Source organism: Choloepus didactylus, chromosome 15 (genome assembly GCF_015220235.1).
Source record: "Choloepus didactylus isolate mChoDid1 chromosome 15, mChoDid1.pri, whole genome shotgun sequence".
Lineage (NCBI taxonomy): Eukaryota > Metazoa > Chordata > Mammalia > Pilosa > Megalonychidae > Choloepus > Choloepus didactylus.
In genome coordinates, this window is record NC_051321.1 from 56,597,613 (window position 1) to 56,650,307 (window position 52,695).

Here is a 52,695-nt window from a genome sequence, read left to right on the forward strand (position 1 = left end):
TGCTGCTGCTCGTGGTCCTTGGATCACCCCTCTCCACTCATACCCTTCATATCACCCTGCGCATGCCCTTCCTAATACACCCCCCAGTTGTAATGCATCATGTGGGTATTCACAGGTTTTCCCCACCAGACTATGAACTCCACAAGAGCAGGAAATGTCCTTTGTTCATCACTTTGACCTGGCTGCCCAGTACCATGCTGGCAAAAAGGAACTGAATGAAAAAAAAAGGAACTGAGTGGAAATTTTTGATGAATGAAAATGACATATTTATCATTACAAAGCCACAGCACCTGCATATTAAGACTGATTATTTATTGAAAAAGTGTCTGTTTTTGTCATTATCTTTTGCTGTCTCCAGTTACATTATGATACCTAGCTGGAATTGCCAGTTCCCAAAATAGCATAGCCAAAAGGAACCCTATAGGGTCAATCCATTCAGACCTCTACTTCCAGCAGAACTATGCCTGGGTTCCAATGGGATACAATCACCCCCTTGAAGCAAAGGGATGGGTTAATGTGAGATGGTTCTAAGTATGAGGTGGATGGGGAGGGAGAGTGTAGTACAGGCAGGGGGACTGAGGCTTGCTAACCCTCAGCTTAGAGGGAGCCATGTTGTATCTGTTTCCACCTGAGAATGACGATAACAGCAATCCAGCAATGCACCATGGGTTGAAGGTTTTCCATATGTCAGACACTGTGTTAAGGACCAGTTGCTTCATTTCATCCTTTCTACAATCCTATGATATAGGCAGTCACCTTTATAGATGAGGAAGCTGAGGCATAGGGCTATCTAATTATAAGAGGTGAAGCCAAGACCTGGACCCAGGCAGTATGGCTTTAGAGTCCACGCTTCTAACCATGTTACCTACAGTCTAGAAGCTCCCAGGAAAAGAAAAAATTGCCTGAAGATGGGAGCGATTTAACTCATCTTTCAGTAACCTGACAATAGACAGATAAATCCCAGAGACAGGGGCTAAGGGAGAAACATGCCACACTGATAGAAAATGAGCCTTAAACCCAAAAGGAAGAGTTTGACAATATATTGCAGAAAAAGAATAAGATTTTCAGTGATAGTACATGCTGAGTTTGACTCTATTTGGTTTATGGTTAAATATACAATGTTACTAAAAGGTTAAGTACCAGTCAGTTCAGTCATGTCTCAAAGGTCCCAGATTCCCTTCACACTTCATTAGCTGTCTTATGAAATCTTGCATTAACGACTGGGCCAAATCCGAGGAGATGGTCATCACATGGAAGAAATCAGAATCTTGTTTGTCATGTGTGTCCAATGTAAAAACACAGTCTAAAGGACAGAGACCTTTGTTTTTCAACAGCCTAGAAGCAGAAGTTCACCAGTTATATTTTAACATGCACTGACAGAAAATGAAGGGATTAAGAAAACAGAAGAGAATGCCTTGGCAAATAGGACATAAGAAAAAGGCAAACTGAGTCTTTCTTCCTGATGAAAGGTTTTAAAATGTGGAAAAAGAAAATAAATGAATAGGAGCAGTACTAAAATATAGCTCTAGGGTCTTGAATGAAGTGCAATTTAAGCATTATTGTGAAAAAAAGTTGAGCTCCGTGGATAGGTTTTAACCTCATTTGTCATATTCAGGTATAATTACTTACTTTTGGAAACAACATGACATTATGAGATGTGAAGGCCCAAGACCTGGTTCTGCCACCTTCCAGCTATGACCTCACGCTAGTATAATTCCTCCAAGCTTCAGTTTCTTCATCTGTGAAATGGGAACAACAAACACCTGCTTCCTAGGATTATTGTGAGCCTTACATTACATAGCAGACTTAGGACACTTGGTCAGAAATAGAAAATCAATATAGATCACATCCAATTTTCTCCATTCTTCCTTGTCAATTCTGTTTTCTTGAAATAATCTCTTTTAAGTATTCCTGTTCTGAACTCAGTCTTTGTTGGTAGAAATATTTCTCACTTATTTAATAGCCCAGGGTTAAGAAAAACAATCCATCTACAAACAGATGAAATATGTATACAAGAGAATAGGTATAAACTATTGGAATTTTATATATAAAGATTATGCTCTTGGTATGTTAAACTTGGTATGCTAAACATAGACTCATAACATTTCTCACTGAAATGAACTTCACTCATTGTTTTATCTATGAATTTTAGTTAATCTACCAAATAACAACCATGTTAAAAATGGCTCAGTAGTATATATTTTTTGCAAAAAAAAAAAATTTGTACTTCAATTTATGTGAATGTTTTATGAGCTATAAAGTACTAAACAATATACTATGTTGTTTTTTATTGTAATGTCCTGTTGGCTTTAGGAATAAATAGAAGGTTCATCAAATTAAAATCACTCAACATATTCAAATACAACTTTTTATTCACTGGTATGCAATATGAAATTTACACGTAAAGTAAGGGAAGTTGGCTTTTTAAGAAGTTATAACAACATACATAATAGACATTAAGTCAACAAAGATAACAAACAAAATTTTTAGAAGTCTTCCCACAATTTCATCTTCCAGACTTCTGGGAGTAGTGGTAGAAATTAATATCCAGTTTTTGCTTGCCATATCCAGAATGCTTCTGCTCCCTAGGAAAAAAGAGAAAGGTATCCTCAAATAAGTACATTTGTAATCCTGATTATTTCAACTTAATCTAATATCGGCACTGAAAAGAAATAGTGGCAAACAAAAGTCTTCCATGGAGGATTCTGTATCTATTTGTAATCAGCCGATGAACTGAAATATTTTTCTCCCACTCATTTTGATCACTTTACATTATAATTTTAAACTTTTTTAATATGCTGAACTTCCTTTTAGTTCTCAAAGAAACAGCTCAAGGAACTTTCATGATCTTTTCATGTTATCAGTAATTAATTTATCTATGAAGTTTTATTTGCAAAGCCATTTACAATAATTTTTATTGGTATCAAAGAAATGGGTAATGATAAAATTTTTAAAAATAAACAACAAAAGGTCATTTGTCAATTCCTTGCTTTTTCCTCAAGGTCCTCTCGCTCATGTTTTGATCACTTAAAAAGACATCAAAGTTTAATTTCTTCCACTTTTCTGTATTAATGAAACAGTTTTTAAAAAAAAAAGCTAGAATTTAAAAAGGTATTATTTTGTGGTCTGTTTTCCTCACTGGAAACATTTTACCAAATACCTCTCAGGAAAGGAGTTTAAAACCATTCTTAACCCCTTTTACAGGAAAAAAGAGAAAAAAAGGCAAGAAATTTTCAAAGCGTTACACCAAATTCCTTTTAAACACTCAATTTAAAATGAGGATCGATACCTTAAAAAAGTGGGAATATTTCAGTAGGAAAATATTTCATCTCTGATTTTCACTCAATAACTAAAAAGGCAAGTTGAGTTTTAAGAAGGAGAGAGAAGAAAAGAGAGAGGGAGATAGATGAGAATTATTCCAGTGACTTCTCCTCCGTTTAGCAATCTTAATTTCTGTAATAAGTTGCCACATTCCTAGAGAACAAAATGATCTGTCCTGATTTACACAGCAATCATTGGCAAAGTCAACACCTAGAATTTTCCCTAGATTCAACAATTCTTTTGCCTGTGCTTCAGAAACATGGGCCAAGAATAATACATGAGTTTGCAAAGTGACTTCCCTTTCCTCTCAAGTTCCAAATATTGGCCCAAAGCATTTCTGATAAAGAGGAAGCCCCCTGTAGCCTCCCTCAGCCTCCAGCTTGTGTGTCTTCAGGCTGTCTCTCAGTGACACCTTCAACTCTCTCCAGAAACAGTAGGAGAGAAACTGAGAAGTGAGGGGATATCAGACTATGGTGGGGTGAGGAGGGTGGGGGGCAGGGGAGAATGAAGAGTGGGTAGAGATCCATTTCTCACCTGACTTAATCCCAGGTGGCGGTAGCAGCACTGCTCCCTGGTTTTCTCTCTGTCTGCCGTTGCTAGAACAAAGTGCGTTCAGCACAGGTGGTCTCTTAGCAACCTTGGTTTCTGTGTCAAAGCACATTGAAAGGCTTTATTGGATGGTAAGGTAGTATTGGAAGTAGAGGGGGCAGAAAGCCCCAGTGGTGAAACTCTAAAACTATTCTTAAAGGAATCAGGATGGAGGTGTCAAAGAGTAGAACTTGGAAAATATGGCACTTTAATATCAGTACAGAATTTCATAGCTAAAAACTGAACCTAAAGCAAGGTTAAGCTGAATTCTAGGATTTTCCTGGTAGGGCAAACATTCACCGTGCTTTTAAAAACAACCCCCTAAATATCCTTTAATATAAATTTGTTTCAATATCATCTATGATTAAAAAAAAATTAGTCTCTATGTAAGAGACCATAACTCATAAGATTGTATGTCTGTTTTTAAAAAACTATATACTTTAGGGTTTTGTATATCTTTATGAACAAATTTGAAAACAAAGGGGTACAAAAGACCAGACTATAAAAAATGACTGCCATACCCTTTAACCATGTAATTTTCCTTCTAGTAATCTATGCTAATGACATTACTTTAAATATAAAGAAACCATGCTCAAAGGTGTTCATTGCAGTGTCTACCCCTCCTTCTCCATCACCACATCATTTTTCTCTGGAAAACTTTATTTTTATTGAAATACATAATACATACAGAAAAGTAGAGAAATCCATAAATGAATAAGTGAATAATAAATCATAGGTGAATAAGTCATAATGAATTTTCTATAAAGTAAGCACATGCATGTAACCACCAATCAGATCCACAATGTGTTTTTTTAATTACTGAAGAAAAAAATAGAAGCAATAATGATAGGAAGACTGGTTAAATACAAGAATGGTCCAGTCACAAACAGAATATTATCTATCCATTAAAAGTTATGGTTATTCATGTCAAGGTTAATTTCATTTGTTCTTTGTGTAATAAATGTAAAACAGTATTCCAACTATTGTGCAATATGTAAATACTGTAAATAAACACAGTAAATAAACGCAATAAAAAAAGTTAAGGTTATTACAACTGTGAATTATGGTAATACACTTATGTGGTGGTTTGAAGCTCTTATGTACCCCAGAAAAGGCCATATTCTTTTAATTCCATCCCTGTGGGTGCAGACCTACCGTGGACGGGACATTTTGATTAGGTTGTTTCAATTGAGATGTGACCCACCCAGTACAAGGTGGGTCTTAATCTTTATTGGAGTCCTGTTTGAGAGGATAAAGGATAGAGGAAAGCCAGAGAGCTTGGAGAGGATAGCCCCAGAGACACTAAGAGAGGACACACAGAAGCTCAGAGAGGAGACCACGGGAACCAGTTGCTGAAAGCAACGAGACCCAGAGTGAAGGACCAGCAGACACTGGCCATGTGCCTTCCCATGTGACAGAGAGGTCCTGGATGCCAGCAGACTCTCTTCAGAGTCCAGGTATCACCCTGTTGATGCCTTAATTGGAACATTGTCATGGCCTTCAAACTGTAAATCTCTAAGCTAATAAATCCCCATTGTAAAAGCCAACCCATTTCTGGTATATTGCATTCTGGCAGCTTTAGCAAACTGAAACCTTTTTAAACCAAAAAGCATTTTTAAAATCTTTAAATATGATTACAGCCTATATCTCATGACCACTTATCCCCCTACAGAAATGTGTGATTATCTTCACTGTAACTAACATGCAATCAACACTATTTGAAATATTCTCAGCTGGAAACAACTGAAATGTCCACCACTAGGTACATACATAAATTGTGGCATATTCATTTAGTGGACTATTACACCACAAAGAAAATTAAACTTCAGCTGTGTACAATAGGCGTGAATTTTACTGCATAACATTGAATTTATAAAAAGCATGGCTCAAAAGAAGACATACAAGATCAGAGTTACAAGATGAGAGTTAAAGCACACAGTTTTAGGGGTGCATCCATGGATGGTTCTGGTGTAGGTGGGGAACGTACCAAGAAAGCAAGGGCATTTGACTCTGTGACCCTTTTAGGTTCCAGAAATGTGATCCCAAGTGGCTTATTCCCAATTGCCAATAACTGGAGAGATATTAAGAATTTAAACCCCATTACTGCCCCTCACAATGACTGCCTCTTCTGAAGCAGTGCTCAGAGATTTGGAGTGGAACTGGACAGCATTGCTCCTGGAACTGGGGAAGAAATTAGCAGTTACAGAAGGGAGAGGGCAACAGTCATATCTAGGAGAAAGGAGAAAGTTTGACCATTTTAAAGGGGTAACATCATTAACATGGTGATGTAAGACATTTCCTGAAAATAAAACAAAGATTCAGTGAATAAAAGGACAAATACCACTTGCTTAGAACTCTGGAGGACGGTAGAGACTGGAGAAGGACTCCACAAATGCCGAATCAAAGAAAGAGAAAAATATCAGGTGAAACTTCTGTCCTTGACAGGCCAGTCCTCTTCCCTTACCAATTCTCAGCAGCTTGTGTTCAGCCCTGGGTCTCTGTAGACTTGGGTCCCTGTGCTTGGATATGCGTGGAGTTCTTACCCACTGCTGAGAGTTCCTGTATAGTCTGTTTCACTGCTGGAATGGACTTGGGCTGCTGCCTCTGGGCAACTCCCAAGCTTCATGGGACCAAGTAAGAGGTAGGGAAAGGACACTAATATTAATAAAAGGAGAAATGGACCAAGAAGAAACAACAATCATAAATATTTATGTACCTAACCATGATGCCCCAAAATACATGAGGCAAACACTGGCAAAACTGAAGGGAAAAATAGATTTCTCCACAATAATAGTTGGAGACTTCAATGTACTACTTTCGTCAATAGATGGAACAATAAAGAAAGAGAGAACTTTAATAATATAAGTACTAATATGATAGACCTAACAGATACATACAGAACACTGCACCCCCAAACAGCAGGATATACGTTCTTCTCAAGTGTGCATAGATTGTCCTCCAGGATACACCACGTGTTAGAGCACAAAACAAGTCTCAATAAATTTGAAATGGCTGAAATTACACAAAGCATCTTCTCAGACCATAATGGAGCAAAGCCAGAAATCAATAACAGGAAGGGAACTGGAAAACCTCTCAAATACATGTATGTTAAATAAAACACTCTTAAACAATCAGTGGGTCAAAGAAGAAATTTCAAGGGAAATCACAAAATATCTTGAGTGAGACAAATGAAAACAAGAACACAATATATCAAGAATTATATGGGATGCAAGAAAGGCAGTGCTGAGAGGGAAATTTATAGCCCTAAATGCTTACATTAAAAAAGACGGAAGTGGTAAAATCAAAGACCTAACTGCACATCTGGCGGAACTAGAAAAAGAACAGTAAACTTAGCATAATCAAACAGAAGGAAAGAAATAACAAAAATTAGACGAAAATAAATGAAATTAAGAATAAAATATCAATAGAGAGACTCAACAAAACCAAAAGTTGGTTCTTTGAGAATATCAATAAAATTGACAAACCCTTAGATAGACTGACAAAGAAAAACAAAGAGAAGATGTAAATAAATAAAATCAGAAAGGAAAGGGGGGGACATTACTTCTGAACCACAGAAATGAAAAAGATCATAAGAAGATACCATGACCAACTGTATGCCAACAAATTAGACAACCCAGATGAAACGGATAAATTACTAGAAACAAACAAACTGCACTGACTCTGGAAGAAACAGAAGACCTCAAGAGACCAATTACAAGTAAAGAGATCGAATCAGTCATCAAAAACCTCCCAACAATGTCAATTTACCATTCCATAGGGTGGGTGATGGCAGTTTTAATACCCTATAATACAACACATACTAAATGATGATTTGGAGTCATGGCCATGCATTTAATACATGTTGAACATTTTAAATTACTTCTATTCCCATGTTTTTTAGTAGAATTATTTCTTAAAAGTACTCCCTGATCTTGGCTCTCCCTGTCAGAACTGTGTGCAGTGTTCTGTATATTTATCCTTGGTCATGGCCATCCTTATATCATAATAGCTGTGAAAGATTGGAAATAAGAGTATGTAGTGTATATGATACTAAATTGTGAATTAGTGGGGAAAACAAAACTTCCCAACAAAGAAAAGCCCAGGACCAGATGGCTTCACAAGTGAATTATACCAATCATTCCAAGACTTAATTCAAATCCTGCTCAAATTTTTCCAAAAAAAACTCAATCTATGAGGCCAATATCACCCTAATACCAAGGCCAGATAAAAATATTCCAAGAAAAGAAATTTTCAGACCAATTTCTCTTAGGAATATAGATGCAAAAATCCTCAACAAAATACCTGCAAATTGAAACCAACAGCACATCAAAAGAACTATAAACCATGGTCAAGTAGTTTTATCCCAGGTATGCAAGGGTGGTTCAACATAAGAATATAAATTAATGTAATATACCACCTCAACAAAATGAAGGGGAAAAGCCACATGATCATCTTGATTGACTCAGAAAAGGCATTTGACAAAATCCAGCATCATTTCCCAATAAAACCCTTTAAAAATAGGAATAGAAGGAAACTTCCTCAACATGATAAAGGGCATGTATGAAAAACTCACAGCAAACATCATACTCAATGGTGAAAAACTGAAAGTTTTCCCCCTAAGATCTGGAAGAAGACAAGGATGCCCACTGTCACCACTATATTCAACACTGTACTGGAAGTTCTAGCTAAAGAAGTTAGGCAAGAAAAAGAATTAAAAGGCATTCAAATTGGAATAGAAAATGTAAAAATTTCCCTATTTGCAGATAACATGATCCTATACATAGAGAGTCTCAAAAAATCTACAAGTTCCTAGAGCAGATAAATGAATTCAGCAAAGTGGCAAGATACCACATCAATATACAAAAAAGTATTACTAGTATACACTTGTAACAAGCAATCTGAGGACAAAATCAAGAAAAAATTCCACTTACAAAGCAGCTAAAAGAATCCAAATATCTAGGAATAAATTCAACCAAGGATGTAAAGGACTTGTATACAGAGAACTATAAAACATTGCTAAAAGAAATCAAAGAAGACTTAAATAAATGGAAGGACATTCCATGTTCATGAATTGGAAGACGAAATGTCTTTAAGGTATCAATTCTACCCAAAATGATTTACAGAATTAATGTAATCCCAATCAACATTTCAACAGCCTATTCTGCAGGGATGGAAAAGCCAATTATCAAATTTATTTTGAAGGGACCCTGAATAGCCAAAAATATCATGAAAAAGAACAAAGTTGGAGGACTCACATTTTCTGATTTAAAACATATTACAAAGCTGCTACAGTCCAAATAGCATGGTACTGGCTATATTGACCAATGGAATTGTATTGAGAGCTCAGAAATAGACTCACATCTATGGCCAACTGATCTTTTGACAAGATTGCCAAGTCTACTCAACTGGGACAGAATAGTCTCTTCAAAAAATGGTGCTGAGAGAACTGGATATCCATATGCAAAAGAAATGAAAGAGGACCCCTATCTCATACCTTATACAAAAATTAACTCAAAATGGATCAAAGACTATGTGATCCATTTTGAGTTGAGACTGGACCATAAAATTCCTAGAAGAAAATGTAGGGAACTATCTTCAGGATCTTGTATCAGGCAATGGTTTCTTGGATTTTACCCCCAAAGCACAAGTGATGAAAGAAAAATAGATAAATGAACCTCATCAAAATTTAAAACTTTTAGGCATTAAAAGACTTTGTCACGAAAGTGAAAAGACAATCTACATAATGGAAGAAAATATTTGGAAACCATATATCTGATAAGGGTTTATTAGCCAGAATATATATAAAGAAATCCTACAACTCAACAATAAAAAGACAAACAACCCAATTAAAAATGGGCAAAAGACTTGAATACACATTTCTCCAAATGGATAACAAATGGCTGAAAGGCACATGAATTGATGCTCAACATCACTATTAGGGTAATGCAAATCAAACAATGAGATATCATCTCACACCAATAAGAATGGCTGCCATTAAACAAACAGGAAACTACAAATGCTGGAGAGGATGTAGAGAAATCGGAATTCTTATCCGCTGCTTGTGGGAATGTATAATGGTACAGCCTTTGTGTAAGAAGTTTAGCAGTTTCTAGAAAACTAAATATCAAGTTCCCTACAACCTGACAATTCCACTACTCAGTATATACTGAGAAGAATTGAAAGCAGGGACTCAAACAGATATTTGCACATCAAAGTTCATAGCTCATTATTCACAATTGCCAAAAGATGGAAGCAACCCAAGTGTCCATCAACTGATGAATGAATAAGCAAAATGTGGTATATACATAGAATGAAATATTCAGCCATATAAGGAAAGAAGTCCTGATGCATGCTACCAGTTGGATGAACCTTGAGGACATTATGTTGAGAGAAATAAGGCAAACACACAAGTTCAAATATTGTATGATCTCATTGATATGAACTAATTACAATAAGCAAATGCATAGTGTCAAAATCTAGAATACAGGTTACCAGGGGATAGTTTGGGATTAGAGAATGGGGAGTTGATGCTTAATTTGTACAGAGTTTTTATTTAGGTTGATTGTAAAAGTTTAGAAGTATATGGTAGTTATGATAGCACAATATTGTGAGTATAATTAACAGCCTTGAATTGGTGAATGTAGTTAAAAGGGGAAACTTTAGGTCTTATATGTTACTAGAATAAAACTTAAAAGATAAAACAAAGGGCTGTCTGTGCAATACAGTGAACCCTATTACACACAAAGACTGTAGTTAATAGTACAATTAAAAGGATGTCCGTTCATGAATTGTAACAAATGTGACACTAATACAATTTGTTAAAAACAGGGGTATAGATGATTGTTAATAGTAATATTTTAATAGTCTTTCATCGATTGTAACAAAGGTCAAAAGAATAGTCAATTATAAAAGAGTGCTATAATCGATTGTAGCAAATTGTAAGTGTTGGTAATAGTACGGCGTGTGGGAATCCTGTATTTTAAGCATGATTATTCTGTATCCCGCAACTTCTCTAATAGAAATTTTTAAGAAAACCAAAATTTAATCAATATGCTCAAGGAAATACTGAATTCTTTCTATTCTCACTATGGAAATTGATACTGTAAAATCTTTGTCATATCAAAGAGTTTTCAGGCGAATATAAGGGGAAGAAAAGTAGTATAGAGGTACGTCAAACAGTTAATTAGTAAAAATGTTAGCTTATTTTTTCTTGATACAGTAATATTTTTGGTATTTGCTTTTCAAAATCTGTATTTGTTGTGATTTCTTTCTAAATACTCACTTTTGTAAAAAAGAATGAATTTGCTTGACAACCTGTAGACAAAGCTTTAAGAAAACAATAGCAAAATTTAAAAACAGAAAAGAAAGTGATTGGCCACCCAAAAAGTCATACTATAAAAGTGGTTACTTTATAGAGGAGGATAGAGCAAGGACGGCAGCAGCTTCTAGCAGTGTATAATTTCTTTGTCCTAGGTGATGGATACACTGACAATTACTTTTTAATTCTTTGTTAAACTGCCTATAGAAGTTTTATGTACTTTTCTGTATGTGTTAGCCTTCACAATTGAAACATTAAAAGAATAAAACATATGGAGTAAAAGACCAGAGAGCAGCAAATATTAGTAGTAATCATAGTGGTGGAGTTTGGGTAGAAGAAGTATGGGTAATTTTTTTTTTCTTTGCTTTTTCCATTACATTTCCAATTAAAAGCACGTTTATAAAAAACTGTAGAAAGCTAAAGAAAGTGGTCCCACTACTGCTAGTCCCCTCCCCTCTCTATATATATATTTAAAAGTAATTTATACTGATTTTATTTTTGTAAAGTCAAGTGTTCTAATAAATATGAACTCAAGGAAAATTAACTTCATTGGGGAAACATTTTAATGAAAGTATGTTACTTATATGATAAACAAGACTTAAGTCTCATTGGCTAGAGAACATGTTCTTGTTTGTTTTAAAATGCTCATGAGAAACAGGAACCTGAGTGGTTCCTGTTTTCGTTCTTCCCCTTGATAGTAGATCTGTTTCTGATCTAAAGCATTGGAAGGACACAAATTTGTATCCTCACAAATTTACTAACACTTCCGGATTTTTCTGTGGATTATTTTTAAAATATAAACTACTTTGATTTATATTTTGATAATTAATTCTTACTCAGCTAGAATCTAGGTAATAAAAGTGTTCTTTCTTTGAGATTTAAGGAACACCCTTGGGGGTAAAAGCTATTTAACAGCAGCAATTTTCAGGAAAAATAAAGTTCCCTAGTGTTTCTTTACCTGACAAAAACATGCATCAAGAATTAAAATAAATTTCAAACCAGTTAGGACACTGTTCCAAAAGTATGTTAGAAGATACTGAGTGTGACTATCTCCAGACCTTGGTCTTATCTTGAATGTGTCATTTTTAAATCATAGCTAAAATGACATGACCTCCAATCTCCGATATAAGGCATCCTAGGTTATTTTGGGCCAAATATATTTTACGTTGAGTCTTCAGATAATTGTAAATAATTTTCCCTTCCACCTGAATGCATCCACATTTTTCACCCCTTACCATCAATAGGCACTGAAGTCAACTTATTATTTTATAGAATGCAGTGCTAAAAATAAAAAGGATGCTCTCATCTAATTTTTAAAACTTGTCTTTGTTTTTTCCTTTGACCCCATCAAGATTTCAAACAAAATAATGTAATTAAAATTGAACTGTCAGCTACTTATTGGATGGTTGAACAGCACTATCCCAGAAAGTAAGTTAGACCAATGGAGAGTAGCACTAACCCAGGTCTCTGGAACCTAGGCCTCATTATGTTCTCTGTTCTTGCAGCCATCAGATTCTAGGACTTTGCCTTTACAACCCTTACAATCTTGTTTTTATATAAAACAGGGTTTCTCAAACCAACTCTGACTCTTGGAACCATACAAAGTGTGGATTTGCTAAATAGGTTGTACCCCTGGCAAAAACAAAACCCACCAACCAAACAAAACTTCTCTATTATGTAAAGGGATTACAACCACTAAGACTTCTCCTTTTTTTTTCAATTTCTCTCATCCCCTACCATTTCCCCTTATTAGGTGTGGATTCTTGGTCAAGACAAAGAATAGAACATACTTTGCAAAGTCTCTTTTTCAATCAAAAGAAAAACACTTTTCATTGGATTCAAGTTTATAGTCTTAAACACGAGTCACATTTCAAAAATATTTCCTTTTCTGACAAAAATTTGCTTATCTACTCCTTGTTTCCGTGAGGATCTAGAAGTCAAGATAATATTGGCAAAACTTCCCTTCAGACACATGTTGGAAAATGAGACCTAACTGTAATCTGTCCAATATGTCTATTTTGCTGAATAGGTGCTTTAAGTGAATTATGATGACTACTGCTATTGAGTAAGGGTCTGCAGTACGCTGATTGCATACACTGGGAGATGGAGCAACCGCACAAGGTAACTTCACATCCTGCGGTAAAGCCTAGAGATTAACCAGAACTCCATCCCCAGATTCCAAACTCTTTCAAATATACTGATTTGCTAAAATTTTCAAAGGAAAAGTTACTTTAAAAAAGATCTGTATTATGACAGAAATTGACTATTCTGAAATGAAAATATTCACCTATAATAATTAATGGCCACTCTCCTTCTCCGGTGATGGCTGCTTTCTGTATCTGTGAATTGCTTTTTTGAACAACGGGATGGATGATTTCATGTTACCCCTCTGGGCCTGTTAATCCTTAATTTGTTGGAAAAATCTTTACAACAGTGACCAATTTATTTATATCAAAACAACCTGCCCTTTGTAAATGGGTTATTCCTAAACCACACTATGAGCCCAGTCTCTAGTAACCAGGTTAGCTGAAAGCAGATTTTATTATCTATTTTTATTTATTTTATTTTATTTTATTTTATTTTATTTATTACTATCTATGATTATTTTGTTATCTAAACACTGATCAACTCTTGGCTAACAAGTTCCTCCCCTTAGCATTAGCTAAACAGAGAAATAATGAGAATGCTTCCAGGGTGTGGTGGTTGAGAGATGGGCTCTGGAACAGGTTAATAGGCTTGAATTGCAGTTCTGTCACTTAACATGAGGCCTTGGACAGTTTAGGTTAACAGTCTGTGCCTCAACTAGCACTTCTATAAAATGCAGATGATGAAAGTAACTATTCCTTAGGGTGGTGTGAGAATTAAACAAAGTAATATTTTGCCTGGCAAGTAATCATTTAATAAGTGGTGGTGACTATTACTAATTGCAGTCTAGAATGCTGTCTGCTAGTCTGTACCCATTGAATGAATCATTCTACTCAAAGGTCTCTTTAAGTACCTAAACATGCAAAACTGTCAAACCCGTATTCATCCTTCAAGACCCAAATGTTACCACCTGTGTGATCCATTCTGACTTCCTCAGACAGAATTTAATGTCCATTTGCCTGTAGCATATTGCCACTCATCAGGCAGTGTTTTGGCTATTTGTTTACATGTACCACCCCATAAGCACTTGCTGCCTTCCTAGAGGTCAGAGGTAGCCTTATCCATTCTGCATCCCAGCATCTCACCCGTCTGTCAATAATTAATTCTCAGCAAATGTGAACTTAATAACTACTTAAAGCAGAAACTTTCCCAGAAGACTGAAAGTTCATTTTGTTCAAATGACAAAACGAGAAAAGCATACAAATTAAGTATTCTTTCCCCAGTAAATGTTTTTTAAATAGAAACCCGAATTCAGGTGTTTTCAGTTTGTCTTCGTATGGAAAATGTCACACTTTCCCACAAAGTTTATGTTCAATAAAATTATCATCTAGAAACTTGAGAAGGGAATTATGTGTTGGTTTTGTTGTTGTTTTTGTTTTTGCTTTTGTTTTTTGCTTGTAATTAGGGAACCAAGTCAAGTTGTTGGAAGGCAACCAAAAAATGGCACAGCTCCCACAGGGTTCTAGAATAGGAGTGTCGTGTTGGGACAGCTCTAGCTTCCATGGCATAGTGGAGATTTGCTCTCTCAAGACTCCAGAAATGGATGCCGGTGTGGAGGGTAGGAGACTTACATTTCTCAAGTTTGAGTCATTGGGAAGTTAATCTGGAAACTCAGGCATATTCAATGGTAAATGGATGTTGTGTATTCTACTAGCTTCTAAGATTTGAGTTTAAGTTGCATTCACAGAACTAATTAAAGTCTCAACTGAATTCTGATCAAAGTTGAATTATGTAAGAAAGGAAATTTGACTAATTCACAAGTGAGGAATTAATTCAATAACAAAAACATGAGCCTTGTACTAGAGAAAGCTTGTTCTCCTGTGTGAGAATACTAATAAATAGCCTATGGCTTTATGTTTAAATGATTGAGGGCTTGATTATTGCACCTTGTTCCCTGATTAGGACATGACTTCAAGGAGATTTTCTCTTTGAAACTAAGGAAAACCAAAGCAGTGAAAGGTCTGAAATAGTGAATAAATAGAGACACTATAAAAGATATTTAGCTTTTGTAAAACTCTCATTTGATAAATACCACCCAGATAGATACAGTAACTTGGTTAAGGTCACACAGTTACTTTTTTCCCAGAGCCAGTACCTCAGTAATTTCTTGACATTAATGAGAAATTGTACTCTGTATTTCACCAGATATGGCTGTTTGAATAGAGTCTACCATTGTGCTGGTTTGAGTGTATTGTGTCCCCCAAATGCCATTATCTTTGTAGTCTTGTGTGGGGCAGAAGTTTTGGTGCTGGTTAGATTTGCTTGGAGTGTGCCCCACCCAGCTGTGGGAGATAATTTTGATGAGATGTTCCCATGGAGGTGTGGCCCCACCCATTCGGGGTGGGCCTTGATCGGTGGAGCTATATAAATGAGCTGACTCAAAGAGGAAAGAGAGTGTAGCTGGGAGTGATGTTTTGAAGAGAAGCAAGCTTGCTAGAAAGGAACGTCCTGGGAGAAAGCCGTTTTGAGGCCGGAGCTTTTGGAGCAGACGCCAGCTGCCTTCCTAGCTGACAGAGGTTTTCCGGAGGCCATTGGCCATCCTCCGGTGAAGGTGCCCGGTTGCTGATGTGTTGCCTTGGACGCTTTGTGGCCTTAAGACTGTAACTGTGTAGCGAAATAAACCCCCGTTTTATAAAAGCCTATCCATCTCTGGTGTTTTGCATTCTGCAGCATTAGCAAACTAGAACAACCATCATCATTCAATATCTCTGATTCGGGCCAATGTAAGTCCTAAGAGTCCGGAATAAAGTACATCACAAGTGCAGACTCGGATATTTGGCAAGTCAGACCCACGAGGCACAGGACTTAATAAAAATGAACTTTGACTAAAAACGAAAACATGTGCTTCGTCACAGATGGCCAGTCAGCAAGGTGGAGTGAGGACAGGGTGTCAGGTTTGGAGGCGATGGAAATGGGGTTTAGATCCTGACTCTGGCTGGTTTACTCCCATGGCATGTAACTGTAGATGCTACCTAATTTGTAGAACAGAGATAATAACACTTGTCTTACAGGGGTTTGGAAGGATTTTATTTGTAACCAAAGTTAAGAAGCATCTGCTACACACACTTTGATTTTAATCTCATAAACCTTTATGAGGTGGGTCATTAATATCCCTATTTCCTTAGTTGCAGAGACTGAAGCCTAGGGAGTCTGAGTAAGCTGTCCAAGGCCACACAATTAGTAAGAGGTGACCAGGGATTTGAATGGAGGTCTGTTTGGCTCCAGAGTCTTAACCTTAGCCACTGTAATACCACAGGAATTGGTGAAAATGAAAGCCGAGAGCCCACTGTGCTGCCTGATACTCCATAAATAGTGGTTAGTACGATGAAGCAGCAGAATAAAAAAGAAAGCCACTTCCCTGCAGCCCAAGAGGGATGGACTGGCTCAGATGGATGGGAGGAAGCAAATGGTCCTTAAGAGATGTAATGCCCTAGCAAGTTGAGGCTGACACAGAGACATGTGGGTGGCAGAGCATTGCTTGCCCGCCAATCCACAAGCTCCAAGGAGGCCCAGACCTGTCAGGAAGTTATTCTGTGTCTCTTCTGCTCTTTGACTGCACCTCTCATACTTTCTTTCTATGTCAACACCTATCCAGTTTGGGTCTTCCCAAGCCACCTATGGCTATGCCGCAAATATTTTAAGTAAATGTTCTGGCCCTAAAATGAACTATTTTTCTACACATAGACAAACATATCCTCTTAATCACTCAATATCAGGACTCCTGAAGGCTGAGATTTCACACTGCTACATTTCTTCCCCAAATAGGACACTGTGCATTGTCAAAAGAGGACATACATTTCTCAGTTATGACCACTTATTAAGAAATTTTCTGGAAGCAAAATAATCAAAATACTATCAACCTACTCCCTGCCAAGTTCCCCAGCCCTTTCCATGGATCACGGCTATTTTCTTACAAGGCCGGATGAACTGGCTAGAGCTCTGCCTGGGGTTGGCTCTGTGAGGCTTTCACAAGGAGCCCAAAAACAGTGGTGACATCCAGTGCTTCAAGCCGGATGAGGAAGAAGGAATTGGCCTGAAGATATTTGCTTGCATGTTAGGTTTTTATTTTTTATCTGCAGGACTCTTATCCAAATCAGTATAATCCCTAGTTGGGGGATGGGAAGTGCCAGGGAGTGTAGAATGTCTGGATGTGTTTGAGTTCTATAAACATTTGACAAAATTTTTTAAGCTGCCTTCTTGGCCTGAAACACAAGCTTCTCAGCATAAACTCACTGTGTGGCAAGTTTTTATTCTCCTTTAAGATGCAGCTTTGATTTCTGGAACCAGCTAAGGGTTGTTTGGAATCATGTTTAGTTGAGAAGTTAGATGGGTAAGCTGGAGAATAGAATTTCAAGATAAATGAAAGACTGTGACCTCCTTTGGGGCAGGAACTAATATCCCCAGAATCTAGCACAGGACTTGAAACAAAGTAGGTCCTCAGTAAACACTGGGGTGGAGGTGGAGAGAAGAATGCCGTGTGTCTTCAAGGTGCTGTTTTCCAGGACTCACAGGCACACTACTTAGGTATTACCCAAGGAGGGGGTCTGAAAAACACTGAATAAGGTAAACATTTTCCAAGAACATACAGCCTTCCAAGAGGAAGTCTGATGGATAATACCTGTTTGGGGCAAACAAATTTTGGGCATGATGGCCCCACAGAACACCTACAGTATTCTGTCTATAACTCTCATGTATCATGGAGCAAACCCATTCTGCATTTTATCAGAGTTCTCATGAAATGACTTCTTTCTCCTACTATACAGAGAGCTTAATGGCCCCTTGCTAACCTAGCACTGTGTCTGGCACACAGTAAGGATTAAATAAAAGTGATGTCATCAACATGGTGACATAAAACATCCCCTGGAAAAGTCCCTATGAGAATCAACAAATAAAAGGACAAATCTCACTTCATTAGAACCCTGGAGGATGGTGGAGACTGGAGAAGGACTCCACAATCACTGAATCAAAGAAAAAGAAAAAATAATCTCCAAGATCAGGTAAGAAATTTCTGTCCCAGATCTGTCAGCTGTAACCCCTCCCCCTCACTCAGCATTATGCATCTTGGAGTTGCAAAGGGGCAGCACAACCTGGGTCACTCCTGCCTCAAATGCAGACTATAGAGCCACTCACAGAAGCAAGTTAGAACCCCATGCGTATTCAGGCACAGGAACCCACATCTGCAGAGACCCAGGACAGAACACAAGCTGCTGAGGCATGTTGCATACAAAAGGACCCCCAGGGTTAAAAGAGAGAGAGAGAGATACTATGACAGAACTGTCAACAAGACCTGCACACAGTCAATCCAGTTTCTATTGGCTTTATCACCTAAACATAAAGTGGACTTTTCCAGAGTGACTCACCTTTGTGTATTTATCCTATCTTGCTTCCCAGGGTGGAATATCTTAACATAGAAGAAATCAGAGGCAAAAAAGCCTCTGGGAGAAGAACTGCTGGAAGGCAGGAGCTTCCCAGCACTGAAAAGTGCAAGGAAACAGGGCACTGAATGAGGGAGAGAATTTAAACAAGTAATAGGAGCTGGGGAGAAAATTCTGCACAAAACAAAATAGAACAGATCAAGATTCCCAGAGAAGGAACAGAGGAAAGAAAGCTTTATCCTGGAAATGAAACAATTACACAAAAAGTGCAATCTCAAAAATTGTACCACATATCCAGGGAAAGACTTAGATGAAGAAGATCTGAAAAAATCTGATCAGTTAAACATGGTTATTCTAAACGTCTAGAATAAGGCAGACTAAGCATCAGAGAAGATACTTAACACGAAGTCAATCAACAATAAAACCCTAGGAAAGAGAGAGAAGCTGACCTTTAGTGTAAACTCATCAAGTTAATCAGAAGCCTAGACATCAGCAAAAAATTACAAGCCATACTAAGAAACAGGAATATATGGCCCAGTCAAGGGAACAAATTAAAACTTCAGAGGAGATGCAGAATTTGGAACAACCTATCAAAGAAGTTCAAACAAATCTCCTAAATCAATTCAAGGAGATGAAGGGAAATATGGATAGAGATAAAGGACATTAGGAAGATATTATGTGAACATAAAGAAGAATTTGTAAGTATACATAGAGAAATAACAGAAATTATGGAGATGAAAGGCACAATAGAAAAGATTAAAATACATTAGAGTCATACAACAGCAGATTTGAGTAGGAAGAGAAAGAATCAGTGAGCTAGAAGACAGGACAATTGAAATCTTACAGACAGAGGACCAGATAAAGAAAAGAACAGAAAAAGTTGAGTAGTGTTTCAGGGATTAGAGTGGCAGCATGAAGCATACAAACATATGTGTCAGTGTCATGGGTGTCCCAGAAGGACAACAGAAGGGAAAGGGGGCAGAAAGGATATTTGAGGAAATAATGGCCCCAAATTTCCCAACTCTTCTAAAAGACATAAATACATTTGTCTAAGAAGTATAATGTACTCCAAACAGAGTAAATCCTAATATACTTACTGTAAGACATGTACTAATCATCAGAATGACAGAAGCCAAAGATAAAGAGAGAATTCTGAAAGCAGCAAGAGAAAATCAATTTGTCACATAGAAGGGCACGACAATAAGACGAAGTCTCCATTTCTCATCAGAAACCAGGGAGACAAGAAGACAGTGGTGTGATATATTTAAGGAACTGAAAGAGAAAAACTATCAGGCAAAAATTCATTGTCCAGCAAAACTGTCCTTCAATAATGAGTGAGAGTTTAAACTATTCACATATAAACACAAATGGAGAAAATTCATCAAAAAGAGACCTGCCAACAAGAAATACTAAAGGGAGTTCTACAGGTTGAAAAGAAAAGACAGGAGAGAATGTCTTGGAGTAGTGTGAAGAAATGAAGAGTATCAGTAAGGATAACTAAAAGGGTAAAAAAAAAAAAAAAAAAAAAAAAAGGCAACATATAAAATCCAAAGATAAAATAGTAGAAATAAGTACTGCCTTCCCAATAATAACACAATGTTAATGGATTAAAGTCCCCACAAAAGACACAGATTGGCAGAATGGATAAAAAGCATGCTCGAACTATATGTTGTTTACAAGAGACTCAACTTGTACCCAAGAAAAATATGGTTGAAAGTGAAAGGCTGGAAAAAGATATTAACCAAAAATAGCTGGGGTAACTATATTATTATCAGAATGAGGAAAACACCAGCAAAACTGAAGGGAGAAATATATTTCTCTACAATTATAGTTGGAGACTTCAATATACCACTCTCATCAATAGATGGAACGTACAGACAGAAGATGACTAAGGAAAGAGAGAACTTGAATATTATGATAAATAAAATAGACCTAACAGACATCTACAGAACTTTGCACCTCCAAACAGCAGGATGTACATTCTTTTCAAGTGCCCATGGCTTGTTCTCCAGGATAGACCATGTGTTGGATCACAAAACAAGTCTCAGTAAATTTTAAAATGTTGATATTATATACAAAGTGTCTTCTCTGACCATAATGAAGCAAAGCTGGAAATCAATAACAGGCAAAGAACTGGAAAATCCCCAAATATATGGCAGTTAAATAAAACACTCTTGAACAATCAGTAGGTCAAAGAAGAAATTGCAAGGGAAATCACAAAACATCTTGAGTCAAATGAAAACGAGAACACAACATATCAAAACTAATGGGATGCACTGAAGATAGTGCTGGGAAGGAAATTTACAGCCCTAAATGCTTACATTAAAAAAGACAGAAGTGGTAAAATCAAAGACCTAACTGCATACCTAGTGGAACTAGTAAGAACAGTAAACTAATCATAATCAAACAGAGAGAAAGAAATAACAAATATTAGACCAAAATAAATGGAATTGAGAATAAACAATACAGAGAATCACCAAAACCAAAAGTTGATTCTTTGAGACTATTAATAAAATTGACAAACCCTTAGCTAGACTGACAAAAAGGAGGGAAGACGTAAATAAATAAAATTAGAAATGAGAGGAAGATAGTACCACTGACCCCACAGAAATAAAAAAAGTACCTAAGAGGGTACTATGACCACCTGTATGCCAACAAATTAGACAACCTGGAAGAAATGGACAGATTCCTAGGAACACACAAACAACCTGCACTGACTCTAGAAGACATAGAAGATCTCAACAGACCATCTGAACAAGTAAGGAGATTGAATAGGTCATCAAAAACCTCCCAACAAAGAAAAGCCCAGGACCAGAGGCTTCACAGGTGAATTCTACCATGCATTCCAAGAAGAATTAATAACAATCCTACACAAATGCTTCCAAAAACTTAAAGAGGAGAGAATACTACCTAACTCATTCTATGAGGCCATCATACTAATACCAAAGCCAGATAAAGATACTACAAGAAAAGAAAATTAAAGACCAATTTCTCCTATGAATTTAGATGCAAAAATCTTCAAAATGCTCTCATATCAAATCCAACAGTACAAAGTATACACCATGATCAAGTGAAACCCACTTATCCCAGGTATTCAAGTGTGGTTCAACGTAAGAAAATTAATGGAATATACCACAGTAACAAAACAAAGGGGAAAAAAACACATGCCATTCTCGGTCGACGTGGAAAAGGCATTTGACAAAATTCAGAATCCTTTCCTTATAAAAACATTTAGAAAATTAGGAATAGAAGGAAACTTCCTCAACATGATAAAAGATATATATGAAAAAACTCACAGCTAACATCATACTCAGTGGTAAAAGACTGAAAGCTTTCCTTCTAAGATTTGACAGAAGACAAGGATGCCCACTGCCACCACTGTTATTCAACATTGTACTGGAAGTTCTAGCCAGAACAGTTAGGCAAAAAAAAAAGAAAGAAAAGAAAAAAAGAAAGAAAGAAAAGCCATCCAAATTGGAAAGGAAGAAGTAAAAGTTTCACTATTTGCAAATGTCATGATCTAGATTTAGAAAGTCCTGAAAAATCGAAAACAAAGCTATTAGAATTAATAAATGAATTTAGCAAAGTGGTAAGGTATAAGATCAACATACAAGTCAGTAGTGTTTCTATACACTAGTAATGAGCAAACTGAAGAGGAAAACAAGGGAAAATTACACTTACAATAGCAACTAAAAAATTAAATATCTAGGAATAAATTTATCCAAGCTTGTAAAGGACTTTTACATGGAAAACTACAAAACATTGCTAAAAGAAATCAAAGAAGATCTAAATAAATGGAAGGGCATTCGTGTTCATGGATTGGAAGACAAATGTCATTTAAGGTGTCAATTCTATCCAAAATGATTTACAGATTCTATACAATCCCAATAAATATTCCAACAGCCTGTTGTGCAGAAATGGAAAAGCCAATTATCAAATTTATTTGGAAGGGTAAGGGGCTCTGAATAGGCAAAAATTTATTGAAAAAGAAGAATGAAGTTGGAAGACTTACAATTCCTAACTTTAAAGCATATTACAAAGTTACAGTGGTCAAAACAGGATGGTACTGGCAGAAAGATAGATATATTGACCAATGGAATTGAATCTACAGTTCAGAAATAGACCCTCACACCTATGGCCAAGTGATTTTTTACAATGTTGCTAAGTCAAATCAGCTGAGAAACAATATCTTTTCAATAAACGGTGTTGGGAATAGCCATATGCAAAAGAATGAAAGAGGACCTCTATCTCATAAAATTAACTCAAAATGGATTGAAGTCCTAAATATAAGTACCAGAACTATAAAACTCCTAGAAGAAAACATAGGAATCATCTTCAAGATCCTGTGTTAGGCAATAGTTTCTTAGACTTGACATCCAGAGCACAAGAAATGAAAGACAAAAGAGATAAATGAGACCTCCTCAAAATTAAAAGAATGTGCATCAAAGGACTTCACCACAAAAATGAAATGACAACCTCTTCAATGGGAGAAAATATTTGGATAAGGATTTAATATCCAGAACATGTAAAGAAATCCTACAACTCAACAATAAAAGGACAAACCAATTTAAAAATGGGCAAAAGACTTGAAGAGACATTTCTCCAAAGAGGAAATTCAAATGGCTAGAGTATATGAAAAGGTCACTAGTTATTAGGGAAATGCAAATCAAAGCCATAATGAGATGCCATTTCACATTCACTACACTAGTATGACCACTATTTAAAAAACAGGAAACTCCAAGTGTTGGAGAGGATGTGGAGAAATAGGAACACTCATTCATTGCTGGTGGGAAGATAAATTGGTGCATTCCCCATGGAAGACAGTTTGGCAGTTCCTCAAGAAGCTAAGTATAGAATTACCATATGTCCTGGCAATCCCTCTACTAGGTATATATCCAAAAGAATTGAAAGCACAGACTCAAACAGATGTTTGCACACCAATGTTCATAGCAGCATTATTCACAATTGCCAAAAGGTGGAAGCAACCCAAATGTCCATCAACTGATGAATGGATAACAAAAGGTGGTATAAACATATAATGGAATATTATTCAGCTTTAAAAAGGAATTTAGTCCTTATACATGTGACAACAGGAATGAACCTTGAAGATATTATGCCAAGGGAAATAAGCCAGACACAAAAAGACAAATATTACATGATCTCACTGATATGAAATAATTAGAATAAGCAAACTCATAGAGTTAGAATCTAGAATATCGGTTACCAGAGGTTGGGTTGGGGGGGTAGGGAATGGGGAGTTATGCTTAATTTGTACAGAATTTCTATTCAGATTGACTGTAAAGTTTTGGAAATGGATTGTGGTGATGGTAGCACAACATTGTGAGTAATTAACAGCACTGAATTATATATGTGATTGTAGTTAAAGGGGGAAGTTTAAGGGCATATATATGCAACTAGAATTAAAGTTAAAGGACAAAACATAGGACTGTACAACACAGTGAATCCTAGTGTAATTGATGGACTACAGTTAATAGTAAGTATAAAATTTTTCTTTCATGAATTATAACAAAGGTACCACACTAATGCAAGGTGTTAACAATAGAGTAGTACATGGGGAAAATACACCTAATGTAAACTATAGACTATGGTTAATAGTACAATTTTAATATTCTTTCATCAATTGTAACAATGGTACCACACTAATGCAAAGTGTTTACAATGGGGGAGGAGGGTATATGGGAACGCTGTAATTTTTACATGTTTTTTCTGTAAACCTCTAACTTCTCTAATTAAAAAAATTTTTTTAAACATTATGGTATAATTTATGCAAAACTGCAGGACTGTATATGCAATAAAAATCTGAAAAGAATCTTTACCAAGTATGAAGTGAGGTCAAAATAAAAGAATTAAATAAATGTTTGCAGAATAAAAGCTTGCAGAGGAAAACAAACATCCCACCTCATCTCCTGAGTTAGAACGTATTTGTTTCCAGGGCTGCCATAACAAAGCACCACAGATTGGGTGGCTTCAGTAATAGAAATTTATTCTCCCACAGTTCTGGGGGCCAAAAGTCAAACACGGAGGTGTCAGCAGGGCTGTCCTCCTTCTGAAGGAGCTAGGGAAGCTTCTGGTGGTCCCAGACACAAGTCCCAACTCGGCCTCCATCTTCACATGCCCGACTTTCATGGGGCATCTCTGTGTCTCCCTGTGTCTTCAACTGTCCCTCTCCCTACAAGGATATCAGTCACTGGATTTAGGGTCTATCCTACTCCAAAATGACTTCACCTTAATTTGATTGCATCTATTTCCTTACTTATTTCCAAGTAAGGTTGTGTTCACAGGAACAAAGGATTAGGAAGGGAACCTTTCTTTGGGGATGGAGTACAATTCAACCCACAACATAGGGTGACACACTTTGGGAAGCAGGGACTCTCTGAGAAACCCTCCCTCTGTGCTATCCAGGCACACAGAATAGATTTTAGTGTAGCAAGGAGGGAAACTTGTCCTTTGGAATCATAGACGCCAATAAAAGAGAAAAATTAGAACTCTGCCTATAATAGAGAAATTAAGTTGAAGGAAGTAATAGGTTATACTTTGAAATTGTGTTGAGGGTCCCTTTCATCATCAGTCTTAGGTGTAGCCTTAATGCCCTGAATTGCTAACAATGTACCATTCTACAATCCATCCATCCTCAGCATTTGCATGGCTTATGCCATCCTAAAGATAAAATTATTAAAAGCAGTAATAAGCCAAATATTGTGTCTACAGTTTAAGTTAATATTTCTCATCAAAGTTCAATTGGAGGCTCTAGATTTGAATTTAAGCTGAGAGATGACAGGAAGACCCAGGAAAAAGTCAAATGAAGAACTTTAAAAAGAACATTAAACTATCAGTCACTATACTTGGCCATTTATGTACAGTATGAGTAAGCCCCATCACCCTATAAAATAGGATATTACTCTCATTTCACAAATGAGGAAACTGAGGCTCAGAGAAGTTGAGTAATTTCTTAAGGTCACAACTTGTAAGTGGTCCAAGCCAGAGCTCCACACCAGGCCCACATCTATCTCCCTCCAGTGTACCATGAGGCCCCCCCACCCCTTACACCTCTTATTTAGAAACCTGATGAACGTGTCGAGGACTGAACATATGTTCAGTATTATTATTCAACTGTAAAAAGAAATAACCTTCTGATACATGCAAAGACATGGATGAACCTTGAAGACAACATGTTGGTGAAATAGCCCAGACACAAAAGAACAACACTGTATGATGCCAATGTCACTGGTATGAAAGAATAAGCAAATTCACTGAGTCAGAAACTAGAACACAGGTTACCAGGGGCTGGGGTGATAGGGAATGGGGAGTTAATGCTTAATGGGTGCAGAGTTTCTGCTTGGGGTGATGGAAAAGTATTGGTATAGGACTGTACAACACAAACAGTGAGCCCTAATGTAACTTATGGACTATAGTCAATAGCATAATTTTGATAATATTGTTTTAGAAATGGTAACAAAGGTGCCACACTAACAAAAGTGTTAATAATAGGGAAAACCAGGTGTTGGGGGACATATGGAAACTCTGTATTTTCTGCTTGATTTTTCTGTAAAACAACTTCTTTAATTAAAAATATGGGTAGAGTGGAAGCTCAAGACGTGTCGTCGGTAGTGGAAGATTCTTGAACCAGTCATGTCAACCGATACAGATGTTTCCCTATCTTCATATGATGAAGATCAGGGATCTAAACTTACCGAAAAGCTAAAGAGGCACCATTTGTCCCGATTGGGATGGCAGGTTTTGCAGCAATTGTTGCATATGGATTATAGAAATTGAAGAGCAGGGGAAATACTAAAATGTCCGTTCACCTGATTCACATGCGTGTGGCAGCCCAAGGCTTTGTTGTGGGAGCAATGACTCTTGGTATGGGCTATTCCTTGTATCAGGAATACTGGGCAAAACCTGAACTTTAAAAGAAGAGGTGCTGTCGTGTTATCTTGGTGTTCATGGTATTTGTTTTATTTAAACACCTCAAATTAAGGTTACACATACATGCTGAAAATAAAACATTTGAGTAGGTTCAGATTACAACATGGTATTTTGAATATTGGCTTCCTTTCTTTCGGGCTTGATTTGCTTGGTGACGAAATTATTGGTGACAAGTTCACTAACTAGGTCATTCAGGGAAGTCAAGTTAGCACAAAAGAAACATGTCATCCAAATTCTCTTGATAATGGTAAAATGTCCACATTCTTAAACTCTCATGATGAAATTAGTTCTAAAAAGGACAGCAGGCCAACCCTGAAGTACTTCGAGTTGCTACAGAATATCACATTGTCTGGTTGTTATGTGCTATTTACCCCAATCAATTTTTTTCTGCCCACCTTCTAAACTTGTCTAGTGTCTTGGTGTACAGGGCTGGTTTAGTCTCAAAGAACTCAGAAAAGTGCATGGACTATAACATTGTAATGCCTCCTACAACTGAAAATGTGTGTGTGTGTGTATGTGTTTAAGCTAAACCTAAAAACCTGGTAACAGAGCTGCTTACAAGTAGTATTTGTTGTAGAATCGTATTTATAAATAAACATGAGGATAACTTAATTATGGATTCTAGTTTAGTTTTGTAAGATTCAAAAATGTTAAACAAAATATATTACCGGTGTTTTGTATTTACGAGCAAGTTGGCTTGGCCAGGCATTATACACAAACGTGACATACTACAGAACGCTTTGTTGCACTTGTGAAATTCTCTTGTCTGACTTTACATTCCATGGTGATAACATGGTAAACATATTGTTATTAAAGTGAGTAAACCCCCCCCAAAAAAAAAATGGGTAAAGTTTTTAAAAATACAGTTAACTAACTTTGTATGCATCCTCCCTACCCACCCCCACTCCACCCCCCAAAAAAGAACTGTATTATTCCATGGTCCTGAAGGACTCTGCTCATGAGGATTGAGCAGGGCATTGGCATTTCTGGGCTTCAGGGTCCTCCTTCTCCAGACAGAAAACACAGTGACCTACTTTGCAGGACTCTCAGGAGCAGCCATTAAAAAGAGAGCTGCAAAGAAAAGCTCTGGCTGAGAAACAAGAAAGCAATGGATTTGCGAAACAAGGTGGTGCCTCTCTGATCCAAACCTCAAACATGGCAAACTAACAAGGGCCCTCATTGCCCATCCAACTCTCCCCTACATATATTTTACATATGTGAAAGTTCTCTTTGAAATCACTGGAACTCAATTTGGAGAAGAAACACAGGGAGATGAGAGTCTTAAACTGCAGACACAGGGCTTGGTCAAGTAATTTACATATTATTAATCCCTTGCTTCTCCTCCTGCCTTTATTTAGTCAGAAGGAAATGAAAGGAGTGCAATTCTAATTCATTAATCTATCTTATAATCAGCCTTATAAAAATTGGAGAGATGTTGAAATGCAGAGGGGAAAGAGGCTTTGTGGTCTCTGTAAGTTTTAGCATACTATATTCTCCCTCTACCAGAAGCAAACAAGGGTTGTGCTAAGATTTCCTCCTCTGTCAGCATTTAAAAATGTCATGTGTTTTAAAAATCAAAACTTACCTTTTAGGGGTTCAATAAGAGAAGTCCAAAGTCAAGGCAGTGAGCACAACAGATCTCTCTCTTTTGTGAAAAACACCATATGCTCTTAGATAGATCAGGAGACTAACTGGGCTGTTATTAATAACTGGCTTAGAGCTTTATGAAGAAACATGAGCCAGAATGTCATGGGAGGAGGCAAGTGGAAAGGAATTGACAGACACAAGTGGAAAAAATTATAACAAAAATATATTTATATCAACACAGGAGCTCAAATAGCCCATGAGGAGGGGATCAGCTTCTCCACAATCAATAGAACCTCATGCCAGGTGTTTTAAGAGTTTAACAGTCAACTAAAAAACAATACCTTTAATGGTTTTTTCCTTAGACTTTTTATTTTGAAATAATTTCAAACTACTTGTAATGTTTTACTCTCTTGAAAAATGGCATGACTTAAATTTTATACTATCCTTTGTTCTTCCGAGCAATTCTTTTCCATGTTTATATGAATCTCCTTCAAATTTATACATATTTCCTTGCTTACTATGACTTCTCTCTGTTTTTAAATACATAAACAAGTGTATTTTCAAACGTACATTACCAGGCTTTGGAAGCTTGTTTAGCTGTGAGAATATTGGTCTCCCTTCCTTGAGGATATTACAACAATTCTTGGGAAAACATTTGTTGGGGGAGGGTAGTGGGGGGGGGTGGCATGGCCCTTGAGATTTTATCATACATAAGAGGGAACCTGTAGGATTGAGGTGGTAAGAACAGAGGTGTAACAATAACTTGTATTCTGGCTTATACCACTCTTCTTTTTTGGAAAGTCAAATTTCAAAAAATTCCAGGTCTGTGCCTTCCTATGCCCCCAAAAATTAACTTCAAATTGTTCAGACTATTAACTGATGATGACCCAAATTAGATTAAACACTGGCCCTGTCTGTCCGAATGGTAAAAGAAAATTGACAATTAAGCAAAAGTTATTGAAATATATGAAGATGGAAATTGAAGAGAGTAAATGCTTGTTAAATCATTTCACTCTTAAGGCTCCAACTGTCTGTCACCTTGGCTGAGGTCTTGTAACTGTTCCCTGTTCAGAAGCAAACTAAACCCGGGGAGGGCGGGAAACACCTCGTTATAAACCTCAAACAATGAAGTGTTACCTGCTGAGGCAATTGTTAAAAAGCGAAACTAATAAACCAGTGGCCACCAGTTTAATGGATGGATAAGACGAGGTAAAGTCGAGTTCAGGGTTTTCAAGGTTTGTTGGTTTTTTTTTTTAAATTTGCATCAGTTTTTAAAATTTGGGTACCCACTGAATATATGTATATCTTTATTTGTAGAGCATACCCATGTACTATTATAAAGGTATTATATATATCATAAAGAATAATTAGAAATTTTAAAAATGAAATTAAAACATAAATAGAAGTTCTAATATTGTGACACCACACTCTCGGTTTGTCATCTTTACAATCCCTAGGGCATGAGCATCCCACTCTGGGGACCCTGGGGAGTGGCTGAGAATCCTAGCCTCCACCGCTTAGCACCTATGTGGCTACCTATGTGGCATTGGTCATATTATTTACTCTCCTTGTGCCTCAGTTTATTCACCTATAAAATGGGGATTCAAACCTCCACCCACCTCGTCAGGTTATTTTGAGGATTAAGTGATGTAGGCATGCTAAGTCCTCAATGTGGTGTCAGGAACATAAAAACAATAACTCATAGTCACTAAGGCCTTAAGAGTGAGGATGGGGAACAAATGACTTCAAAAGAGCACTCCTTCAAAACCCCATGACTCAGAAACTTGCTGTCAGGGTAAAAGTTGGGAGACGACGAGGAAGCAGTTGTGTGTGTGTGTGTGGGGGGGGGGGGGATGATGTTTACCTGAGTCCTGTGCTCCTGAAAACAGCAAATGTCAAGAAATCTCCCCCACCCCACTGGTTTGTGTTCTGGGAAATGGCTTACTGCAAAGAACCGCCACTTCTATGGCTTAAAGAAGACTCATGGATAACGCCTTGTTTACCCAGGTCAAGGCCAGACACAGACCCTCCGAATTCCCATTCTTTGTCTCATAAATGGTTAGCTGAACTGTTTGTCCTTCCTGACCAATCTGGACAAAATACCTGCTAACTTGACCAAATTTTAGTCAGGCTTCTCTTCACCCCACAGGCCCCTGACTTTTGGCCCATCTTCAGCTTGAGCCAGCATCAAAATGCAAACAGCCCCTCCTTAATGACTCCTCGTGACCACAAAGAAAGACATTCCCTGATCAGCTGCCTGATCTCAACACCCACTCATCCCACTCCTGACACCCAGTTCTTTTTAGCCTTGTTTACTCCTCCATATAAAAGAAACACACTTTCGGTCTGGACCTTTGAGATGCTTGTGGTCAAAGCTCCCCGCCCTTATTGCAATAGTCCTTTTGAATAAGGACTCTCCTTACCTTGGTCTGGATTTGTTTCTTTGAGTTTTCTGGTGCTGTCTCTCAGTTGGGAGTGGACCGCCCTTCAGACCCTGCTGTCTTCACCCAGGTATTCTCAGGCCGTTTGTGTCCTTCCTGGCTGGGAATATTAGGTTCCATAGTGGTGAGCCACACTCATAATCCAGTGCTCCAGATTCTGTCTGTAGTAGCGTGGTAAGGAGTTGATTATTTCAGGCAAAGAATTTTCTTTAGCTCTTCTGTGCAGCCTCTTCTGTTATTCCTTGTTCCCGCAGTAAGGGTTGCACGAGAAAGTTCTCTCAGCTCCTCAACTGAGGATTGCACAATGGGAGCTTCTTTGGACAAGGATTACACAAGGAGTATTCAGGCAGAACTGATTCCTGTATCCTTTGAGATCTTATCTCTGAATTAATTATTTAATCCCATAGATGACTCTCTTTCTATTGAGTGACCTCCCTCCTATTCTACTGATGACATACTTTGCCATTATGGTACTAATTCAGTTTTGCATCTTCAGCAATGGTAACGTTTTACTAAAGATATTTGGAACTTCAGTGGCCTCTTTGGGAAACTTGGGAAGTCCCCAAACTGGCTTATCTCCCTTCCCATGACTTCTTGCTTCTTCCTCCTTTTCACCATTTTCAACCCTCTCTTCAGTTCCCTTGAATCCTATGATCTGTTCCCCATCAACAACTGTACCTCCTCCACCAATCTCTCCATCCCTGCCATACCTTTCCCTTCCCACTCCAGATCATCAACTTCCAATGGTTACTGGAGTTTTAGGTCCCCCTCCTCAAATCAGAGGTTCTCAAGGGGCTCAGGGATCCAAAACCAATCACCTGTGACTGGGGAAATTATCTGGAAGCAAGCTGGATATTTTATCCACTAAGATGGGCTTTGGAGATACCCAGATACTCACTTGGTCTCTCCTTAGTCCTTCACCCAAAATTGATCCACAGCCTTCATAAGATTACGCCTCAGGGCAAAGGATATCTTAAACGGTCTCCTGTACAAATACTAGTGAAGATGCTTCAGCTCTAATATTTAGCAAGGAGACTCAACTTGCCCTATTTGCCAGAAACACATGCCTGGTAAAAATTTAAAGGTGGGGCAAAGACAAGAGGCAGACTTCTTATATGAATCAGTGAGTTTTAAATTTAGAATTGAAGCATTAATCTTTCTATTCATGTCTCTTAGTCTGTATGGATATTATATATGTGCAATGTTTTCCAACCTCCAGATTGTATTACCAAATTAGATTATAAAATCTCTTAAAGGAGCTCTATTCTGATTGGCTTAGAGTTAAATAAGTCCTTTATAGAAATGTAAGGAAATTTAATTTAGAAATTAAAGCTTCCTAAAATTTCCAGAAATTAAGGAATTGAACTTCTAGTATTTTCAAAAGTATTTTTTTTAAAGAAACTAATCCAAATGTTTTAAGAATTCAAGTTCACATAATTTAAGTAAATCTTTGGCAAATGAGACTAGTTGAATATTGGTTTAATAAAAACATCTACGTCTTCTGAGTTATCAAGTTAAGTAAAACATTTTTCTTCTATTTTGGCACGTTCTTCCTAAACTTATACAATAGACTATATTTCAGATTATAAAAAATGTAAATTTGTGTTTAACCAAATTAAATCATTTTGGACAAACATTATTTCAACAGTAATTATGTTTTGTAGTATGTCAGCTTGAAGATAATCTCAAAGATCTTTTGATAACTTAAAAGCTTAGATTTATAATGCATTAGTTTAATTAATGGATATTTATTAAATATCTATATACTTTCTAAGTTAGATAAAATATTGAAATATTAATTACTAAGCATAACTTTAAGGCTATATATATTTGGGTCTGTTAATGAATGTGTTCATTTTGCCACATTGAGAAGTTGTCCTACAAGGACATATATGGCTATACAAAGTTGTGAGATGCTACAAAAGCCTGGTGTGTGACAGTTCATGATTATCTACGTCACAATTATCTATGTAAAATTAGAATCACTGTGGTTAAAAGTTATAATCGATATATGTGAATGAGATTCCACTAGGAGAACCAATGGCAGAGAAAAACAAATCTATATCCCAGGCAGGCAGGATGTGCTTTTGTTAAAAGAAAGGAGAGCAGTTTTGTCCTAAAATAAAATGGTTAGTTGTTTCAGAATGAGAAAGAAGACAGTGTAGGATGAAACCTGAATGGATATAGAAATTTGAAGAAGGTACATGGAAAATGAATTTTATTTTTCATGGTCAATGCTAGCTAAGGTCTGATGGGTTTATTTATAAGATTTTTTTTTAAAAAAGGAGCTGTAGGATCAAATATTATACTAATATAAAACTAAGATTTAATCTTCTCTCTTTTAAAATGACAAAAATTTCTTGGATTATTGGTCTGCCCTTAATAAAAGGCTGTAAAAAAGTTTTTCTTTACCTTCTGAGTAATCTGCCTAGAAGGTAAATCTTCTGTGTCTTCTCAGAATGATTTCTGTGCTTTATGTTGGTCATGTCCTTCATTATTTAAGAGACGGAAGAAGTCTCACTTTTGAAAGAGCTAAGTTTCTTTAAAATCATGTTGTCCCCTATGTTTATCTTTACAGTCTTTTATTGTCATTTTTATTTCAGATTGACTTTATTTTCCTTGTCAATTGTATTGTTTTTGTATTATTATTTTAAATAGACTTAAATTTTTTTTTATTAGAGAAGTTGTAGGTTTACAGAAAAACTATGTATAAAATAGAGTTCCCATATACCACCCTATTATCAACTCCCTGCATTAGGGTGGCGCATTTATTACAATTGCCAGTTGTATTATTTTTATAATTGTTGCTACATCACTTAATAGCAGCTTGATCCCAAGCAAGTTATTTAACCCATCTATGCCTCTTTGATCACCTGTAAGATGGAGGTAATAGTTGTAATCCTCACATAAGTTTGTTGTGAGGATTAAATGAGTTAACATATGCGAAGCAATTAGAAAAGCACAGAGCAATACTATGTGTTTACTATTTTCATATTATGCTAAAGACTTCATCCTGTAGGCAAGATGGAGCTGATGTTTCCAAGCAGGGGAAAGATCTAGTTAGCCTTAGTTTAGAAGGATTATTCAGGCAGTTGTCCCTCTGGGGAATGGGTTCGTGGAACAAGACCTGAGGCCAGAAAACCAGCTGAGAAACCGTTTCATTCCTATCCCGATGAGAGATCCCAATGAGCTGTGACAGGGGTGGAGAGCAGGGCAGATGAGGCATTAATCAACAGTTAGGAGGTAAGGTTGGCAGGTTTCAGTGGCTGGTTAGAGTCAGGTTAGGAGAGATTGAGAGAAATCCAGAACACCACCCAGACTCCTGGTTTAGGTGATCTGGGTGAAGAAGATAAAGAAGGACAGGGAGTTCATGAGCAGCTCATACATTCCAGGCACAGAGCTAGAAGCTTGCTGCCAAGAGATGCTGAGGGGCAGGTCTAGGGCCACAGCGAGCATGTGGCCAAAGGACACTGGAAACCTTGACTCCTGATGCCCGGGTTTATGCACTTTCCCACACACCACTACAATCAGAGAAATGGATCCTTCCTGAGGAAAAGATGTCTGCCTCTCACATCACCAACAAGGAAATTCCAGGCACTGAGGTTGGGGTTGGGGGTGAAGTTTTTAAATGCTAGGGCTTTCCATACCAAAAAGAGTAAAATGAAAATGGCTTACTTCAAGCCATTGGCAAATTCCTTTTACCTCATTCATTTTGATGTAATATGTGTTATATAAATGTCAATACTCTGCTTCTAACACCCATTTTTATTACTGGACACAGAACTCAACTTTCATTTCTTAAACTTCAAAAAGGGCTTTAACCCTCCTTGATCAAGATTTCTGGGTGAGACTATTGTATTTTTGGTTTGTAACTCCACTTTTTACTTTCTGTAGGATCTAAAAGGCAAATGTATGAAATTTAATTAGAAATCATTGTCTTTGTACTTATAATGTATAAAAATGTAATTTGTGACAAGAACTACATTAAGGGGGGACAGGGAGGTATGGCAACATGGTTGTATACACTAATGAAGTTAAGTTGGTGTCAAAGCAAATGAGATTACTACAGATTTAGGGTGTTAAATTTAAGACCCATGATAACTACAAAGAAAAGGTCATAGAATATACATGCTCATAAAGACAGGCTGCCAGAGGGAACAGGGAATTAATGCAAAATGGGTGTCAAGTTTCTGTTTGAAGAGATGGGATAGTTTTAATAATGGAAGGTGGTGAGGGTATTGCAATTTTTGAATGTGGTTAATCCTGAATGGTAGGCTTGGGAGTAGCTGAGATGGAAAAGTTTATGTTGTTTAAATGTTCCCACAATAATAATAATAAATAAAAATGAAGAAGAAGAAAGGAGGGAGGGGGAAGAGACAACTGAAGAGACAATGACAATTAAAAGGTAATACTTGATCCTGGACAGGTCTAACAAGGGAGGAGAGAAGGTTCAAATGGACTTATTGGGACATACGTATACCAACAAAAATGGAATATAGCCCATAAGCTTTAAGTCAATGTTAAATTTCTAGAACTTGATAACTGCACTAAATGTGGACACCTAGTGAATATCCTTGTTCTTAGGGATTGTACAAGGCAGTATCAAGGGTTCAAGGAGCATGACATATACAACCTATTTGCCAATGACAGACAGATACACAGATAGATGGATAGATCCATAGATGGACTGATAGAATGATGGATAGATAGCTAGAATGATACGGCAAATGTGGCACAATGTTAAAATTGGTGGATCTGGGTATCTGGGGAGGTAGGGTATGTTGGAGGTCTCTGTATGGGGTTTGTATTATTTTTATAACTGTCCTGTAAGTTTGAAACTATTTCAAAATAAAAGTTTTTTTAAATGTGGTACACAATCACTGGTGATACATGGGTGTGGGGGAAAAAAAAGTTGTAGTTAAAAACTACCATTGAGTATAACAAATGAAAAACCCTCTTCTCTTGGATTAAATCTGTATTTTCTTACCTGATTTCATTTCAGAAAGCTGGTGTTGGCTTTAGTTACTAAGCAGAACTTGACTTGATAAATGCATGTTGAATGAAGGAGTAAGTGAACCTGATAAGAAAACTAAGCAAATCTTCACACAGTAAAATTCAGGGACCAACACCTCTCTTCTCACCAGCCCCGTCACCCCTCCAAGTGCTCTGAGACCAGCAGAAGGAAGTGTTCACTAAACCGAGTTCTGCACCTCCCATGACAATAAAGCTAGAGTTGATGAGAACCTCGTTCATGTTTTTCCTTGGTGGATTGCACAGGCTCCCATGTGAGTGAAGCTTTGTTTGAGAAAGGGAGACCAGCTTCTTGCAAGAAGCTTAGTCCAAAGTGAAGGCAACTAGCAACATGTTAACTACAGGACTTCCCTCCAGCAACAATATTTATCCGGAAACTAGCTTCCTGCCCTTAATCAACCCAATATTTTTTTTAAAGACAAAGGAATGGCTTAGGAAGGTGGGGGGCAGTGGGGAGGAAGTGACAAAAACAGGAATCAAACGCTCTTGCCCTGTCTCTCTGCCCTGCCTGGCTCAATTCTGCTTAACTACAATTTTTGTGCAAGTTGAGGAGGAAGTTGTGTGGCTGATACACGTGTGGATCTCAGGGGCTGAGAGTTTTGCTCACTTTCCAGGACTGCCAGATATGCCATCACATTTTGGAGGCAGAAACTTCTTAAAAATCAAGCAAACAAGTAATTCTTACTAAAACTCAGCACTCCAAAGGAGATTATATAAAACTCAGAAAACTGAAAACTAATCATAAGTATTTTAGCTCCAGCTTTCACATACCACTGCTGCCAAGAAAATTAAGCAAGTTTTGAAGAACGTGATTGTCTTATTTTTAAACTGCATTTTCAGAAAATAAATATTGAAAAAAATCTTAGGATATGAAAAACTAAGATGACTTCTATCAAATTAATCTTCGGACAATCTTGGTGCAGCAAAGGCACTGAACATGGCAATATATAATAATAGCGCTCATTGACTGAGGGCTTAACTTGTTCTAGTCTCTGTTCTAAGAGCTTCACATATAATAACACATTTGTCCTCACACACCTTTATGAGGAAGGTGAGAAAACGGACTCAGAGAGGTTACGCAACTGATCCAAGCTTACAGGTGTCAGATCCAGTATCTGAAATCAGGCAGCCTGGCCCAGTGCCCGTGCTCTTAACCCTACACTGTAGCCTCCCTAAAACATGAGTAGCTACAACAAAAACATGTTTTTTGATGCAAAAATAATAATAATAAATAATAAACAAACAAACAAGTAAATAAATTATTTAAAATACAGCCCCATTTAATAGAAATTGAACTGTGTACTCTGGTCCAGATGGACAAGAGGGTAATCCTGGGGAAGTGAAATTCTCAGAAACTGATGAACCTGTAGTGATTAAGTTAGATGAGTGCTAGTGCCCGTTTTTTGTAGGCTGTACTTTCCTTCAGAGGCATAAACCAGCTGATCCAAACTTACAGATAATTTTATTTTTCATATGAAAACAAACAAAAATACAACTCAGGGTATGAGCTTATTATACTTCAGGTCAAACCCATTTCAAGGTTTGAAATGTGGCTGTTTCCCCCAGCCTTTGAAGGGACTCTCATTGATTTAAAAAAAAAGGCCAATAACACAAATAACCTACACTTTGTCTGAATGGCAATAAAACTGCTTTAACAATTGAGGATTTTAATGCCAATTTAAAGCATTCATTCTCCTAAAGCCCACAATTTCCACTTAACCAAGTATTGGACGGAGTAAGACACTAATGAGTATGTGTGAGCTAAAGAACAAGAATCAAGGAGAGGCAATCATTGGACTTTTTTCACTTCAGCTTTTCCATACCTTTTAGAAAACTCAGTGTTCAACTTCTGAGCACTTTCAAATTGCTGGCCTTTTCTCTGTGGTGGGTGCTCATGATGACTTGATGTATAATCTTTCTTTTGTCCGAGGTTGGGTAGCATGTCTGAGCATAAAACAAGGTGAGTGTTCTGGTTTGCTAATATTGCCATTAATCAAAATACCAGAAATGGATTGGCTTTTATAAAGGGGATTTATTTAGTTACAAAGTTACAGTTTGAAGCCCATGAAAATGTCCAAATTAAGGCATCGTCACAAGTATATCATCAGCAAGGGATGGTCAATGGCATCTGGAAAACCTCTGTTAGTTTGGAAGTACGTGGCTGGCGTCTGCTTGCTCTGAGGTTGTGTTTCAAAATGGCATTCTCCAAAATTGTCTCTAGGCTTAGCTTCTCAGGGCAAACTCTGGGCTAGTATCCAAAATGTCTTCTTATTGGCCATCTCCAAAATGTCTGTCTCAGCTGCAGCACCTCCTTCTGTCTGTGAACACTTTTATAGGACTCCAGTGATTCAATTAAGACCCACCCTGAATGGGAGGGGTAACACCTCCATGGAAATTATCCATCAAAGATCTTGCCCACAGTTGATTGAGTCACATCTCCATGGAAACACTCAAAGGATTCCAACCTAATCAACACTAATACATTTGCCCCCACAAGATTCCATCAAAGAACATGGTGTTTTGGGGGACAAAATGCATCCAAACTGGCACAGTGAGCTATAGAATAAGGTCAATCCTCTGGTGGTATGGCTTTGATAGTGGATGATAGGCTTTCTATCCTATTTGACCAATTTCAGACTTCTGGAACAGTTTCTAACACGTTTGTCTCTCTAGCCCTAGATTAATAATAGAATAGCAATAAAAATTATTTTAACTGGCCACTTGGATATGGGCAGCACATTTCTGATACTCTGAATTCCTCTAAGGGAACATCACTTTAGTTAAACCAAATGCTTTAACAGAACTAAGTGTAGAGAAATGTAGGTTGGAGGGAGACTCCCCGATCTTCTCTTACTCTCTTCCTAGCTTCTCCACACAGGGAGAATTTGTTAGCCTGATTGAGTTAGAGGCCAGGACAATGTCTATTCAGCCAAAGAACCAGGAAAGAGTTGATCAGATTCTGTGGTACCCAGTTTTCCAGCCACCTTCTTAAATTTGAAGAACTCTGTCTTCAAATTCCATCTCCTCATCTGCTAAGAGGTCTTTGGTTTCTTCAGTCCTAAAGTAAATGCTTTGAAGGCTAGTTGGGTTCAGCTATCCATGGTTGATTTATTGAGATGAAAATAGCAGCAACTTGGAGGAGAAAAGAGAAATTTTATTTGTAAAGAAATTAAAAACCAGGTGCCTGAACTTGCCACTTACTGTGTGATTCTGGGCAAGTTAGTTAAACTTCATGTGCTTCAGTTTGTAGTCCAAGCAAGACACAGAAGAACAAAATGAGGATCAGCCAGCACAGTCTAGACTGCCTACCAACAAGTACAACTGACAGAAAAATTGTCACCTCATAGAGTTCCTTAGTCTCCCTTGCAATGTCCCTGTGGAATGAAATTCTGACCTTCTGAGCTGGCTGAAAACTAGTATGACAAAGAAAGAAGGTAAAGACAGAGTGGGGTGGAAAACTGAGGTTATAAAACTCTACTACCTGAGGAATCTGCACACTCAAGCTCCTGAGGTGTGTGTGCCCGGGTCTAAGCAACAGCCTTGCACTTGACGCATGAGCCCTTCCCACACTTGCAGCTGCCCCAGCCATCTTTAGATCACCGAGGTAGTCCCACTCAGGCCCAGGAAAGAACCCCTTATCTGCCAAGTCCAGATCCAAGCTCACTCTGGGACTGCAGCTGTGCTTTGGTCTGAGATTCCCAAAATAATTTTCCCCACTGTCACCCCTGCATTTACAATGGGGACATTGTGCTAGAGCTGGCTCAAAAAGGCTTGCAAGAGTCAATTTTTAAATTTCCAGAAATTCTGTGGGCCAGTTATTAAACACAGCCACTATTAAAAGTTAAATTACATAAACTTACAATTTAAAAAATTATATTAAAAACAAAGGTAATAAATACTCAAAACACCCTACTTCCAATTTAGAAGGATTTTACTATTATCTATGTTCTTGAGGCTATTTACATCTACTGAATATGTCTGGTGGAAATTCTACATAATCTTTTTTCCAACTCCAAGTTCAGGGACTTCATGTTGGTGGCTTGAAATTGACCACAGTGGGGAGTATTTACACCACGGAAATTGGCAAACATTACAAATCAGGGCTCATTCTCCCAGACAGCCAGCACACACTTACCAGCACACTCCTGCCTGACTCATCTCCCCTATAATTCTAGATCCATGGGGTACAACCTCCCTGCTGAAACCATGCTATGTATTGAGTTTGGGCAGAGCAAGGCTGTAGGGGGAAATTATATGGTATCACAGCTAAGAGAGCCCAGGAAGGCTTTAAACCTGTCTCAAATCTTAGGCAACCTTTCCCATGAGGCTCACAAGAAAGACTTCTCACAGTCCCTCATGCATCTACATACCACTTATTATTAGCTGGACTTGCCAGGAACTTCAGATACAGGCTTCTCTCCGAGCTGGGCTTCAATTTTCATCCCTTACTACCTTATTCCTTTCTTTTTCTCCTGTACACATACAAGCTCTAGTCATGCTAAACTCCCTTCATTTCTCAAATACCCTATGCCAGAGGGAATTGTGGGAGGATGGTGGAGTAGAGAGCTCCAGGAACCAGTTCCTCCACCACAACTATTAAACAGGCAGGAACCGTCTGAATCAACTATTTCAAAACTCTGGAATCCAGCAGAAAACTGAACAGCATCCAGGGAAGAGCAGGACAAAGTGGCTGGCAAATTATCATAAATAACAGTCAATTGCTCTCTCTGCACAGCAGATATCAACACTCATCCCCAACTCTCACAGCAGGCAGTGGGGTCTGGCCCCTGTGTAGCTTGCTGATGCTAGAGAGAGACATAAAAATCATCTTCCCCAAGAACTGGGGGTTGGTTGGGGTGGGTGGGTCAACCACTGCTTTATATTAACTACTTCAGATCACTGGGGGCCTGGCTCTGAGGACAGCTATTCTTCCAACTTTCCTGGATAAAGGCTGAAGAGGAAACTCAGAGCTGCAAAGGAAGCTGAAGGGCTGCACTGGCTAGGCAGGGGACAAGTCAAGAAAGTGCAGCTTTGGAGAGCTCTGGAAGAAGCTTCTGGCACCCTTCCTGGCCCCCCCTACATCCCCTCCCCAGGCAGTGTGGAGCTGGTTGGAGCTCCTTTCTGGGTCCTTGGCATTGCTCCAGCTGGGAGAGACTGACTTAGAAAACTCAACTCCTGCTCACCCCCTCTCCCAGCATTTGCCCTCCAGGCAAAAGAAGCTTGCGACAATGAAAGCAGCATAAGAAACAATTGAGGAATTTACTTGACGTGGGAAGAAGGTGGAGTAGGAAGCTCCAGGATTCAGCCCTTCCACCAGAACAACTATTAAACAAGCAGGAAGTGTCTGAAACAACTATTTTGAAACCCTGGAATCCAGTAGAGTATTGTACAGCATCCAGGAAAGAGCAGGAAGAAGAGGCTGGTAAATTACAGTAAAGACAAGTAAATTAATCCCTCTGAATCTGTGGTTACCAGCACTCATCACCCACTCTCATGGTGGGCTGCCATAGGAGACCAGCCCCTGGCTAACTTGCTGTTGACAGAAAGGGACATAAAGATCCTTTTCCCCAACATCAGCAGTAGGTACGGCCCATCACTGATCATGGCTTTTGATTAGCACCTTGGGATCAAGGGGACCCAGTTCTGAGAGTGGCCATTGTTCCAACCCACCCCAGACAAAGGTGGTTGAGGAGATTTAGACACTAACTCCCTCAGGGCTTCAAGGAACAGTCACTTGAAGGGCTGCATTTAGTGGGTAGGGCAAGAAAGTGCACTTTAGGGAGCCATCAAAGAAGTTCCTGGTGCCCTTCCGGATCCCCTCCCCAGGGCAGTTTGGAGCCCATCTGTGCCCCCTTTGTGGGTCCCTGGCCTTGATGTGGCTGGAAAATACTGACTTTGGAAATTCCTCTCTGGCATGCCCCACCCCAACCCCTCCCAGAATTCACCGTCCAGGTGAAAGCAACTGGAGACAACGAAAGGAGTGTAAGAAGCTATAGAGGGGGAAAGGCTGGGGCAAAGTCTTACTTTAAATACTTTAAATACCTGGAGAGGAAGGTCTGTCTCCTGGGAAATAGAGGGGGCATTCAAACTCCAGTAAACAGGGGAACTCCAAAACAGTTAACAAGCACAAGCTCAGGCCCAGAAAAGACAGGGAGGGCCCTGCACTCTGCATTAGCCTTGGGTGGACCTTCCTGGTAGGAGGGCTGACCCTCAAGAAAATCTCTGTCTTATCATCAGCTGGTTAAAAATCAAGAAACAAACATCTCAGGGAATAAATACTACAGTTTACATTTTAAAATATTAAAATATATAGTGTACAACAAAAGAGAAACAAGGCAAACAAAGAAACAGGAAATGATGGCTCATACAAAGGAAGAGGATAAAAATCCAGAAAACAACAATGAAGAAGATGAGAATGTGGACATACCAAAGACTTTTTAAAAATGATCTTAAAAATGCTCAAGGAGACAAAGGAAAATACAGAGAAAGACCTAAAGGATATCGGAAAACAATGAATAAGCAATATAAGAATTTTAGTAGAGATAGAAATGTTAAAAAGGAACCAACAGAACTAATGCAGTTGAAGACCACATAACTGAAATGAAAAATTCCCAGCACGGTTTCAAGAGCAGACTGGAGTTGGCAGAAGAAAGAATCAGCAAGACAAAAAGAAAGAATCAAAGACAAAAAATATTGAAATGAGTCAGGCTGAGGAACAGAAAAAAAATTATAAAAGGTGAAAATACCCTAAGAGACCTCTGGAATACTATTAAGCATACCAATATACACATTATGGGAGACCCAGGAGAAGAAAGAGAGAAAAGGACAGAAAGAATTCTCAAAGAAATGACGGAGAACTTCCTAAATTTAGCAAAAGACATGAATATGCACATCCAAGAAGGCCAGAGGACATCAAACAGGATAAACATGAAGGAAAATACACACCATCATATATTGACCACATTGTCGAATGCAAAGGATAAGAAGTGAGTTCTGAAAGCTGTAAGAGAAAAGCAACAAGGGAGCCCCAATTAGGTAGAGTGCCAATCTGTCATCAGAAACCATGGAGGCAAAAAGGCAGTGGGTTAAAATACTTAAATTGCTGAAAGAAAACAACTGCCAACCAAGAATTTTATATCTGGCAGAACTTTCTTTCAGAAATGAAGGAGAGAGTAAGACAATTCTGGATAAACAAAACTGAGGGAGTTCATCACCACTACAAGCAATGCTAAAGGGAGTTCTTTATACTGAAAGGAAAGGACACTAAGGGATCAAGGCAGCATAAAGAAATAAAGATCTCAGGTAAAGGTAACCATTTGGGTGATTAGAAATGCCAGTATTATTTTATTGTATTTTTTTTGTATGTAACTAACTCTACTTCTTTCTCCCTACGGGTGCTAAAATGCAAATGCATAAAATAATGATAAATCTATGGTGTTGGACATACAATGTATGAAGATATAATTTGTAACAAGGACAAAAAAGGTGGGGGAACAGAGGGATTTGGGAAAAGTGTGTATGTTATTGAAATTAAGTTGGTATCAAAGAAAATATGATTGTTGTATATTTAGGATGTTAAATTTTAATGACATGGTAACCACAAGGAAAACATATGAAAAATATATTCAGATAGAAAGGAGAAGGTATTCAACATGGTACAATACAAAAGATCAAATACATATGAAAGTAGGCATCAATGGAAGAATTAAGGGACAAACCAGGTATAAGATTTACAAAGACTAAAAAGCAAAATAGATGATGAAAGTCTCACATTATAATTTTCTTTTCTTGTGATATCTTTATCTGACTTTGGTATTAGTGACTTTAAATGTAAATGGATTAAACTTTCCAGTAAAGCACAGAAATTGGCAGAATGGATATTAAAAAAAAAAAAAAAAAAGTAGCCTGACCAACTATATGCTATCTACAAAAGACTCACCTTAAATTCAAAGACATAAGTAAATTGAAACTGAAAGGGTGGAAAAATATATACTATGCAAGTAGTAACCAAAAGAGAGCTGGGAAAGCTATATTAATATCAGATAAAATAGAGTTTTAACTCAAAAACAGTTATAAGGGTCAAAGACAGTCATTATATACTGAAAAAGGGGTCTAGTCAACAAAAAGATATGACAATTATAAATATACATATATATATATCCAAAAGCAAAGCCCCAAATGACATGAAGCAAATACTGACCAATTTGAAGGGAATAATTGATGGTCCTATATTATTAGTAGGAGTCTTTAATACACTACTTTCAATAATGGATAGAACATCTAGACAGAAGATCAATAAAGAAATACAAGACTTGAACAATACTCTAAATCAATTAGACTTAACAGACATATACAGAACCCCTCATCCAACAACAGAATATACATTCTTCTCGAGGGCACCTGGACCATTCTCCAGGATAGACTAATTCTGAGCTGAAAAAACAAGACTTAATGAATTTAAAGATATTGAAATCATACAATGCATCTTCTACGACCACAATGGAATGAAGTTAGAAATCAGTAAGAGAGAGGAAGAAACAGAAAATTCACAAATTTATGGAAATTAAGCATGTACTCTTAAAGAATCAGTTGGTTAAAGAGGAAATTACAAGGGAAATTAGGAAATACCTTGAGGTGAATGAAAATGATAACACAACAGAGCAATACTTATGGGATTAAGCAAAGGCAATGCTGAGAGGGAAATTTATAGGTCTAAATGCTTTCATTAAATAGGAACAAAGATTTCAAATCAGAGCCCTAACCTCAAAACTAGAAAAAGAAGAGCAAACTAAACCTAAAGTGAGCAGAGGAAAGGAAATAACAAAGATTAGTGTGCAGATAAATGAAATAGGGGGATAAATAGAATCAACAAAACCAAAAGTTGGTTCTTTGAAAGATCGATAAAATTGACAAACCTTTAGCTAGACTGACAAAGAAAAAAAAGGGGGAGGACACAAACAATGAAAATTGGAAATAAAAAGGGGAACATTACTATCAACCATGCTGAAATAAAAAGGACTTTAAGAGGATAATATGAAAAAGAGCATGCCAACAAATCAGATAACCTAGATTAAACGGACAAATTCCTAGAAACACACAAACTACCTATACTAACCCAAGAATAAATAGATGATCTCAACAAATCAATAACTAAAAGAGATTAAATCAGTAATCAAAAACTTTTCCACACAAAAAAGCCCAGGATGGGAATTTTGCCAAACATTCCAGGAAGAATTGAAACCAATTTTGTGGAAACTCTTCTGAAACATTGAAGAGGAGGGAACACTCCCTAATTCATTCTATGAAGCCAACATCACCCTAATACCAAAGTCAGATAAAGATATCACAAGAAAAGAAAATTATAGATCAATATCTCTTATGAATATAGATGCAAAAATCCTCAACAAAATATTGGCAAACTGAAACCAACTGTCTAGTAAAAGAATTATACACCATGATCAAGTGGAAATTATCCCAAGTATGCAAGAGTGGTTCAACATAAGAAAATCAATTAATGCAATATACCACATTAACAGAATAAAGGAAAAAATCGACATGATCATCTCAATTGATGCAGAAAAGGCATTTGACAAAATCCGGCACCCCGTCTTGATAAAAACACTTAGAAAACTAGAAATAGAAGGAAACCTCCTCAGTATGATAAAGGGCATATATAAAAAATTCACAGCTAACATCTTACTTAACAGTGAATGACAAAGTTTCCCTCTAAGATCAGGAACAAGACAAGGATGTCCACTGTCACCACACTTATTTGACATTGTTCTGGAAGTTCTTGCCAGAACTATTGGGCAAGAAAAAGAAATTAAAGGCATTGAAACTGGAAAGGAAGAAGTAAAACTTTCACTATTTGGAGATGACATGATCCTAAATACAGACTATCCTGAAAAATCCACAACAAAACTCCTAGAGCTAATAAACGAATTCAGCAAAGTGGCAGGGAGCAAGGTCAACATGCAAAAATCAGTAGTGTTTCTCTACACTAGTAACAAACAATTGGAAGAAGAAATCAACAAAAAATTCCATTTACAATAGCAACTAAAAGAATCAAATATCTAGGAATAAATCTAACCGAGGAGGTAAACAATTTGTACATGGAAAACTACAAAACATTGCTAAAAGAAATAAAAGAAGATCTAAATAAATGGAAGGACACACTGTGTTTGTGGAGTGGAAGACTAATCATTAAGATGTCAGTTCTACCCAAAATAATTTACAGATTCAACACAGTCTCAATAAAAATTTCAACCACCTTCTTTGCAGAAATGGAAAAACAATCATCAAATTTATATGGAAGGATAAGGGGCTCCAAATAGCCAAAGCCATCTTGAAAAAGAAGAATGAAGTTGGTGGACTTACTCGTTCCGATCTTCAAACTTATTACAAAACCACAGCAACCAAAACAGCATGGTACTGACACAAGGACAGACATATATACAAATGGGATTGAACTCAGAGATCAGAAATCAACCTTCACATTTATGGCCAACCGATTTTTGACAAGGTAGCAAAGACCAGTTGGGAAATAATAGTCTCTTCAACAAATGGTGCTGGGAAAACTGGATCTCCATTTGCAAAAGAATTATGGTAGACCCCTACCTCACACCATAAACAAAAATCAACTCCTAATGGACCAAAGACCTAAATATAAGAGTCAGAACTATAAAACTTCTAGAAGAAAACATAGGGAAGCATCTTCAAGACCTCGTGTTAGGGAATGTTTTCTTAAACTTTACACTGAAAGCACAAACAACAAAAGAAAAATGAGAAACTTTTGTGCATCAAACGACTTCATTTTGAAAGTAAAACAATAAGTTACATAATAGGAGAAAATGTTCAGAGACCACATATCCAATAAGGGTTCATTTTCCAGAATATATAAAGAAATTCTTCAACTCAACAATATAAAGACAAACAATTCAATTCAAAAATGGGCAAAATACTTGAATAGCCATTTCACCAAAGAAGATTTACATATGGCCAAGCAGCCCATGAAAAGTAGCTTAACATAATTAGCCATTAGGGAAATGTATATCAAAACCACAAATGAGATACCATTTCACACCAACTAGAATGGCTACAATTTTTAAAAAGTGGATAATTACAAGTGTCGGAGATGAAGTGGAGAAATAGGAACACTCATTCATTGCTGGTGGGAAGTTAAAATGGTGTAGCCACTCTGGAAGACAGATTGGCAGTTCCTCAGAAAGCCAAGTATAGAATTACTATATTACCCAGCAATCCCACTGCTAGGAATATACCCAAAAGAACTGAAAGCACGAACATGAACAGATATTTGCACACTGATGTTCACAGCACATTATTCACAATTGCTAAAAGATACAAGCAGCCCAGGTGTCCATCAACCAATGAATGGATAAAGAAAATTTGGTACATACACACAGTGGAATATCATTCAGCAGTAAGAATAAAGTTCTCGTAAATGCTAAAATATGGATGACTCTTGGAAGCATTATGCTAAGTGAAATAAGCCAGACACAAGAGGACAAAATATTGTATGATTCCATGAATATGAAAAATCTGAAATAAGCAAATGCATAGACACAGAGAGTCAATTAGAGGTTACCTGGGGCTGGAGGGAGGGAAAATGGGGAGTTCTTGCTTAATGGGTAAAAAGTTTCTGTTTTGGGTGAAGAAAAAATTTTAGTAATTGTAGATGGTAATTGTAGCACAACATTGGAAAGTAACTAATGCCACAAAAGTGCACTTAAAAACAGTTACAATGGCAAATTTTGTTGTGTGTGTGTGTGTACCACAATAACAAAATAAAACAAAACAAAAACAAAAAAGTACTATAGTAATGAGTACCCTCCTTATATCATGGGGTCATTTGGATCAAATGTAACTTTGAAAAGTATATGTTCTAGTTTGTTTATGCTGCCAGAATGCAAAACACCGGAGATGGATTGGCTTTTATAAAAGGAGGTTTATTTGGCTACACAGTTACAGTCTTAAGGCCATAACGTATCCAAGGTAATACAGCAATCGGGTACCTTCACTGGAGGATGGCCAATGGTGTCCGGAAAACCTCTGTTAGCTGGGAAGGCACGTGGTTGGAGTCTGCTCCAAAGTTCTGGTTTCAAAATGGCTTTCTCCCAGGATGTTCCTCTCTAGGCTGCAGTTCCTCAAAATGTCACTCTTGGTTGCACTTGGGGTATTTTCCTCTCTTAGCTTCTCCGGAGCAAGAGTCTGCTTTCAACGGCCATCTTCAAACTGTCTCTCATCTGCAGCTCCTGTGCTTTCTTCAAAGTGTCCCTCTTGGCTGTAGCAGCTTGCTCCTTCTGTCTGATCTTATATAGTGCTCCAGTAATTTAATTCAGACCCACCCTGAATGGGCAGGCCAACACCTCCATGGAAATTATCCAATCAGAGTTATCACCCACAGTTGGGTGGGGCACATCTCCATGGAAACACTCAAAGAATTACAATCTAATTAACACTGATAGGTCTGCCCACACAAGATTACATCAAAGATAATGGCATTTGGGGGGACACAACATATCCAAACTGGCACAGTATATCATGTTCATAATATGACTTGACTATTGCCAATAAAATTTGATGTAAAAATATTCTTTAAACATCTACCATGTCATTCTGCTAGGTACTGGGCATGCAGTGTGGAGCAAGAAAGTTGTCTTTCCTTCCCTTTTGGAGTCCACAGTGTCCTGCTGTTTAACAAGCAATAAGCAAGCTTGGTAAGGGCTGTGTGTGGGGAAAAGGATTGCAGTGGGATCCCACAGCACGAGAAGAGAAAAGACCAGAGAAGGCTTCCAGAGGAAGGGACAATGAAGCAGATTCTTGAAAAACGAGGGATTTGGGTGACGAGTGTTTTGGATAGAGAAACAGCATGTGCAAAAGCCTGGAGGTAAGAGCAGCCATCTAAAAGGTGACCTTTTGTGTTCCCTGAAAGCAAACCCTGAGACAAGAAGTTGGGAGCAGGAAATTTATTTGGGAGGTGATCCCAGGAATTAGAAGGAGAGAGTGGAGAAAGTGAGATCAAGGAAGGGTGTCTTAATGAGCATGTTAGCTCCATGGGTGTCTGGAGATTAATCCCAATGGAGTCACGTGACGAATAGTTCGACCATGCCTCAGAATTGTCCTGCTGGACGACAGGGATGTGGGGACTTCACTTCACCAACTCCCTTCACCCATTGGTGGAAGGTGTCCTGGGGACAATGACCCATCACATTCGGGTTTTCTGGATTGTGCCTATGAGGCGTGTGAGGGTCTGAGGCAGCAAATCTGAGCGGCGGCCCCAAGCTTGATGAGGGCTGCTGGCAAAGTGCACGATTGCCTTTGGTGGCATCCGGTGGGCCGAGGGGGTGAGGCACTGCACCAGGTCTCCAACAGGTGGGGGGTGGGGGGTGGGGTGCTGTCTCCCGCCATGTGGCTTGAACTATTCATAAAAATTCTAAATCCTTTCTAATTTAAAATGGAGACTTTTATTAAAAATTCCAGATTCCTAATTTCCCTTGAGGTGTAAGATCACAGGCAGGTCCATCACTCCATTTCACAATTAGCTAGACCTGAGAGCAGAGAATACCTGCCCTCCTCAGAGCCACAGTGGTCACTGCCCACCACAGTGTGGCCCCTGTGGGCTTTTGAGTTTGTGATCCCCTGGCGTAAGGGATGTGCGTGTGTGTGCGTGTGTGTGTATTTGAAATAGTTGCCTTCTCTTTAAAAATGTTAGCTGTTTTTAGTTCTATGTTAATTTCATTTTTAATAGGATTCCACTTATATAGTTGAAATTCTAAGGGTACAGAAGGGTCTACAGGAAATAGTTTCTCTCCCACACCTGTCTCCCAGTCACGTACTTCCCTTCCTAAATGCCGCCTATGGTACCAGTTTCTTGTGGCCTGGAGACAAGAGAGATGCAAATGCAAGTGCCTCCAAAGGCATGTGCATGAATTCCTACCTACTCTCTCCTTTTTAAAAATTCAAATGGTAGCCCACCACACTGCTCTGGACCTTGCTTTTTTCACTTAGCAATATATCTTGGAAATCATTCTAAATCAGGTCCTTAATGATGGACTTCTGTGTTGTTTTATATGCAGCCTAATTTTAGAATCTTAGAAACTAGCAGGTCATTTAGTCCAAACTCCTATGCTATTTAAGCATTCTTTCATTAAAAACAGTGGACTATATATTTTTTTATTATAGATGTTAATGGGTTTACAAAAAAATCATGCATAAAATACAAGGCTCCCACATACTACCCTATTATTAACACCTGCATTGATGTGGCACATTTGTTACAATTGATGAAAGCACAGTTTTATAATTGTGCTATTAACTACAGTCCATGGTTTAACTTAGGGTTCACTGTTTGTGTTGGGCAATTCCATGGATTTTTTTAAAAAGTTTTATTCTAGTAGCCTATATACAACCTAACATTTCCCCTTTTATCCGCATTCAAATATGTAATTCAGTGCTGTTAATTATGTTCACAATGTTGTGCTACCATCACCACCATCCATTACCCAAACTTTTTCATTGTCCCAAATAGAAACTCTGTACATTTTAAGTCTTAACTCTCTATTCCCCACCCCTGGTAATTTATATTCTAGATTCTAAGCCTATGAGTTTGCTTACTGCAATTATTTCATATAAGCAAACTCATAGAATTATTTGTCCTTTAGCATCTGGTTTATTTCTCTCAACATGTCTTCAAGGTTCATCCATGTTGTTGGATATATCAGAACTTCATTCCTTTTTAGGGCTGAATATTCCATTGTGTTTATAGTCATTTTGTTTATCCATTCATTTGTTGATGACACTTGAGTTGTTTCCACCTTTTGGCTATTATGACTAATGCTGCTATGATCATTAGTATATAGGAATCTGTTGAGTCCCTGCTTTCTTCTTATGGGTCTACACCTAAGAATGGACATTCCTGTTTTATAAGTGAGGAAACTGCAGCTCAGAAAACTTGGCTATTGCTTGACTTGAACTCACAGCTTCCTTTCTACTCTACCCTGCTGCCTTACACATTGAGGCTTCACACCCAACATTAAAGTGACTAATGTTAATAACTTCCCAATAGTGGTCACCAGAACCCAGACAAAGCTACTTGGGAGAAAAAAGGTCAACTAGACTAAATTTGAATTTTAAGTCACCTTTTAATGTTCTTTAGGAACATTTAGACAGCACAAACCTAAATCTGTGAACTTGTAGGAAGTTTTGTTTTCTGTAACTTTAAATTTCAGATATTGTATTATATCTCTAGAAGGTCACTTGGGTCATTTTTATAGTCTCCATTTTTTCATCATGCCCATGCTTTCCTCTACCTGCTTGAACACTTGGATAATGTATGTAATTGCTGTTTAACAACACCCTTGCCAACATTTCTATCATCTGTGTCTGGCTTTTCCTTTTTTTTTTAAGGTGAAAATTTTTTAAGATCACTAAGATCCTCTCTTTGGGTTACCAGTAATTCTGATAGTTGCAACAATTCATTAGTAAGATATGAGAAAATAAGATGTCTAGAAAAAGATGTAACTGGTTCAGCAGCACTCAGTGCACTACAGAATTTTGGTGTGATATGTAAGCCAGAACAGAAACTTTCAAGGGCAGAAATTCAGTCTCTCATGTCAATGTACACATCAGACCCAAACCATAATTTACCTCGCACTGACTTCTTCCTTGATTTCTAATGAGAATGTTTCAAAGTTTGAGCCTCGTTTGGACATTAGTGACTGAAAATAATGGCATTTCCACAATTTTTCATTTAAATAGCCTATATCTTAAAACAAGGACCAAGATTTACTTATAGTTTTACATATACACAAAAAAAGTTCAACGGTTTCAATTTCAGGCGTACCGTAGGCGATTCATAGCTCTTAAAAGACATAAATGAAAAAAAATGTATACACACAGCTTAAACTTCGCTAACTTGTTGTTCAAGTGATAATTTAAATCCTATTTCCTTCAAATACTGAGATAAGAACTGCTACCCCCATGATACAATGATAACACTGAAGCTGGTGGGCGAACCTAGGGGTCCTGGGTAATATCTGGTCAGTATTTTTATCAACTTACAACAAAAACCTGGCTGTCATGGATGAAGAGGCATTTTGTCATGTTGCCATTTTACCAGATTAAAAACTCACTGTATTAACTAACAGTTAAAATGGAATCAGTCCAAGCCAGAGTGACTCTAGACCCACTCAAGGATGTTAATTTACAACTTCTATATAGAAAAGGACCAGATTTAAACAGACTGCATTCATGTGATACCACAAATGGGTTCTTGAAGACTATGCTCTCAAGAAACAATCCTGCTAAGGATTGTGTATTTTTCCAAGGAAAGGGGATTCTAACTGCCAGAGGCTTCATAAATTGCAATTGACAAATCATATTCTGCCCCCCACCCCCAACATGTGTAAAAACCATCACAGTAAATATTATTTTGGGTTTCTTCCTAAATGAATGGATGTGGAAGGAACTAGTCCGTGTCTTATTGTGTGCGTGAGGGCTGTCCCAGCGGCTTTCATAGTCCCATTTTAGCAAGTATTTAACATTATTTTACAGGAAAGGAACTTGAGGCCCAGAACTAAGTAACTGGCCTGGTGAAAGAAATTACAAGATCAAACCTGGAGCCAACTCTAAACCCCATATTATTTTACTCCACATTAGAAAAACATACAGATGGATTTAAAATATTAAGTTCACCAAATGTGAAGACCAAAGCTTGAATGTATATTGTGTGTGTGTGTTTATATGTAACATTTTGGGAATGAGTTTGGCTTTCCTTTCATGTTCAGTCTCCTAGGTTTATTTTTTAAAATTGAAATTCAACATAAATATAGAACAGTACACAAACCTTGAGTATACAGCTTGATGGACTTTTCACAAAATTGATACAGTCAGGTAGCCAGCACCCTGTACAAGGAAACAAACA

The 52,695-nt window shown here is 37.7% G+C and overlaps 1 protein-coding gene and 1 pseudogene across 3 annotated transcripts; one reads left to right on the plus strand and one right to left on the minus strand.

Moving 5' to 3' along the window:
- Positions 1-2,360: 2,360 nt before the first annotated feature.
- On the minus strand, positions 2,361-30,832 carry MRLN (myoregulin). Of its 3 annotated transcripts, none has more exons than XM_037804991.1 (3): positions 30,705-30,832; positions 3,856-3,966; positions 2,361-2,585 (listed from the first exon to the last, which is right to left on the minus strand). In XM_037804991.1, exon 3 carries the CDS (start codon positions 2,563-2,565, stop codon positions 2,425-2,427), a length of 141 nt encoding a protein of 46 aa, XP_037660919.1. In that variant the 5' UTR covers positions 2,566-2,585; positions 3,856-3,966; positions 30,705-30,832; the 3' UTR covers positions 2,361-2,424. The 3 variants fall into 3 exon arrangements, with proteins under 3 accessions (XP_037660919.1, XP_037660918.1, XP_037660917.1); XM_037804990.1 differs by lacking the exon at positions 30,705-30,832 and adding an exon at positions 28,280-28,329; XM_037804989.1 differs by lacking the exon at positions 30,705-30,832 and having other exon boundaries at positions 3,856-3,996.
- LOC119510584 lies at positions 20,151-26,679 on the plus strand (annotated as a pseudogene).
- Positions 30,833-52,695: the final 21,863 nt, after the last annotated feature.

Coding starts and splice junctions, on each gene's coding strand:
- MRLN (XM_037804989.1), bottom strand. CDS start 3,982: ATGTGCTTTGACACAGAAACCAAGGTTGCTAAGAGACCACCTGTGCTG. Junction 2,586..3,855: donor GCCACCTGGGATTAAGTCAG/GTGAGAAATGGA, acceptor CTTTTTTCCTAG/GGAGCAGAAGCATTCTGGAT.